General features: G+C 32.7%; 4 protein-coding genes and 1 pseudogene across 4 annotated transcripts; all 5 read left to right on the top strand.

Moving 5' to 3' along the window:
• The first annotated feature begins 3,839 nt into the window (after positions 1-3,839).
• On the top strand, positions 3,840-4,909 carry LOC18587304 (acidic endochitinase-like). The gene has a single exon (XM_018128715.2). It carries the CDS (start codon positions 3,865-3,867, stop codon positions 4,780-4,782), a length of 918 nt encoding a protein of 305 aa, XP_017984204.1. The 5' UTR covers positions 3,840-3,864; the 3' UTR covers positions 4,783-4,909.
• A 25,582-nt stretch (positions 4,910-30,491) lies between these two features.
• Positions 30,492-32,105, top strand: LOC18587302 (ribonuclease 1-like). The gene is made up of 3 exons (XM_007011015.3): positions 30,492-30,833; positions 30,926-31,124; positions 31,605-32,105. The coding sequence occupies exons 1-3, from the start codon at positions 30,561-30,563 to the stop codon at positions 31,859-31,861; spliced, it is 729 nt and encodes a 242-aa protein (XP_007011077.3). The 5' UTR covers positions 30,492-30,560; the 3' UTR covers positions 31,862-32,105.
• Positions 32,106-43,747: 11,642 nt separating this feature from the next.
• LOC18587299 (ribonuclease MC-like) lies at positions 43,748-45,349 on the top strand. Its single transcript, XM_007011012.3, has 3 exons — positions 43,748-44,028; positions 44,162-44,348; positions 44,758-45,349. The coding sequence occupies exons 1-3, from the start codon at positions 43,765-43,767 to the stop codon at positions 45,018-45,020; spliced, it is 714 nt and encodes a 237-aa protein (XP_007011074.3). The 5' UTR covers positions 43,748-43,764; the 3' UTR covers positions 45,021-45,349.
• A 5,177-nt stretch (positions 45,350-50,526) lies between these two features.
• LOC18587300 (ribonuclease 3-like) lies at positions 50,527-51,910 on the top strand (annotated as a pseudogene).
• A 10,951-nt stretch (positions 51,911-62,861) lies between these two features.
• LOC148760544 (ribonuclease S-7-like) lies at positions 62,862-64,419 on the top strand. The gene is made up of 3 exons (XM_088802626.1): positions 62,862-63,149; positions 63,282-63,468; positions 63,890-64,419. The coding sequence occupies exons 1-3, from the start codon at positions 62,883-62,885 to the stop codon at positions 64,159-64,161; spliced, it is 726 nt and encodes a 241-aa protein (XP_088658752.1). The 5' UTR covers positions 62,862-62,882; the 3' UTR covers positions 64,162-64,419.
• The last annotated feature ends 7,670 nt before the right edge of the window (positions 64,420-72,089 follow it).

The following is a 72,089-nucleotide window of genomic DNA, read 5'->3' as shown; positions in this document are numbered from 1 at the left end:
TTCCGTTCACTATTTGTCGATAAGTTTACTGTGTTATTAATCGTATGTCTGTTTGGTAATTTTGTCAGTGAAAATCATTATCCATGAAATCTTTTGATTATTATAAAAAAATTGGAATTTTATCCATGAGTGGCGTCCATTCCACATAAAAAAATTAAATTTGATGGACGAATTCCATTTTGTCAATAATGATATGTTGAAAATCACTGATGGACTACCGATCAATTTCGATCAAACTGTGATATGCACACTACTGACAAGAAAGTTCCATTGTTAATAGGCCAGTAATTTTTATTTTTCAAAAAAACTTAAGTTCGTAATTTTTTGAAACAGAATGAATAGGGAAGATGCAAAGAATGCTGCCTAAAAGACTCCAAATTAGTTCCATAATGTAATGATATAAAGAAGACAATAGGTGTACTGTAACTGCATTTGTTCTTAATTAATAACATTTGAAATTTATGGATGCTCAACTTTTTCAAACACTTATCCTGAATTCATTGAACTTTCCATACATAAACACACATACGCGTGTAAAACCTTTTATTTTTCACTACATTTTTTTTATTCAATCATAAACAGTTTTATTAATTAAGTATCTTCAACTGATACAAAGTCTGATCAAACAAAGTTAGATCAGATTGAAGTTTACAACAAAACTCCCTGGAGATAAAACGTAGATAATACTCAATCGTTCAGCATAGAACAACAAGTTACAGCAGTTCAAATTTAGTTAAGGAATCCACAAAAGCATTAGCTTCATGGATGTGTATATTAATATTATATCTCCAATTAAATTTCTCAAACTTTCAATTTCATTAATGATATGTTCCTTTGTTTGGTTGTCAAATGTTTCAAGCAATAGCCATTCCTCTGGAATCTTTATTCCCTAAAATCACCTAAAATTAAAGAATAACTGATACCAACTCCTGTGGTACAAGCTATTCTATGGGTGGGGGATTAGCTTCAAAAATTAATAAGACAAAAATGACACTTATAAGTGAAAATGACAAAAAGAAAACAGAATTTCAAATAAAAAGTTTAAGTTTTTAATTTTATTTTATAAAAAATTAATATTTTAAATCTAAAAATCAATTAAAATTATTAATATTTTAACCATAATAATATTGAAATGATAAATAAAATATTAATATTTTAAAATATTAATAATTAAATTATAAATAAAATATTAATACTTAAAAATGTTAATATTTAAATGATCAATTATTAATATTTTAAATCAATTATAAATTATTAATATTTAAAAATTAAAATAAAATAAAAATAGATAATCACATATTATAATAAAAAATTTAAGTTTTTAATTATATATTATAAAAAATTAATATTTTAAATTTAAAAATTAATTAGCAATTATTAATATTTTAATCATAATAATTTTTAAATTATAAATAAAATATTAACAATTTAAAATGTTAATGATTAAATTATAAATAAAATATTAATATTTAATTATCAATTATTAATATTTTAAATAATTTATAAACAGTTAATATTTAAAAAATAAAATAAAAAATAAATAATCATATGTTATAATAAATAGTATTTTTATCTTTTTATCATCTATTCTTTTGTTATTCCAAAATTATTTTTACCAATTAAACATTGCAATAAGTTATAATAGTAATTCCTACCTTATTCCATTCAATCAACCAAACTAGATAATAACATTTCCATTTTATTCCTACCTTATTCTATTCGCACAAAATACCTAATTTATTCCATTATATTTTGGAACCAAACATGTTATTGTTTTGGCATAATATCTGAAAAAATATCTAAACTATTCGAAAAAATTAAAATAAGCCTTTATACTTTTATTACGTTTAATCAAGTACATATGTTTTTATTTTGAATCGAATAATCCTTTGTACTTTTATTTGAATTAAATAAACCTCTATAACTAATTATTAACTTAATAAAAAAGTCATTTGTCATTCTATGTTGCGTGTGCTGACTTGACATGTTAACATATCATAATTGATGATGATATGGCATGTTGATATATCATAAATGATGATGACGTAATATGCTAATTTGGCATAATAACATAATCATGTAGTATTTTTTATCTTACACATTAACGTCATGTCATTGCCATACAGATATAAAATGATAAGTCATATTTTGACTAATAATAATTATTCAACCATTAATCATAAGAATTTATTTAATTCAAAATAAAAGTATAAGACTTGATTGAACGCAATTATAACCATTTCTTCTACGGTCCAAAATAAAATACTATGCATTTTAATATTAATTGTTCTTTTACGCGAATACTATGCATTTCAATATTGATTGTTCTTTTACCCAGAATGTGAGATTTCAACACAACTTTTTGGGTAAGGATTAATGACCACATATATTTACTATTAGAGAAAAATGATGAAAACCCCATCATTTTGCACCCCACCAATTATATTTTGCCACATCACAACTTTACTGAATTTCTTTTGTTATCATGGACCATTGAAACAAACAAATTAAAATGTTAACTAATTTACTAAAAAACCAAATATCAAACATCAAAACCTCCATTGTTTTTCTTTTACACTTGGACAAAAAATAATTAACTAGTATCTCGACTACAATGTGAAAACCGAGCTAATGAAAATCCAATAGCAATAAGGTCGAGGAATAATTATGATGGCGATAACTGCAAAACTTGTATGCCACAACAAGTCTTCAACCGGTTAGAAGAGACTTGTCGTGGCATAAGAATACTAGCTTCGGTAAGAAAGATCCTGTACAATTACACAAGGAGTAGTACTGCTTAAAAAGAAATAAGCAGTAACCTGACAACATAAAAAACCTTAACAGGCCATAAGAAACAGCAAAACAACGCCTTTGCAGAAACACAAAATCTTCAACAACACAACCGGAGCAAAGACAAGCCAGCAAGCAAATGATCCGAACGTGAAAAGATCAAAAAACCGAAGCCAAAGGAACACTCCTCGGACCCAGCCGAGGTCTTGAAACCTTGGACATCCTGACACAAACCATCGAATCCGATCCAAGAACCCCAGAAGCACCAGCCAAGACATCCAAAAAGCCAAACGGAGGGGCGGCCTCACCCAAAGATTACATCCGAAATCCTCAAGCAGCCACAGAAATCTTGTTTCCCACAGTTAAGAAAGTTCAAAGCAAACTAACAAAGAAAGAAAAAAACAAGAAGAAATTCCTTTGGCTATTTGTTTGATAAGTTTACTGTGTTATTGATCGTATGTCTCGTTAGTAATTTTGTTAGTATAATTTGTTAATGGAAATCATTATCGATAGAATCTTTTGATCATTATAACAAAATATGACTTTTATCCATCAGTGGCGTCGATTCTACACAAAAAACTTAAATTTGATGGACGAATTCCATTTTGTCAATAATGATGTGTTGAAAATCACCGATGGACTGCCAATCAATTTTCGATCAAACAGTGATATGCACACTACTGACAAGAAAGTTCCATTGTGAATAGGCCGGTAATTTTTATTTTTCAAAAAAAATTAAGTTTGTAACTTTAGTATTGATTGTTCTTTTACGGTCCAAAATAGAATACTATTTTAGTATTGATTGTTCTTTTACGGAGAATGTGAAATTTCAACACAACTTTTTGGATAAGGATTAATGACCACATATAGTTACTATTAGTTCATAAATTAAACACGTGCCTACAATATCATTTTTTTATCAAAAAAAAAAAAGAAGAAAATTCAAAGCTTAAATCAAATCATTTCATTTGTCATCATCAGCCCCGGAAACTCTATAAAATGTAGCAAGAGTTAGCATGGTCTGATCACACCACTACCTGCAATTTCAGACCATTCCTTCCTACATTTGCAAAAATGGCTCGGAAATCACAAACCATAGCCTTGCTCATCTTCTTCGTAGCTGCAGCACTAAGCAAAACCTCTTATGCCACTGTCATTTCCACCTACTGGGGTCAAAATCTTTATGAGGGAACCCTGAAGGAAGCATGTGACACCGGAATATATGATATCATAAACTTAGCTTTCCTTAACGTTTTTGGTGGCGGCCAAACTCCGTCTCTGAACCTTGCCGGTCACTGCGACCCACCAAGCGGCACATGCGTCATATTCGGAGAACAAATAACATATTGCCAGGGACTAGGAATCAAGATATTGCTTTCACTTGGTGGTGCAGCGGGTAATTACTATCTAAGTTCTCAAGATGATGCCCAAAGTGTAGCAGATTATTTATGGAACACATTTTTGGGAGGAAGAACATCTGCTGGTCCATTAGGAGATGCCACGTTGGATGGTATTGATTTTGACATAGAAGGGATTTCGAATTTGTACTACGATGATCTTGCCCGCTTCCTTAAAGAGAAAAGCGAAAGCGTCTACTTATCTGCAGCTCCTCAATGTCCATTCCCTGATTATTATATGGGGGCTGCCATTGCTACTGGCCTTTTTGACACTGTTTGGACTCAATTTTATAATAATCCCCCATGCCAGTACAGTGATGGTGTCACCGACGACCTTATAAACTCATGGAATCAGTGGACTACCTCGATAAACGTGACGAATTTATTTATGGGGTTACCGGCGGCTGAGAATGCGGCTCCTTCTGGAGGGTATATTCCAGTAGACAATCTAATTTCTGATGTTCTTCCGGTGATAGAAAGCACAGCCAAATATGGAGGCGTAATGCTTTGGAGTCGATATTATGATGTGCAAACTGGGTATGGTGCTTCTATCAAATCTTCTACCCTTGGGGATGGCTTAGTGTCCTCTTCTTAATTAATAAGAGTTTAGATGATGGAGCTGGAAGTAATCCAGTTTAAATAAATGTACTCTTTAGGACGCCTGCTGGATTCCAATCCTGTTTGGTCTTTCAGCAATAAGTAAATAAATATTATGTGGTAACCTTTCTTTCTTGTTTTTTCCTTTCCTTTTTTGTTTTGTCCTTGAACAATAAATATTGAGATCCTTCGATTGTATAATTATCCATGATTTGGATTTTATGTATTTAAGTCTCTCAGTAAATTTGATAATAAATGTAATGTTAAATAAAATATAAATTACTTTTAATCTCAAAAGTAAATAGAGATATGTAAAAGCAATCAGCCCCACTATTCCCTAATTATAATTTCTGGAAAGAATTGAGTCAAATGTTTCAATATTCCTGCTGCATTCTCTATTCAAATAACAATAGTAGCCCAAATCAGTGTCGATATATCATAGATTAAAGTTTTTCGATTAAAATTTGAAATTTTAGTTTACAAGTTTTTTTACCTCAAATGGATGCAGGTGATTTCAATGACATATTTGTATCTACATGAAAAGGAAGGAAGGAAACATAAGGAGCTGAAAAAGATAAAAAGCTCACAGACAAATGGTCACGGACTGTTGGACTTATTGATATTAGCTATAAAGGGCTGTAGTTTACAGGTTAAAGAAGACGGATTGATTAAGGAAACATTGGAGTACGTGAACTAGGAGGATCCAGCGAAGCCTATTCAAGACAAATTGAAGCAACTTTGGCCAAACCTTGTGAACTATGAAACCATGAATGAAAATTTATGGAAAGAAGAATGGAAAGCACATAGAATATGTTCTGATTATTCTATTAATTCATATAATTATTTCACTGTAGCCTTATGCCTCTCTGGCGATTACAATAACCCATTACTAAGTAATTATATAATATTTACTGTTACCCACGTCTCGCTTGCTAATTCATATATGATAGACATTACTTTGCCTGGAAAATATCAAACCATGCATGAAAATAGTTTTTCAGATTCACCCTTTGTTTTAACAGTGCATGGCAATGGGTGAGGAACCTCAAAATCCTAGAAACAAAACGAAAGCTTTGATTTTGTTTGTTTTCCTTGTACCAGGTACAGAAATTTAGGATGTCTTTCTTCTAATTAACACCACATGCTTAAAACAAATAAAAAATATTCTCAGTTAATGATATATTTCAATTACAAATTTAAATCTTTTTGTTTAAATACTTTTAAGAAATGAAATATATATGCTTCAATTATATTTGAACTAAAATTTAAATCTTCTATGGGTTTTTTTATTAAATCAACCATACTCGGGTCATAGTAATGCTCTAGCCTTACCACAATGCAAAGGACATTTTCAACCTGTGGACGTTAAATTTAGCTAGAGAGTCTGTTAAAGCATTAGCTTCATTGAGCTCATGAATGAAAACAACATCCTCAATAAGTATTTTCAAATTATTAATCTCATTAAAGATGTGTCACTTGTCTCAAGGATGAAATTTTTCTCATCAATCCAAGATAGTACTATTTTAGAATTTATTGGGAAATTGCGGAATTGTCTCTAAAGAATTACCCAAGATCTAACCCAATCAATAGAATAAAGAAAGAAAAAAATCAAGCACACCCATAAGAACACAAGAATTTACGTGGTTCGGTCTTTTGATGACCTACGTCTACCGGCACAGCAACAGAGAAAAATTCACTAAGAGAAAAATCAAGAGATTACAAGAACAATCTCAAACTCACAACCCTTATCCCACATACACCTAAATCACTCTCTCTAAATCTAGGTGATTATTATTCTTTAATCCCATAGGGTCTTTTTATAGTGCCAAATACAATAACCTTATCCTAATATAATTAGAAATTATTATTCCAGTCTAACCAGATTTAAAGACTATTTAATAAGGTATACTAATTTAATTAGAATTAAACAATTCTAATTAAGTCACAATTCAAGACTATCCTAACAAATCTCCACCTTAGGCTTGAATTCACCAAGCTCCACCTTACGAACCAATCTCTGTCGACACCGCCATTGCCCCAAAGGACCTCAAGCACTATGAACACCGATCAAGTCCAAGCAATGCTTGAACTTTATCCCAGAAACTGACTTAGTTAGCATATTTGCTGGATTTTCATATGTAGTTATTTTCTTTGCTACAATCTCACATCTAGATTCTTATCCAAAACAAAGATCACTAACCAAGTATTGAAGCCATAAGGCCTCCTTCACTGCCTCGGTCACAGCCATATATTCAACTTCAGTTGTAAACAAAGCAACTATTACTTTCCAACTGATTACAGACCTTGATAGAGTGAACACATACCCCGTTTGAGATTTTTTACTATCTAGATCACCAGCAAAATCTGAATCAAAGAAGCCAACCACATTACAACTATTATTTGCACCACCTTCATACACTAAGCCAACTTCAATAGTACCTTTAGGTGTTTTCACAAGCTTCCATGTTTGATCTCAGTGTAGAGACTCAATCTTCTTAGAAGACTCGACATATGTAATTTCCTCATGATAAAAGTAAGGCTCATCAATCTTTACTTCCACAGATAAAACATAAGAATCAGAATCACCATCAATACAAGTAATGCTTCTTTGAGATACCAATTCTTGTACCTCTTGCAATTCATTCTGGATTTCACTATCATCCTGCACTGTCACAAGAGCATTGATTTCAAGCTCCACCTGCTTGCCAACTTCTTAGTCTGATGTGTTTGCAATTCTAGACTTTATCCCACAAAGTAATGCAGACTTGTCAAAGGTAACATCTCGACTCACCATAAACTTAGGGAACTTACAATTAGTACACCACAACCGATAACCCTTCACCTCATATGCATAGCCTAGGAATATGCACTCTGTCGTGCTCAACTCAAGTTTACCATCACTCACATGAGCATGAACAGGACAACCAAATAATCTCAATATAGAGTAATCAGTGGGCTTACCAGACCAAACTTCTTTAGGAGTCTTAAATTCAATTACAGTTGATGGAGATCGATTTACCAAGTAGCAAGCATTGTTGATAGCTTTTGTCCAGAATACTTTGGTTAGGCCAACATTAGAGAACACGTATTTTGCTCTCTCCAAAAGTGTTTTCTTCATCCATTTTACAATACCGTTTTGATGTGGTGTTTTGACAACAGTGCAATGTCCAACGATTTTTTTCATTCTTGTAGAATAGACCAAACTCACTTTTGCAAAATTCCAAACTTTTGTTTGTTCGAAAGTTTTCGATCCTTCAGAAGATGGTTAACACTTCACTCTTTTAGTTAATGTTGGTACACAGTAGCACTCTTTTAGCTTCAACACTAAGCCCAATGGGAAAATGAGACCACAAGTCCCAACGGCAATTGCTGTAATTTTTGCACCATTGCCCAATCATAGGAGTACCTCTTTCTTAGTAAGCCTTTTACTATCCCTTAACGCCTTTATGTTAGTACATAAATGCTATCCACATCTTGAATCTATTATCCAAGATTTAGGATTGGTAGTAGGAAGGTTAAGCTTAATCATATTTAAAGTTATCTCTTTGCTTGTCAAGATTGCACCTTTCCATTTATTGAGAACTTTTATCAAAGTGATATAACAGTCCAAACATTTTGGGCTGATGGCATCAAGCATGCCAAGTAAAGTAGTAATTATCATTATGCCTATTCCAACAACCTATAAATATAGAAAAAGTATTTGTATTAGTCTTTAAGTTATTAACTGATTTAAGACAAGTTATTAAATCTTGCGTTGGCTCTCCCACTAAGTTTTTGTAATAATAGCCTTCATTATTACTTGAAAATCTCTTTTAGGCATTTCTAGTGGGCTAGGACCCTTTTCAACTTATTGCAACCTTAAGTGACTCAACAAATCACAATAAGCCTAATGGGGTAGATAACATAGTTTATCGATTGCATCTCCATGCAAATCCCATATTAGTTAGGTGATAACTCCTTGTCTAAATACATCATATGCATTTCGCCTAACTATGCCTTTAATACCATATGGTCAAGTGTGACACACTCAAATGACAGTATTTTTTTAGTAAGACCTACCTATAGCTTAAACGTACTCGTGTAAAAGTTTGGCCTAGAGTGACTCAACAAGCCTCCAATTAAAAGAGCAGCGTAGTTATCTCGCTATATGGTGGAAGACAACTTGATCATGCAATGCATGTGACTCAATATTTTAATGAGGGTTTTGTTGTTGTTTTTATCTTGTTATTTAAGTCTCATTGATTTTAGCATGCATAATATTTATAATATCACATAAAATAAATCTATTACATGCATACTACTAGGATGATTATGGACTTTTATCTAATCTAATCTCCTTGAGCCATTGAAGGAAATTAGTTGGTCAAATCCTAGGTGATTACATACATAGTCTTCTTCAAGTTTGCTTGTCATCTCCTTGCATTTTCATGGCACCTTTGGATTTGCATTTTCGAGTTACAAAATAATTTTTTAACTAAACCTAATTTTACACTTCGATGTATCTAATTACATTTATAATAAAAAAACCTTAAGTTACATTTGAGGGGAATTAGGTGAGGAAAAAATTTACCAATCTAGAAAATTAAGAGATAAGGTAAGATACGCAGACCTTATTTAATTAAATAAATATCATAAAAAAAATTTAACCATCCACAATCACATTGGACGTAAGTCCTTAATCATCCTTATACATCCATAATTATGTCATGAACATATTAAAATTACACATGCTTTAGTATCTAATTGCCAATCACGACATATATAGTTCAATCCTTTACTTAATTAACATTTTCCTTAATCTAATTAAGATAAATCCCAATCAAATTAGGTTTAATGAAGTTTTCATTTAAATATTAATCATTCTGATTTAAATTAATTGTTCAAACAATTTTGACTAATTTTCCTAAGTTTTAGGAACTTGATAATAATTCGGTAACCTTAAATTTTAAGTAATTATCTTATATCAGTTTCCTAACTGTTTTAGGTAGCTAATATGTTTAATTTCCAAAACCATTTTAGAAATTTAATTGCCTAAATTTACTGGTGATTAATATCCACATTTAATCCAATTAAAGATGAGAAAATTCAATCCCTTAAATCATGGAAGAAATCAACATTAAAGGAATCACATTCCTTGTACAACCGAAATTCCTTAATTTAAGGATTTTTCTTTCCTTTTTCTAATTAGTCAAGGTTTCTCAAACCAAGACCAACTGAGATGGCACAAGGACTCTTTTCAAACCCCAAAAGTGGTGGCTAACTATCTCTCATGGCTGCCAAAATATTGGTTAAAAAATCCAGTAGTTGACTAATGCCTGGATAATGCATGTACTAAGAAATTAGGGTTATTCATGAAACCTTTTCATGAACAGCCATAATTTGATATTTCCAAAACATATACTAAATAATGTAGCATAATTTTCAAGTTTGGAAGTTGCTCAAAACAAACTCCATGAACCCTAGAAAAATCAGATTTTTTTTTGCATGATATATCACCATATCAAGTTCAAACTCGCATGGAACAATTCCAATTTTTGAGCCCTATTCTCTCAAGCTTTAAAACTTTGATCAAATCAGTATCTAAATACTTAAAATCAAGTTTCAAATCATGGTTAACTTTCTGGAATTGAATTTTAAAATTAATGAAAACAATTTTGACAATTATACCATACATGTCGACTTGAATTAGGGTTTTGGGGCAAAATCGATATCTTCATATTGGTAGCAACTACAGCGTCATCCAATCAAAAGCAAATACAAGGTGACTCTAATACCAATGCTAGATTTGGGCCACACTTAAAGGGAAGAATGCAATTCCAAAATTAAGAATTAATATTGAATAACGCAATGAAAATAAACATAGAAAATCAAAACTTCCATAAGATCACTTGTTTTTTAATTTGATCAGATTAATATTCATCCATACAAGCAAATGATCAAAATCATACCTTTAGTAGTGATTTTAATAAATGACAAGTCATGACCCCTTTTTTTGATTGCATACCAAAGCCCGGTTGTCACAAACCAAAGCTGTCCATGTGTCCAACGTCTAACGATGATCCACACAGGTGATAGATGAAAGCCTTCTTCAAAGTAGGGATTATGTGTATGCCGTGAAGCGATGCTAGTGGCCAAGATTTCATAAATCTCACCTTTCAAAGAATTGGTTTTGGTAGAAAAGATGACAAAGATAAATGATTCTTGGAACCCTCGTAAAAAAACATTTTTTTGGCTTAGGGAGCTTTTTTGATTTTTTTTGTCAATTGTTTCTCACCTCTAATTCTTCTCATATGGTGCAGCATCCACATTTAAGTATTATAGTTAGGTTAAATTGCTAATCCAACTTTCAGTTAATTACAATTTAACCCTTATACTTAATTAAAACATTTAATTAAGTCCATTTTGAAAATTCTAAATTTCTTATCTAGTACAAATCTCCTTTTAATTTCACATTGTCACCTTATTATGTGTGCCCATTAAGCTCCCAACGTGTTGACAATAAATATAAATTAATCCAAATACTTATATTTATAGGTCAAGAATGGGATCTAGTAATACATCATAACCATCTAAATGTCGAGAGAGTCAATATGGTTTGACTAGCCTTTCAATGTACAAGATTTCGGTGTAACTTGATCAGTTTATCAAATATCCTAAATATGTCATGAAGCATGGCACAGTGTCTATTTATGACATCCCATATTAGTCCTAAAGCATCATATTGACCTATCAAGATCACCTCGGGCAAATACTTTGTTAATATAAGTTAGGAGCGAACAAGATATGTCTCCTTCAAAGCACTTGGGGTGATGAATCCTCTCTATACTACTCATTCATCTTCACATATATCATGCCATACCCAAAGCATCATATTTAGGCATCTGGTTACCTTTAAAGTCGTAGGGGTGAAATCAACACATGACAATTCACATACAAGATGATCCAATATCCTAAGTCTAAGGATTACTTACACTACTAACACATGAGAGTATTTCTATAGACTCTTGAGTGAAATACCAAATGAAACTCTTATAACAGATCATGTTCAGTGAACTTGTTCCTTAACAAACACCCACATACTATCCCCAAGTATCTCACATACTTTAACTTATGAGATTAGTTTATTACTTCCAAAGTAAGGAGGCTTTGCATGTACCAGTCTTTGAGCATTGTTGATGTCCTTATTCTTGACAATACAACGACCAAGAACATATTTAGGAACAAAGCTTTGATGCATAAGAATCTCATAATTATAACCTTTATAATTTTTTTACAAGGCTATCATGTTCGAAGGACTCTATCTACATAAGTATCTCATAACTCTTTATAAATAAGCTCATGGATAAAGAAATACCTTATATATTATATAAAATATTCATAATGTATTTAACATGAAATATGACTAATTAATGTAGTGTTTTATAAGTACAAAACTGATTGGCTTGCAAGGCTTACCCTAATAATACATGTATTAAATTCAATGCTTTGGAGCTTGCTAGTTTTCATGTGTGATCATTGGAAATTTTAGATGAGCGGATACCGAGCTTTGGGAGGGTTCTCTGATGAGATAAAGGAAGAGCTTTTTGTTGTGTGCCTTTCAAGATTTGGAAAGGAAGTTGAGCCTGGAAATCTATCCATCAGCTTCTTGATTTTGTTGCCTTCTTGCGGATGAGGTATGACTTTTGTGCTAGCTGATCTAAGGGTTTTATGACATATTTTTTATGCTTGAAAGTGTTGTTGCGGGGCTGCACTTGTCTAAAGCCTTTTGCTATTTTTTATGGTACTTTTTTGGGTTATTTTTGATGTTGGGTTTTATTGGGTTCTATTTTTCATATTTAGTTCTAAGTAGGGGATCTTGGGGTTGTTATGATGGTCTTGGAATGATTAGTGGATTGTATTGGGGTTGTTTTTTTTACTTTCTTGAATTTGTTGTAGGATCATCATGGGTGGTTTTAGGTTGAATTCTTCAATTATAGGCCCAGGTTTTGTTCTAAGGGCGCTGCATTGTTGGTGCATAGGTTGTTGATGATTAGTGTTGCGAAAATATTTTTGAGTGGCAATCAACTTTTGTAATTGTACTTATTCTCAAAGCCCTTACCATCTCTTTATGCCATGAAAAGTCTTTTGCTGATCATGCTACAGACTTGATGATTGCATAACGGTAAAGAAAGCTAACAAAATCAATGCCCTTAAAAAAAGTTTAATGTTTTGGAAAAATATGAAAAATATTTTAATAAATTAATTTTTTTATTTATTAATGCATAAATTACCCTCGAGATCAGAATTTTTTGTTAGAGAATAATAAGAGGTAAGATAGCAGTGAAAAGAGTTGCTCAAGAAAGGACTTCTTAGGCAAGAACTCCTTATGTGTATGCTTTGGCGAGAAAGGGTGGAGACGTTTGACCACCTATTTTTTGAGTGTACGAAAAGTTGGAAGGTGTGGGCAGGATGGTGCAAAGTTTGAGGAGTTAGCTGGGTGGCCCAAGGTTCAGCGATTTCTTTTTTTCGATTTCTTTTTTCTTTGAGTGGAATGAGCTAGTGCACGATAGTGATAGACCGCTATGGAGGTTGGCTTTTTTTGCCATCACATGGACAATTTGATTGATGAGAAATGAGATGGTTTTTCAAGGAAAAATATGGGATAGCAAGCAATGCTTAGACTTAGCTAAAATTAGGTTAGCATGGTGGGCTAAGGCAAAGTGGCATGAGGAATATAGCCCTTTGGAGGATGTGATCAGGTGCCCAGCAGCAAGTCTTACTAGAAGACTCAAAAAGAAGGAAAAGGGAAACAAGGTATGAGAATGCCCAAGATTAGGAATTATGAAATTTAATGATGGGAAATTGCGGAATTGTTGCTAAAGAATTGCCCAAGATCTAACCCAATCAATAGAATAAAGAAAGAAAGAAATCAAGCACACCCATAAGAACACAAGAATTTACGTGGTTCAGTCTTTTGATGACCTACGTCCACGGGCACAGCAACAGAGAAAAATCCACTAAGAGAAAAATCAAGAGATTACAAGAACAGTCTCAAACTCATAACCCTTATCCCATGTACACCTAAATCACTCTCTCTAAATCTAGGTGATCATTATTCTTTAACCCATGGAGTCCTTTTATAGTGCCAAATATAATAACCTTACTCTAATATAATTAAGAATCTTATCCTAATAGAATTAGGAATTGTTATTCTAGTCAACTAGATTTAAAGACTATTTTATAAGGTATACTAATTTAATTAGAATTAAACAATCCTAATTAAATCACAATTCAAGACTATCCTAACAAATCTCCACCTTAAGCTTGAATTCACCAAGCTCCACCTTACAAACCAATCTCTGTCGACACTGCCACTGCCCCAAAGGGCCTCAAGTACTACGAACATCCATCAAGTCCAAGCAATGCTTGAACTTTATCCCGAAAACTGACTTAGTTAGCATATTTGTTGGATTTTCATACGTAGTTATTTTCTTTACTACAATCTCACATCTAGATTCTTGTCCAAAACAAAGATCACTAACCAAGTCTCGAAGCCATAAGGCCTCCTTCACTGCCTCGGTCACAGCCATATATTCAACCTCAGTTGTAAACAAAGCAGCTACTACTTTCCAACTGATTGCAGACCTTGAGAAAGTGAACACATACCCCATTCGAGATTTTTTACTAACTAGATCACTAACAAAATTTGATTTGGAGAAGCCAACCACATTACGACTAATGTTTGCACCTCCTTCACACACTATGCCAACTTCAATAGTACCTTTAGGTGTTTTCACAAGCTCCCATGTTTGATCCTAGTGTAGAGACTTAATCTTCTTAGAAGACTCGCCATATTTAATTTCCTCATGATAAAAGTAAGGCTCATCAATCTCTACTTCCACAGATAAAACATAAGAATCAGAATCACCATCAATACAAGTAATGCTTCGTTGAGATACCAATTCTTGCACCTCTTGCAATTCTTTCTGGATTTCACTATCATCCCGCACTATCACAAGAGCATCGATTTCAAGCTCCACTTGCTTGCCAACTTCTTGGTCTGATGTGTTTGCAATTCTAGACTTTATCCCACAAAGTAATGCAGACTTGTCAAAGGTAACATCCCGACTCACCATAAACTTGGAAAACTTATAATCAGTACACCACAACCGATAACCCTTCACCCCATATGCATAGCCTAGGAATATACACTCTGTCGCCCTCAACTCAAGTTTACCATCACTCACGTGAGCATGAACAGGAAAACCAAACACTCTCAATATAGAGTAATCAGTGGGCTTACCAGACCAACCTTCCTTGGGAATCTTAAGTTCAATTGCAGTTGATGGAGACCGATTTACCAAGTAGCAAGCCTTGTTGATAGCTTTTGTCCAGAATACTTTGGTTAGGCCAACATTAGAGAACACGTATTTTGCTCTCCCCAGAAGTGTTTTCTTCATCCATTCTACAATACCGTTTTGATGTGGTGTTTTGACGACAGTGCAATGTTTAATGATTTTTTCATTATTGTAGAATAGACCAAACTCACCTTTGCAAAATTCCAAACCTTTGTTTGTTCGAAAGCTCTCGATCCTTTTCTTAGTCTGCTTCTCGATCAATACCTTCCAATGCAAAAAAGTGGTTAACACTTCACTCATAGCCTTTAAAAAATACGTCCACACCTTTCTTGAAAAATCATCGATAAAGATCCATATATATAATATCCACCTTTTGATGCCACCGGAGAAGGATCCCACAAATCTAAATAGATGTAGTTTACTGTACTCCTAGTTCGATGAGTTTTAGTGCTAAATTTCACTCTATATTGCTCACAGAAATCTAGCTTTCCACTTTTTTGACCACATAGCAAACTACGCTTACTTAGTTTTCTAATCCCTCTCTCGCTCATATGACCAAATCTCATATGCCATAAACGTGTTACATCATCTTCAGGATCATTAGATGAGACCACAGAAACAGTTTCAATGACCGTGTTTCCCACTAGACAATAAAGGTCATCGGATAACTTGCCCTTCATGATAGTTAAGGCTCCTTTAGATACATTCAAGACACTATCTTGGCCACTATATTTGTAGCCCTTCTTATCTAACAAACTCAAGGATATTAAATTCTTTTTTATGTCAGGGACATGTTTTACCTCAAGTGTTCTTACCATACCATCAAATATCCTGATTCGAATTGTGCCAATCCCAACAACTCTGAGAGAGAAATCATCTCCTAATTGTACAGCGCCCATATTAACAGATTGATAAGTTGTAAACCAATCACGCCTAGGACATATATGAAAGCAACAAGTCAAATCCAAGATCCATGTATCCATCAGGTTACAATTAGTAATTACAAGAACATTATCAGTTTCCTCAAAAGTATCAAAGTCATCTCCAACCACGTTTGCAGTATTCTCAGACTTATTGAACTTTTCATCATCCTTGAATTTGGTACAGTCTTGACAAAAATACCCTTTCTGATCACAATTCAAGCAAGTTTTCCCTTTTGCTCTAGATTTACCTTTTCTGTCTATACCCTTCTCTCTATCTTTTCCTCTATTCACAACCAAACTTTTTGCTTGATTTTCATTCTAGATACCATCAACTTTCTTCTTCAATTCCTTGGAATTTAAAGATGCTCTTACATCCTCGAAAGTGAGAGTGTCTCGGCCATATAATATAGTATCCACAAAGTTTTCATACGATGGAGGCAAATAACATAAAAGAATTAGGGATAAGTCTTCATCCTCAATTTTAACATCGATATTCTTTAAATCAAGAATAACTCTATTAAATTCGTCAATGTGGGTATTAACGGACGTACCTTCACTCATCTTGAAAGTATACAATCGTTGCTTCATATAAAGCCGATTCGTTAGGGATTTGGTCATATAAATACTTTCGAGTTTAAGCCACACTGCAGCAGTAGATTCTTCATCCGTGACTTCTCTTAGCACCTCATCAGACAAAGCTAAGAGAATAGCACTATGTGCTTTCTCCATAAGGTCATCTTTCTCACCATCAGATAAATTCGAAGGAAGATACTCTTTTCCCTTCAGTGCCTTCAATAGTCCTTGTTGCACTAGCAATGCGAGCATCTTAACACGCCACAGGCTGAAATTGTTTTTTCCATTAAACTTTTCAATCTCATACTTGGTCGACGAAGTTGACATAGCGAGATTCAGATTGACCCAAGACCTTGAAGCTTTGATACCAGTTTGTTGAGAAATTACGAAATTGTCTCTAAAGAATTGCCCAAGATCTAACCCAATCAATAGAATAAAGAAAGAAAGAAATCAAGCACACCCACAAGAACACAAGAATTTACATGGTTCGGTCTTTTGATGACCTATGTCCACGGGCACAGCAACAGAGAAAAATCCACTAAAAGAAAAATCAAGAGATTACAAGAACAGTCTCAAACTCATAACCCGTATCCCACGTACACCTAGATCACTCTCTCTAAATCTAGGTGATCATTATTCTTTAACCCATAGGGTCCTTTTATAGTGCCAAATACAATAACCTTATTCTAATATAATTAAGAATCTTATCCTAATAGAATTAGGAATTGTTATTCTAGTCAACTAGATTTAAAGACTATTTTATAAGGTATACAAATTTAATTAGAATTAAACAATCCTAATTAAATCACAATTCAAGACTATCCTAACATTTAACATGGATGGGTCTGCACGTGGGTCATCGGGCCTAGCGCGCATTGGAGGTGTGCTTAGAATTGAGGAGGGATCCGTCATGGTTATCTTCTTCAAGGCAGTTGGGTGTATCAATGCAAGCATGGTAGAAATTCTAGCAATCAAGGAAGCCTTCAAAATTTATGGGGCATCAAAGTGGGCTGGACGTTTCAAGTTATCAAAAGTGATGCTAGTAATACCGTCGAATCTGTTTGCCACCTTGAAAGGGCTCCATGGAGAATGTGAGGGGTTATTCGGGGAATTGAGGAGCTTAAGAGAAGAGTCGAAGAGTGGGCCGTTCGAAAAGTCCCAAGACTTGCTAATGAGCTTGTTGATAACCTCGCTAAGAGGGAGTTGAGAGAGAGGAGTGTTTGCTTTTAGTTGTTGAGTAGGGGAGTATGTTGAAAAGTGTTCAGTGGTAGGATATTGGTGCTGCCAATGGTTTTATTTGCATGCTGCTAGTTTGTTTTTTACCTCTTATTTTAGTGCTTTTGATTGATAGGCAGGGCTTCTATGGATAGAAAGTCAAGTGAAGTGTGAGTGGGAAGCAACTTCCGATTTCCCTGGTGAGTAGCTTTTAACTTAAGGAAAAAAGAAAAAGGACCACGGAAAAGGAAAATAATTAAAGAAAAAAGTGAAGAGAAAGGAAAATTAAAAAAAAAAAGAAAAAAATACAAATAAGGAAAAAAAGAGAGAAAAAGTATCAAAAAATGGAAAAAAAATGAAAAAAACAGAACAAAAGAGGCACGATGATTTTGCGATGCAGCGAATGAATCTGTGCAGTGTCCCTGTGGAGAATTGTTGGTGAGTATTTTGGATGAGACTGTTTTTTTTTTTTTGGGAAGCGGTGATTTCTTTGCTGTGATGATTTGTGGGTTTGGTGTGCCTGTCATGTCTGTGGGTTGGGATTTGGGTTGGATGTTTCACTCTTTTGATTGGCGTGCTGCAAGTCTCTGCTTATTTTGCTTTGGGAAATGATGTCATTTGAGGCTGATGGAGGACATCTTTCTCTCCATGTGGTTTAGTATGGGTTGAGTGATCAATGACCCTTCTTCAGAGTACTGTTTTTTGAGTTTGTGGGGAGTGGGGAATGTTGGGGGTTTTGAGGCTTGAAAAGTTGTGGATTTGCTTTTTGTTTCCTTGGGATTGGTGGGGGACTTTTTGTGACTCGTGTTGCTTCTTCTTGATTGTCATTGGTGTTTGTGATAGGTATTAGATGGTTTTCTTTTGGGGCCGTGTGCTCTCACGGATCACCTTTGAGGCTTCTTTATATTTTTATCTTCTTCTTAGAAAAAAATAAAAAAATAAAAAATAAAGAAGAAGAAAAATTGAAAAAAGCGAGAAAAAGAGAGAAAAAAAAAAGAAAAAAGAGGAAAAAAGAGAAAAGAAAGGATAAAATAAAAGATGAGAAGAATAAATTAAAAAAAAAAGGAAAAAGAGAGAAAAAAGAAAAAAAATAGAGAGAAAAAGGAGAAGAAAATGATTAACAATTCTTATCACCACACCTTTGTGTGTTTTGAAGCTACTGAGGCTTATATGGACTTTGTGTGTTAGAGCTGTTAGAGGCTTATATAGCAGCTCTCTCTTCATGATCGAAGACTCCTTGTGTAGGATCGTGTGAATGCTCCTTACGCTGATGGCTGAGTTGTATTAAGGGGAACTTAGGGAGCCATGACAAATCAATGACCATCAGAGGCTTCCAGGATGGTTGAATCGTGCTGAAGGTGCTTGTTCTCTTGTTAGTTGGTTAGCACAAAGGTTTTTGAATTGATCATCAGATGAAGGATGTTACATGTTCTGGTCCTCTCACGTTTAGGTTTGCTTGTTTTTCTTGTTGACCTTTCATCGGATGGGAGATTCTTGCTCCAGCTCTGTGCTACTAAGACTCTTTTACTTATTTTTTGTTTATTAGGAGGTTCTTTTACGTTTAGTCCAAAACAGGAATCTAGCTGAGAGATCTGCTTGTTATAGGTTTTATTTTATTTTATTTTTTATATCCTTTATAGGACCCTTTGCTTTTGGTTGGCCTTGCTTAGGATCCTTCGCTGCTTTTGTCTGCCGCCTTTGTTGGATGTGCAGTGTAACTTTTGCAATTTTACAGTTATTTTACCCTCAGCAGGTGCTCCATGCCACAAAAATTTTTGTCAATTAGGCTAAAGACTTGTCATGACATTGCCGATGATGGAGGAATAAAATTCATCTTTCATAAAAAATGTATAAATTAATAAATTATTAATTTATCGATTAAATAATATCTATATTAATTAATAAATTTTCATGTTTCCAAAGGTATTGATTTGTTTTTCAAAAAAAATATATAAATATCAGTTAAACTTCTACTACGTAAGTATATGTATCGAATAAATAGTATATAAGCAAATAGTATATAAACAAGTAGAGTATCGATCTCACAGGAAATTGATTTAAAATTTTACAAATAATAAAATTAGAATAAATTAATCTTATCCAAACACTCAAAATTAATTGATTAACTAAAACTAATTAACTAAAATTTAAACCAACAAGAAAAATCAAAATAATAATAACTTGAGAAAATATCAAATCAAACAAACCTAAGATTACAATATCCCTCACACTTCATCTAAATCTGAACTCTCTTCCTTAACTTATTTCAATGGGTTGAATTACTAACCTAGAGTCCTAAATTATTTATAAGGATCTCCCGACTCGTCTTATAAAAATATATATTTTAATCAAAACACTATATCCCTATGTGAATTGAAATTAAAACAGATTCATTAAGTTCAGGCTGTAATCTACATATGGCTTATAGGTATATCCCTATCCTATGCGTAAATCAAGTAATATGATCATATGCTATCTCAATTTTAATTTATACTAAACTCTCTTTCCTAAGTTTGTTTAGATTCCTAAATCAATTTAATTGGTGGCCAAACAATTAAAAGCATTAAGAAAAAATTGGAATAAATAATTCAAATCCCATTAAAAATAAGTAAGAAAGAGATTAAAAATTTAGACTGCATGTGAGTTCAATTGCAATCCTAGACAAAGAAAATTAGCTACTCATAATTGCAAAAACAAATAACATTGTATCTAAATCAACTATTGAAAGTAACAAGAAAAATAAAAGCCAAGGAAGAAAGCAAAACAATATTTGCTGCCTTGATCTCTAAGTTTCAGCCTCAACTTCTATCTTCTTGAATCTCTCAAAGGTTGTCTGTCCTAATGTTCTTCAAACTATCCTATTTATAATAACTTAACCTATATTTTCTTAAATTGACCTAGGGTTTAATTGGGCTTAAAAGTGTAATGGGAGGCCCAAAAATCAATTGTCAGTCTTTACAAATTTCTATTCCCGATATAATACATCTAGCTATTTTCTGATGAAATTTTCTCTATCTTTGAAGCAGAACTGGGTAAAATGATCTCATAAAATTTGAAGCTCTGTCTCTTAGCTTTCCAATGGTTCAAGAATTGCATCATTTGGAGTTCTGTAGCTCAAGTTATAGTCAAAACACTGAAGCATATGCAAACAGATTCTGGATCTTTCAACACCTTACTTTTCAAAATTAAACCAATTCTTTTAGTTCTTACAAAAAATATAAAAACTAATAAATAATAAACAAATTAAAAGAAATAACATAAAATTAAAATAATTCACTTAAAAATAAACTAATTATAAAAATAATTAAAAATAAGTAAATTATAATTGAAAATTGAGGACTTAGCTAATATTTCATAACAAAATTGGAGTAAAATAATTCTATAAAATAGAATTATCAATAAATTAATAAATTATTAATTTATCGATTAAATAATATCTCCATTAATCAATAAATTTTCATGTTCCCAAAGGTACTGATTTATAGAAGTTTTATTATACATATATAATATAAAGAAATAAAATAAAAATGTACCAAAAAATAATAAAAATAACTAACGTGGTAAAAATAAAATAGAAATTGGTGTCTACGTTGGGGAGATTAGGGTAGGTTTTTGGATGGCTTTATTCACTTGTAGAAGCAGGATGGTACTTCTGGAGGTGTGGTGAAAGGAAAGCACTAAGGTGAGGGAAGAGAACTAATTGCGAGAGTAAGATATGATTATTGCAAGAATGATGGGAGATATATAGAGAAAAGAGACAGAAATAATTGGATGGTACTTCTTAAATAACTGATATTAGCAAATGATACAAGACAGGGTAACTCTCCTCTAGATAAGAAAAGCATTTATTCATGACACTATTTCTTAATAAAGCAAGTACATATCTAGCTTGACACGTTTATTTTTTTACTAATTCCACCCCGCCATTAGCTACATATTTTATAATTCTCACACTCTACTAGTAAGTGGAGGAAATCTTACTTGGTCATTGCCATTCGAAAATCTATTCGAATATCTCTTGGGACAGCCTCGAAGGACGGAAGGTGGCTTTGCCCTTTCAAAGCATATGCGGATCTCCTTCAATTGTAGTGTGTTACTAACTTTGCCACATAAGACTTCAGGATATTTTCCCAGTTTTTTGTTGATAGCATCCCTTATCTCGCTTGCTTTATAAAGATCTCGGGGCTCAAGTCCTTCAATTATTTAGAAGACGAAACCAAACATATATATGATTAATGTTTTTTCTAAATGGAAACAGTCCAAAAAGATTAAATAGCTTTCAAATTAACTTCAAGAGAGTTTGGCATATGATGAGCTTAAATAAAATTGTACAGTACGATATCATTGAAGTTATGGCATTTATTATTAAATTTGTGTATATGATTTACTTTTGAGTGGATTGCATATAGTAGCAAGATCTAAAGCTATGGTTAAATAACTGCGAGTGTCATCAGGATAACCGGAACACATTCCAAGTCTCTCCCATTCATGTCGCCAAAATTCCTCATTTGTTTCTGCTTCAAAAGGCTTGGCCAAAGTTTATTTAGGCCGTCTTGATGGCTTCCAATTGATTCTATGATTTTATGTAAACAAATCAATAAACAATAAAAATTGAAGTTACTTAATTAGAAAAGTAAATGTCGACTAATTGTTGACATATCAAATATATCAATAGTACATATGTTTAAAAATGAATTGCTTATCAAAATCTGATCTGGAGCCGTAGGTGTGACATCGGTGCATCTATTAGTTGTTGGATTATATGGAGGAGCTGGGCTGTCATCTTCAACAAATTGTGGCCATAAACCATGGATCATAAAAGTTCCGGGGATGGGTGTCCGGTACTGGGAAGTGACACAAACCGCAGGTGGCCATTGGAGACTGAGTTTGTAGAAGAAGTCAGGGTAGTTATTCTGACCTGAAACTAGCAAGCTCAATGTGGCTAAGACAGCAGCGACAAGCAAGTGCCTCTGCACTTTCACAGTGAAGATCAAGATGCTAATAAGTAGTTTATATACATCAATTCAATGTCTGCAAGGGTTTTTATAAGTACTTTGAGTCAAGGTATGGTCAGCCAAAACAAAATGGAAAAAAAAGGAAAAGGAAATGACTGCTCTGCCCGTTATGAATAGAGAAAAATGATGAAAGCCCCGTCAATTATATTTTGCCACATCAAAACTATATTGAATTTCTTTTGTTATCAAACAAATCCCCTAGAAAACAAAATATCAAATTTTAGTTAATGAAAATCCAATAGAGATAAGGTTAAGGAATAATAATGGAGATATCTCTTCTTCCTGGCACCAGGACCAAATTTTAGTTGTGATGTGGCAAAATATAATTGAAGGGTGCAAATTAAAATGATTGGTTTTTCCGTTATTTTGTTAGCTGTATGAACTTCGCCTGCCACAACAAGCTTATAAGATTAGAATTCAAATCTCCATTTGAAATTAATCCAATTAATTAAACACGAAACGTTTAGACATATAGTTAACTTTAGAAACATAGTTAGAGGTTTTCTCGAGAGATCTTCTTCTAGGGTAGTGAACATTTCCTGTAATTGATTGATTGTTTATATTAACTAAAGTACGTAAAAGATGTTTCAATGTAAACGTTGTGTACTCAAGCTATACTAGAGATTAGGCGTAATAGTTTTTTCCATTAATTAATTATAGCATGTTGAAATTATGGATGCTCGTCAATTAATTTCATAATATGTAATGATATAAAGAAGACAATATAATTAAGAAATATGCTAATAATTAAGCTTGCCACCCAATTTTTTTTTTTTTTACATTAATTCAATGCATACGGGGCTTTCTAACATAGGAATTCTGAATTTGTAGGGCTACGGCCAAAACACCAAAAGGACCACTTTGTAAACCCATAAGTAGAATCAACATCATCCATAATTTTTGTCAGAAATATGAAAATTGAGAATCACAGGGAAGGCAAATATTGCTGTGTTGAGGCAATCATGTCAGTTGTATTAGACCTCAACTACTCTACTCGAACACTCAACGTCCACATTTCCTCTTTCACACGTCTCTTATTATTACTAGTGTTGTAAAAATTGTGAAATTATCTCTAAAGAGTTGTCTAAGATCTTACCCAATTAATAGAATAAAAAAAAATCAAGCACACCCACAAGAATACAAGAATTTATGTAATTCGATCTTTTGATGACCTATGTCCACAAGTATAGCAACAGAGAAAGATTCACTAAGAGAAAAATTAAGAGATTACAAAAATAGTCTCAAACTCACAATCCTTATCCCACATACACCCAAATCACTCTCTCTAAATTTAGGTGATGATTATTCTTTCAGCCCATAGGATTCTTTTACAGGACCAAATACAATAATATTATCCTAATACAATTAGAATATGTTATTCTAGTCTAACTAGATTTAAAGACTATCTCAAAAAAGTATAATATCTTAATTAGAATTAAACAATCCTAATCAAACTACAATTCAAGGCTATCCTAATAAATCTCCACCTTAGGCTTGAACTCATCAAGCTCCACCTTACGAACCAATCTCTGTCGACACCACCATTGCCCTAAAAGGCCTCAAGAACTACAAACACCGATCAAGTCCAAGCAATGCTTGAACTTTATCCTAGAAACTGACTTAGTCAACAAATTTGCTGGATTTTCAGCTGTAGCTATTGTTTTCACAACAATCTCACATCTAGAAACAGTCTATTAAATGAAGTTACACTTGACTTGGATGTGTTTGATTTTCTCATGAACCATGTGATTTTTTGTCAAGTGTATGGCACTTCGACTATCACAAAATACAAGTACATATGCTCGTCCAAAACCAAGATTACTAACCAAGCCTCAAAGCCATAAAACCTCATTCACTACCTTGATCACAGTCATATATTCAGCTTCAGTTGTAGATGAAGCAACTACTACTTTCCAACTGATTGCAAACCTTTAGAAAATAAACACACCCCCATTCAAGATCTTCTACTATCTAGATCACCAACAAAATCTGAATTGGGGAAGCTAATCACATTACAACTACTGTTTGCACCTCCTTTACACACTAAGCCAACATTTATAGTACCTTCAGGTGGTTTCACAAGCTCCATGTTTGATCCTAGTGTAGAGACTCAATTTTCTTAGAAGACTCAGTATATGTAATTGCCTCACGATAAAAGTAAGGTTCATCAATCTCTACTTCTACAAATAAAACATAAAAATCAAAATCACCATTGGTACAAGTAATACTTCGTTGAGATATCAATTCTTGTACCTCTTGCAGTTTATTCTAGATTTCACTATCATCCCACATTGTCTCGGGAGCGTTGATTTCAAGCTCCACTTGTTTGCCAACTTCCTGGTCTGATGTGTTTGCAATTTTATACTTTATCCCATAAAGTAATATAGACTTATCAAAGGTAACATCTAGACTCACTATAAACTTGGGGGACTTACAATCAATACACCATAACCAATAACCCTTCACCTTATATGCATAGCTTAGGAATATGCACTCCGTTGCTCTCAACTTAAGTTTATCATCACTTACATAAGCATGAACAAGACAATCAAATACTCTCAATATAGAGTAATCAACGGGCTTACCAAACGAAACTTCCTTGGGAGTCTTAAATTCAATTACAGTTGATGAAGATCGATTTACCAAGTAGCAAGCCATGTTGATAGCTTTTGTCTAGAATACTTTGGTTAAGCCAACATTATAGAACATGTATTTTACTTTCTCCAAAAGTGTTCTATTCATCCATTTTGCAACACCGTTTTGATGTGATGTGTTAACAATAGTGCGATGTCTAATGATTTTCTCATTCTTACAAAATAGACCAAACTCAATTTTGCAAAATTCCAAGCCTTTGTTTGTTATAAAGATCTCAATCCATTTCTTAGTTTGCTTCTTGATCAATGCTTTCCAATGCAAAAAGGTGGTCAACACTTCACTCATAGCCTTTGAAAAATACGTCCATACCTTTCTTGAAAAATCATAAATAAAGGTCCACATGTATAATGATCCACCTTTTAATGCCACTGGAAAATGATCCCATAAATCTGAATGGATGTAATTTACTGCACACTTGGTTCAATGAGTTGTAGTGCTAAATTTCATTGTATGTTGCTCACGTAAATTTAGCTTTCTAGTCTTTTAACTACACAGCAAACTATGCTTCCTCAGTTTTTTAATCCCTCTTTCGCTTATATGACCCAAACTCATATGCCATAAACGTGTTACATCATCATCAAGATCATTGGATGAGACTATGATAATAGTTTCAATGACCGTGTTTCCCACTAACGATAAAGGTCCCTAGATAACTTGCTCTTTATGATAGTTAAAGCTCCTTTAGATACATTCAAGACACCATATTGGCCACTATATTTGTAGCCTTTTTTTTATCTAACAAACTCAAAGATATCAAAATCTTTTTCATGCTTGGAACATGTATCACCTCAAGTGTCCTTATCATACCATCAAATATTTTGATTTGAATTGTACCAATCCCAACAACTGAAAGAGAGAAATCATCTCTTAATTATATAGTGCCCATATCAATAGATTAATAAGTTGTAAACCAATCACGCCTAGGACATATATGGAAGCAACAAGTTAAATCCAAGATCCATGTATCCATCAGGTTACTAATAGTAACTACAAGAACACTATCAGTTTTTCTAAAAGTATCAAAGTCATCTCCAACCACATTTGTAATATTCTCAAAATTATTGATCTTTTCATCATCCTTGAATTTGGTACAATCTTGACGAAAGTGCCTTTTTTTACCACAATTCTAGCAAGTGCTCCTTGTTGTTCTAGATTTACCTTTTCTATTTAAGCTCTTCTCTCTATCTTTTCCTCTTTTCACAATTAGGCCTTCTGCTTGATTTTCATTCTGGATATCGCCAATTTCTTCTTCAATTCTTTAGAATTTAAAGATGCCCTTACATCCTCGAAAGTGAGAGTGTCTCGGTCATATAACTTAGTATCCATAGAGTTTTCATATGATGAAAGTAAAGAACATAGAGGAATTAAAGCTTGGTCTTCATCCTCAATTTTAACATCGATATTCTTTATATTAAGAATAACTCTATTAAATTCATTGATGTGGGTATTAATGGACGTACTTTCACATATCTTAAGAGTATACAATCATTACTTCATATAAAGTAACCGATTCGTCAAAGATTTGGTCATATAAATACTCTCGAGTTTAAGCCACATTGCAGCAACAGATTCTTCATCCGTGACTTCTCTTAGCACCTCATCAGACAAAGTTAGGAGAATAGCACTATGTGCTTTCTCAATAAGGTCATCTTTCTCCCCATCATATAAATTCAAGGGAATATGGTTTTTTCCCTTCAATGCCTTCAACAGTCCTTGTTGCACTAGCAGTGCGTGCATCTTAACATGCCACAGGCCGAAATCATTTTTTCCGTTAAACTTTTCAATCTCATACTTGGTCGACGAAGTTACCATCGCAAGATTCAAATTGACTCAAGACCTTAAAGCTCTGATTCTAGTTTGTTGTGAAAATTACGAAATTATCTTTAAAGAGTTATCCAAGATCTTATCCAATCAATAGAATAAAGAAAGAAATAGATCAAGCACACCCATAATAACACAAGAATTTACGTGCTTCGGTCTTTTGATGGTCCACAAGCATAGTAACAAAGAAAGATTCACTAAGAGAAAAATAAAGAGATTTCCAAAACAATCCCACACTCACAACCCTTATCCCACATACACCAAAGTCACTCTCTCTAAATCTAGGTGATGACTATTCTTTAACCACATAGGATCCTTTTATAGGGCCAAATACAATAACCTTATCCTAATACAATTAGGATATGTTATTCTAGTCTAACTATATTTAAAGGTCATCTCAAAAAGGTATAGTAGTTTAATTAGAATTAAACAATCCTAATCAAACTACAATTCAAGACTATCTTAACAACCCAAGAATGCCCCTTAGAGAGTCCAAAAGTGGATAAACCAAATTGAGGTGATGAAAACCCAATTGAAGAGTTGGAAAGTGATTCACACACTTAGAGAGGCCAATTTAGTTATTGACAACCCTTCCAAATAAGGGTACAACATGCCACCAGCCTATTGAATGTGTTTGGTGAGTCAAGTGATGAAGTGATTTGATTGTCCTTTATTTTTTATGTTTGGTTGTTGTTCTTCCTATTGCTCTGCATCAGTTGCTGATTTGATGCACTTCATCTATTGAGTCGCAGGATGTTTGTTTTATCTTTGCTCCTCCCTATTTTTTTTTTGGGAAAACTTTCTTGTTTTCATTCCCTTTATTTTAATGAACTTACCAAGATTGGCTGAGAAAAAACAAAAACGATTTGATTGTCCTTTTCTGGTCTTGTGTGAAGAAAGTCGGGCGACTAAGTCATTTGTTTTGATGTATGAACATTGTTTCCTATTTTTTCTTTGAATGATGGTCTGTATAGTCATGGTTCTTGTGGGGCTGTTGCTGTGGTCACGTTGCGGACTCAAAAATTTTTCTGAGTGGTATCATTAAGATGATATTCTATAAATTTTTTTTCTTAATTCAAGATTTGTTGAGAGTACTTAGATCAAATTCAATACAATTTTGTTTAGAAGAATATTATTGAGTACCATTGTTAGTAAAATTTTGCTGTTATTGCTTGGAATTTGAGTCTAATGAGACAATTTCTTTTCTTTTAAATATCTTCTCATGGTTTATTTATCTAAAATTATAAAACTTGTTAAAAATTACTATTCATTAGTATGAATTAAAATATTAAAATTAAATAAAATATGACCTTACATAGCAAATTATCAAGTTCAGTAACTAATAATATGACAATTTTCTCTTCATTGATCAAAACTAAATACAATCATCCACAAACCACATAAAGTTAAATACAAAAATCAAATAATCAAATAATATATCTACAAAGTAAATTAAAAAAAAAAGACTCTTAATTTCAATATATTATTTGACATGCAATACTATTTTTTATTAACTAGATTATAATTATGAACCCAAATTATCAAACTAATCAAAAAATAATTTAGACATGAAGTATTTAAAAACGTAATTTGAGTTGAAAATTACTTACAATTGAAGCTTGGATGACTTGTTTTGAGAGTGAAAAACACAGCCAAGGACCGAGTAGGGAAAAGACTTGAATTCTTAGATAGACAGAGTAGTTTAGGTTTTGACTTTTTTAATAAAATCTTAAATTATAGAAGAAATTTTTTATTCTTATAGTATTTAAATATTAATGCATAAATTACTTTTTGATAAATCATTTTTAGTTGAAGTCTTTGACCCAACTCTCCATAAAATTGTAAAAGAAATAATGGATTCATTAGGATATTGACTACCTTACATTCTAGATAAATAGAATAAAAATTACAACATTTTAAGATTCTCCAACATGGGTCGGCCCATACCTGTGCCTAATTATATTGTTGGTTCAAATAAAGAATGCGTTGGCTGCGCCTAATTATGGGATTTGAACTGCAATAGAAGATCTTTACACAGCAAAAGAGATATCAAAATGAATGGTATGGAGATGGTATACAATTGGCTTGATGATGGAGGACCGACGAGGCAACTACCTGGAAACCACCAGCCCATGTGGAAGGAACAGTAAAAGTTAATGTGGATACATATATATGCAGCAATCACTACTAGTCCTAGTGCGGTAATTCCATTGGCTAGGTTTCAATTGGTGCAGTTAAACGGGGACTTTGCTGGAAAATGATTGGAAGTTGTAAACTTCTGCTTTGAAATAATTTGAATATTGGCACTTTTAACATATATACTCTTGCAAATTGCAATTGTTTTTATGTACACGAAGATTCAACTCTGGATGTGGTGGGATGATTCAGTTTTTTCCTTTAACTCTTGAGTTGGGGAACTTTGTGGGATTGTCTTAGTTGTAGTATGATCTCATTGCAATCAAATTGGTTTGTTCTTTATTATATATGTCAGTTAAGTGAAGAAAGAGGAATTATGTCTCCTCTTATACAATCTTGTACCATTATTATTTTATCGAGTAATTTTTTTAAATCTATTAATTAATGAAATCTCATATACTTTTTTTTAAAAAATAATTTTATTAATACCAAAACACTGACACACTTGTTCTTATCTCAATAAAATTGAGATACACAGACAGTTAAATAAAAAAGTTTACATTGTCATAAACTTATCCAAAATATACAAAAATCGAAACAAAATATATAATTTTCATTCTGAAATTACCATCGAGTATAAAATATATTTTATCCATCAGCACCAAATTTGACTAGAGAATCTGCGAAAGAATTTATTTTTCTAATAGTATGTAAATTGTAATTGTTTTCGACCACTAATAATTATATGTATCCTTTGGTGAAAACTAAACAGAGATAAATAAAATTAAATTTCATGAAAATTAAATAAAGAGAAAAAAATGAGATGAAAGGGAGTATAAAATTGACGTGATAGTGGAGCACAATGAGGCTACCACCTGGAAAGTGGAAACCACAACCCAAAAATATCAGCAATGTGGATTTAGCGATCACTCCTAATGCGGCAATACTTTCCTGTTGGTGATCTATTGGCACTTTTTACCAAAATTAGGATTGAGAACGCTTCAAAGTTGTTATAAAAACCCTTGATTATGTTCATTGAATCAATGCAAAAATTGGAGAGTACTTGGCAAGCTTAATAGCATATTCTCTTTGGCTGTAACAATGCATAGGTATTTCCTGGTTGCTGCTGTCTTAGCCACAGTGAGCTGGCTAGTGGCAGGTGAGACTAACTTTGCCACGTACAAACTTAGTCTGCGTTGGCCACCTGCTCACTGTGATGCACCAAGCTTCGAATGTAAACCTCACGTTCTCAACACTTTTACCATCCATGGTTTATGGCCACAATTCGCCGATGGCAAAGTGGTGCCTCCCTATGATCCGGACACAAATAGATGCACCGATGTCATTCCTGTGACCGATCTAGACCCATTATTCGTAAGTTAAATTGTTTTTGGATTTTGATGTATTCATTAATATTTTTTCCATTGGTTTTTATTGCTTATCCATTGGTTTATTCAAACTTGTAGCGGCGAATAACACCCCTCATAGAGGAATTAAGGAAATATTGGCCAAACTATAAAGACTATCAGAATGAGACATTGAATGTGAATTTCTGGAAACATGTATGGAAACTTCATGGAATGTGTTCTGATTATCCTGACAATCCTTTTAGTTACTTCAGGACCGCTGTATCTCTCGGCATCAAGTACATTGATCCATTCAAAGGTAAAGTATATACACAATTTAATACTAAATATGCCGATAATTATAAATTATTAATTATAACTTTAATTATTTATATATAACCTTATTTAATTGAGGGTTCATGACAATAGATAAGGGGACTTGAAGCTCACCATATACCTAACTCTCAAAGTTAAATTGCAAGCTATTTAAAATTTTTGGAATTTTTAAATTAAAAAATTGAAATTTCACCATTAAAACATGTTTTCCATAGTGAAAGTCTCAAACTCAAATTCTAAGATGATGAAGTGATATTCAGAGAATGGAAGAGGGTTATCTCCTATATATTATGTAGCCCAATATCATAAGACAATGTATTTCAACGAAATCTATTGATAACGAGATATTTTAATAGTTAGAATTTAAAATTTCATTATATGAAATGGGAGGACATTACCTTTTTCTACATAACTGAAATCTAATAACTTTCACATGTTATATTTCCTCCTTTCCAACCTGCAGGCACCAGAATCACACCCCGACTAGTTCCTTATATAGCAAAAGATATATCAGATGCCATCAAAGAAAGGCTTGGTGTGTATCCTCAAATTGCCTGTAACGAAGTGGGCGGAACAGTCCAACTAACGGAGGTCCGGTTATGCTTTAAAAGGGACAGGGAAAACTCACCATCCATCCTTCAAGACTGCCCCATAAGATATGCTTATAAATGTTCAGATGGCACTGACGAAATCTCGTTCGTTCCTCACCTAATTGGCTAAATGAGAAGTAGAACTAGCTAGTTCCCAAGCTAGTGGGGATGTTGTGAAGTAGTAAGTAAGAATAAATAAACCTGGAAAGCTATGTACGTAAGTTGCTTTCTAGCAATGATTTCGTAAACTCTGTCACACCCTTAAAAGCTATCTAATTGGCTTTACTACCACTGGTGCTTGGCAGTACGAATCACTTTACCTGTATTTCGAATGCACTTTTAATGAAATTTCGTGTGTTTATTGTTGGATCTTATTCAACTCTATAAGTATTTGACAACGTAAACTTGTTGGATGACAAATACATCTTAAACAAAAAAAGTTATATGAAACGTTATTGCACATCAGGAAAACACGTAATCATAATTTAAAAACGTCAAAATTTGTATCATCAGAAATGAAGAATGAATAAGTCCAGTGAAGATCATAAATAGCAGAAGGAGCTAAAGCTTGACGAAGCAAAGATTAAGGTTGAAAAAGAACAGAGGCCATAAGCAGGATAGATAGTGCCTTAAACGCACCATCTCACTAAACACAAGAAGAAAACAACATGTGGGTGTGAAACACACCGTTTTGGTTAATAAGCCTGATTGAAAGTTAGTTAATTTAGTTAGGCCTTATTAGTTAAGAATTAAACTTGTTTTCCTTCTTAGTTTTTCACTTATAATCACTATATATATTCTAACACTAGAACTACACCCTATATTCTAATTTTCAATGAGAATTCTGTAATCATTCTCTCATCAGTACTACACCGCCTTTCTTCTTTATACCATATTTTTTGATGGTATTAGAACCATTCAATTCAAGGGCACAGTGAAATATCAACATCATTTTCTTACGAAATGAGGAAATCGAGTTTGTTACCTCTCTACTACTTAGTAAGTTCATCTTAAATCTATCAGTACTTGTTTCTTTTCATCTTCATCACTGTATTTCCTTGTTACTTGAGCTATGGTTGAATCAGCTGAGTCAAGACCATCACAAGCCACTACACGGACCACCACACAAACCACTATTCAAGTCAATCAAATCCCACCTATAGTTGATCCCCAATCACCTTATTATCTACTCCACATAGATCATCTTGGTTTAGTATCCATTAACCCTAAATTCACCACCAATAATTATGTGGCTTGGAGCATATTATTTTTTCTTGCTTTTTCTATTAGGAACAAGCTTGGTTTTATCAATAGAACAATAAATAAACCTGAGATTGGAGAGCCATTTTTTCTGTCATAGACACGCTGCAATAATCTTATTGTAGCGTGGTTGCTTGATTTTGTTTTACAACCAATAGCATCAACGATTTTTTATACGGAGTTTGCTCATGATATGTGGAACACTCTTAAACAGAACTTTGCTCAACTTGATGATACTAGAGTATGTAATCTTCAATACACTCAAGGAACCAGAATAGTTTATGCTTATTTCATAGAATTAAAAGGTATCTGAGAAGAGATAAGGAATTATAGACCGGTACCTCACTGTGAGCGTAGAGAAGCATACTCAACATTTTTGTCTTGGAGCCAATTTTTTTTTTTTTGTAAGGTAAAATTTTCATTACAATAACCAAGGAACAAGAATTTCCTTGTACTTACAACTAGAGTAAGTAATTAGGAAGAGAAAATTATGTAAACAAATACTAATCCTAGGAGCATCAAAGGTATCTTTTTATTTGTGCCTTAAATTCATTGCATAATACTTAAAACAAAGTTTTTTAACTATTTTAAAAAAATCAAATAAACTTTTATTCTTTTATTACGTTCTATTAAACTTTTGTATTTTTGTGTTGAGTTAAAAAAGTTTTTATGACTATTAATTAACTAATTGTTATTAATCAAAATATCAATTGTCATTTTATGTCCTTATGATGCTTATATTGTATATTAACATGTCATCGTAGATGATAATGGGGCATAACGATAATATCTGATTTTGAATACCGAAATGGAGCTGAGCATCAATTTATGTTTACGAGTAAACTATACCGACATATGATCACTCAAATTTATAAAAAAATATTATTTTCATTGCCATCATTTTGGAAAAAGTTTTGATAAATATTAACGTTTTTAAAATTTAACGTTTCTCGATCAATGTCGTTTAATCACTAATGGAATTCTATCAAGAATTTACATAGCAAGGTCACTGTTGCAGCAGCAGCAAGTAAATGCCTCATTTGTATTGTTATAGCAGCCAAAATGATTAAGAAATATGCTAGTTATTAAGCTTGCCACCCAATTTCTTTTACATTAATTCGATGAATACGAGGCTTTCCAACATAGGAGCTCTGAATTTGTCTGGCTGCGGCCTAAAAACGAAAAGGACCACTTTGTAACCTCATAAGTTAACACCATCCATAATTTTTGTTAGAAATATGAAAACTGAGAAGCACAGGGAAGGCAGATATTTGTTGTGTTGAGACAATCATGTTAGTCGTCTTAGAACTCAACTACTCTATTCGAACACTCAAAGTCCACATTTCCTCTTTCACACGTCTCTTATCATTAGCCGAAAGTGCCCCTTGGAGAGTCCGAAAGTGGATAAACCAGATTCAGGTGATGAAAACCCAATTGAAGAGCTGGAAGGTGATTCACACACTTAGAGAGGCCAATTCAGTTGCTGGAAGATGAAAACAAGGGTACAACGTGCCACCAGCCTGCTGACTGTGTTTGGTGAGTCAAGTGATGAAGTGATTTGATTGTCCTTTGTTTTTTTGTGTTTGGTTTTTATTCTTCCCGTTACTCTGCATCAGTTTGCTGATCTGATGCACTTCATCTGTTGAGCCGCAGGATGCTTATTTTATCTTTGCTCCTCCCTAATATTTTTTGGGAAAACTTTCTTGTTTTCACTCCCTTTATTTTAATGAACTTACCAGGATTGGCTGAGAAAAAACAAAAACGACTCGATTGTCCTTTGCTGGTCTTGTGTGAAGAAAATCGGCCTAACGACTAAGTCATTTGTTTTGATGTATGAACATTGTTTCCTGTTTTTTCTTCGAATGATGGTCTGTAGAGTCATGGTTCTTGCGGGGCTGCTGCTGTGGTCACGCAACATAATTGGGGCTGGTTCATTTGGTCTGATATGTATAGAGATGGGGTCGTCTAGTTGTGCTGAGGACGGAAGAGTCAGGCCCTTATTTTGTGTCTGGACATTTTCATGTCCAGGTCAGATGCTTGTGGAGGTTTGAGGTCATTATGCCTAATTACAACTTGAGGCATAAAGACACCAAACCCCTTTTTGGGCATAAAACCAAAAGTACCACTTTATTTTTCGCGTCCTAAGAATTCCAACTGCTATACTCGAATACTCAACGTCCACGTTTCCTCTTTTACGCGTCTCTCAGCTACAACGTGAAAAACGAATTGGCAATACAGCCAAAAGAATTCTAGTGATAAGGTGCATGAAGAATTATGATGGCGATTGAGAAAATTAAGTTCAATAATAGCCTTTTAGATAGAAAATAAATAAAATAAAGGAAAAAACAAAAAAAATATTAAGACAAAATGAGGTGTCTACAGCACCAAAAATGAATATCAGTGAGGTGTCTACCAACTTCCTCTTGGTGCGACAAGACATTCCGAAATATAGTAAAATGTTGGGCAGAATTGGTGGAAGTGAAGGAGAATACGCTTGAAGAAACAAAATTATAAACAATGCATGTTGATGATATCACCAATGGTGGAAGGGAGAATAGAAGAAACTATTGAAACGAAGGTGGAGGATAAAACCTTTCGACTATGGGTGAATGAAGTTCATATGAATTGGTGGATAGAAAACTAAAGACAGACGAAAGCAAAGATGAGGAATAGAAGGAAGTAGGAAAATGGGAAGATTTTCCATCATAGAGCTCGGCGAGTTGCAAGGATGAGGAAGAAGAAAGGGGTAATGTGGAGATGGGATATGACATGGCAGGAAGGCAGGCAGAAGTGGCAAGTGGGGTAGAAACGTGGGTGGATGTGGTAACACGTGAAAAGCAGGAAGAGAGAGAGAAAAGCAAAGAAGAACATGAGGGAAAGGGGCATCATTTAAATTCAAAATCACCTCCAAACAAAGATAAGAGAAGTGAGCAGGTAGTAATTGAAAAAGATGTAAAGCACAGAAATGAAGAAGAAGAAAAAGGGGGGGAACGTGACATTGTGTCGGCGGAGAAAACATGAGAGTAAGAAAAAATAGAAAAAATGATGGGGTAAGGGGTGAATAAACGGTAAGCATGGATTGGACAGAGAATAAGTGGACTTGGTGGATGTTGGACAAAAAAGAGATAAAATGATCTAATAAAATATGGGCCAGAAGGAGCAAATGGATGGAGAAGGAAATGGGGATAGTCCAACAATTAGAACCAATGGATTAGAAGAGGGACGGTCAAACATTAATCAGGTCAATAAAGGAAGTGGATTGGGAAAGGAAGATACAGGCCCAGTTGAAGAAATTATAGAAGGCCAGAATAAAGAAAATGAAGGTAGACAGAAAAAAGCCAAGGAAAGAAAGGAGGTTAGAAGGAGAAACCAAAAAAAAGGAGTAAGAGAGATGTGTCGCTATTGCAACAACAAATGAGAAGATAGAAGAAGGGCACATCCTATCAAAAATCTCATGGTAGCCAAAGCAAAGAAACAAAAAGCATGGCCTAATAAACGATATTGAATTAACGTTAGGAGGACAGAAAAAGGGGAGAAGCAAAAGAAGGAATAGGGGGAGGAATAAGCAAAAGGAAGTGATTGAAAAAGAAAAATGGGAAAAGAAGGTGGTTAATGACTCATTAACAAACAGCGATGTGATGAATTGAAATAATATCATCTTGTCAGCAACGGATGAGTGTTGGGATGTTGCTAAATAATATCATCTTTTCAAAATCTGGGATTTTGAATTTGGATAGGATCACCACACCGGAAACTAAACATAATTATACAACGTCAGTTGTGGTATAGAAATCCAAGCCTTCAACAGCTCTAAAATGCTCCTCTAGGTGGTCATATTTCTGTTATGCCACTCAGGCTACTTTCAATATTTCTTGCTCTATGGGATCATCCAAGTCAGGCACCGAAATTAGGTCATAAGGATTTGTGCTTGGAGTTGGCATTGTATTCCTTTGGGTTGGCAATTGTCCCACGAATGGTTGCATTCTAAGGAATGGATATGTTCCACTAGGTGGCTTCGGCATCTGGTATGTCTATTGAAGGAAATGCACTTGGGGTGGAGTGAGTCTTGGTAGATATAAAGGCTCCCTTCTAACCTCATCTTGAGATTGAAAGGTATTTTGAGTAGAAGATCCTTCAACAACTTATTTTCCTTCAATGGAAGTCATCATTTTCGTTAATCTTGTAAACTTTTCCATCTTCTTCTCTTGAGTTTTCTCGACTGTATCTATTCTACTTGATTTTTTGTTTTCTATGACTCTGATCTTATCCAGCAATTGAGTATTATATGAATGATGAGCAAGTTGGCTCGGGATTTTCAGTGGTCAAGCTATTTTTTAACCTTCTTATTACCATAAACATGGCTCAGAATGTGCTTTTGCCATAAAATGATTATTTCATTTTTAACAATTATCGAACTGTTTACAAACCCAAAATGAATAAGCATGCATGCTTATGAATAAAGCATTAATGAATGCATTTCATGGTACTTAATTATCATGTGTACCTAACTTTGGGTGCTCTTTTATGCAATGGGTTGGGCATGCTCTGCTTAGATTTGGCCTTTTACGGTTTTAACATATGCTGGGTATAGTCTCACATGAAGTCAAAGGTTTCGAAATTGTTCTTCACTGCTGTTCATTCTAGACTACTAAGGCTCCTCAGTGCTCACCCACCATAGGTTACTGACGAAAAGGCTCAATTTGAGTAGAAATATTTTGCAAGCCCACACGAAAGTTTTTACCTTAGAAGAGTTGGGTACTTTACATCTTTCTTAAAAGACAAAGCTTAGGTAGAGGGTTCGTGCATGTACGCAAAGGTGTAGTGTGTGCAAGGGGACATACCAATCTTAAATAATGAACATATATACAAACAAAGTTATCGAAATCAATATTAAGGAAAATTAAACAAAATATTGAATTAGAATCAATTAGTTAAAGCTTAGGATAACATATAATTAATTATTGGCTCAACTCTCAAAAGCCTCTAGTGAAGTCACCAAGTTGTCACAAAGTGTGAGTCTTAAAACTCATCCATTTGACATAAGAGGATTAGTAATCAATGTTTTTTGTTTAGGTGCGATTGACCACCTAGATGAATCGATCTTTGTCTAATGAGGTTTTAGGCTTGACTTAGGTTCACTAGAAAAAAATAAGGTCCAGTTTTCAAAACAAACTAGGTTTAGAAGTAAAGTTACGTGTGAGGAAGGTATTAGCACTCTTACAACGCCCATTCAAAATGTTACCTAATTAATTATGTGTTATCTTTTTAGCCTTATTAAGTGGACTCTATCTCTCTACTTTCAATTTAATTTTTCTTAATTATTTTATTTTATCATTTTAAAATAAATAAAAATCCTTTTATATCTCTCTCTTCGTTTGCTCTTTCTTTCTTTCTCTCTCTCTCTTTAGTTGCTTCCCATTTTTGCTCTTTTGTCTCTCTTTCTTTCTCTCTCTAGAATCTCAAAAAGTGTTGCCATAACCCCATTTGAACCCAAAAAAAAAAAAAATCCTTTGATATCGAAATGTTTCTTAGATGCTCCAACAATCATGGCAAAATTCAAAAAAATCTCTCAACTAGAAACTTTCTCGAAGTTATTAGATATAACCTTTTCAAAATTTTAACATAGGAAAACTTTTGCTTATTTATGTTTCTTTTATACCTTCTTTTAAATTGTTTATTATTATACATATCATAGGGCAATTTTAACTTTTACTTATTCTACCATATCGATATCATTTCTGAATTTGTCGATCTCATTAAATCAAACTAGATTGAGACACTCAATCAAAAGCACTTTAGAATGAGATTCATCAATAAGAGCTTACTTTCCTTTTTTTATTGTCTCATCTGACGTCCAAAAGCAAAAAACATGGAGAAGAAAAAGGCGTCTACTATTTTTTAGACTGTAGACCTTATTCATTCCATCTCAAAATTCAAATCCGGAATACTTTCCATTGTAAATTTATTTGATACTATTTTGAATAAATGCACCCTATCTTCAATGCCTTACAAATTGAAAAGTAAATAAAGATGTTAAAGAAGATATCTCCATCATAATTAATTCTTCCTGAACCTTCTCGCTATTGGATTCATTCATTCGTTTTTCGCATTGAAGTTGAGGTACAGCTAATTATAGTTCCCTTTTTAACTGTAAAAGAGGAAATGGGGATGTCGAACATCGAGTAGAGTTTCATTTTTGATATTTTTGTATTTTAGCAAATTTGTTTAAAGATATTTTTATATGATATTGTTTTTGATCATTTTTAAAAAGACAAACGCATTTTAAGTAGATAGGACAATGCTAATGTCTTCTTTATATCCCTATACAATTTGTCGAGCATCCATAAATCTCACATGTTATCATTACTTGAATTAATATAATCTGATACGAGATGGCTCAGGAAATGTTGACTACCCTCAAAGAAGATCTCTCTCGAAAACCTCTGACTATCTTTCTAAACTTAACTAAATGTCTAAAAGTTTCGTGTTTAATTAATTGGATTAACTTCAACTGGAGATTTTGAATTATAATCATATGAGTTTGTTGTGGCAGGCGAAGTTGGTAACAGTTAACAAAATGATGGAAAAAACCTATCATTTTAATTTGCACCATTCAATTATATTTTGCCGCATCACAGCTAGAATGAATTTCTTTTGTCGTCCTCGACATACAAGCAATTATATTAAAATGTTACCAAACAAATTTATTAAAAGATATATTACCAAGGGATAAAAGGTCATTATTGATGGAAATTTTGTCAACTATTCGGTCGATAAGTTCATTATATTACTAGTCGTATGTTCTGCCGATAACTTTGTCGGTGTATGTAGTCAGTGTGCACCATTACCAATGGAGTCTTTTAGTCAGCATTCTTCACATCTTCCCTATTCATTGCACAGCAAAAAATTTCACGTTTTCGTTTATTGAAAAAATTGTAATGATAAGAGTACTCATATAATATTGTTTTCGAAGAAAGAGTGTGCATGTGTGTGTAAATTCTATAATGATAAATTAAGTAAAATGCATGATTTGCATCTTGGTAATTCATATATTCACATGGATGAATTACATACGACACTCTTGTTGTCTTCTTTATATCATTTCATATATTGAATTAATTTGATGAGCATCCCTAATTTTCACATGTTATACTTCAATTTTTTTTTTTGAAAGTTATAATTCAATTTTTATGAGCTTGTTGTGGAAGGCGAAGTTGATATATGGAAAACCTCATCATTTACACACCCATCAATTATATTTTGCCACATCACAATTATAATTAATTTTCTTTCTTGTCTTCGATGTCAAAACAATTATATTAAAATGTTACCAAACAAATTTACTAAAAATTAAAATATCAAAACCAACTATTCTTAATGGAATGTAGCGACGAAGCCGTCACTCCTCAATTTTTAATTTTTTATTATTATATATATATATAATTTGATATATATAGTATGATTATTTTTATAATTATCCTTTAGCCACCTAAAATCATATGTTGTAATACTATTCAAAATTTTAGTTTAAATTTTAGTTTGCCCTATTGCATTGGGGAAAAAATATCTTTTTATATTTTAAAAAGCAATTAGATAATATCATGAATTAATGCAAAATTAACTACTCTTCTTAAAGGATTTAAATTAGTAGGTGATATATTTGCATTAGAAGGTTTTAAATTAATCACTCATTGACCTATGTAAATGTGAATAAAACAAAATAAAAAATTGTTAATTTAGTAAATAAAAGTAATTTGGATTCACATTTTGGATCATTTGATATTATTTCACAAGATCATTTTATCCTGTGAAGGGGAACTTTGTGAGATTACCTTCAGCATTTGTTTGATCTCATTGCAACCGGATTGGTTTAATTTTATTTTTTTTATGCGCAAGTTAAACTAAGAAAGGGTTTTATATTTCTTCTTATATAGACTTTGCACTACTATCGGTTTTACAAGGTAGTTTTTTATAAATCTTTCTCTTAGTGAAATTCCCATATGCTTTTCAAAAAAAAAAAACTTAAATTGTTAAGTACGAATGCAAAATATTCAAAAACTAATCCTAATTCCACCGAGCATCAGTGAAAGGAAAACACGGAGCCACCACCATTAGGAGTAGACCTGTCAATATGGGCCAACCCGGCCCCAGCCCTTGTGGGTTGAAAAATATGGGTCGAGTTGGGTCAGTCCATTTTTTATATGGGTTGTGAAATCCTCAACCCAGCCCACCCTTTGCTAGCCCATGGGCTGGGTTGGGCTAGCTCATTTCTTTTTTAAAAAAGAAATTCATTTTTTATAATTTTACTTAATAATTTTTTTATTAATAAAATTATTTTATGATTTAATTCATAAATTAAAATTATTAATTTAATAAATAAAGATTAAACACATTAAAATATATAAAATAAGTAATATTATTGATAATTAAATTATTAATTTTATATAATTAAATATATAAAATTATTTAATTAATTAAAATTATTAATTTTTTTGACCCATAGGACTGACCCGCCCCAGCCCACCTCAACCCACTGATTTGGTGGGCTGGCCCATTTAGGCTCGATTTAAATATAAACTTAAATTTTCAGATCCAATCCACCTCATATTAAATGAAAAATGAGCTGACCCAATGGGTCAAGCCCATTTTAACAGGTATAATTAGGAGCATATCTAGCAAAATTTCAACAAGAAATTATAAGGAGCCATCCTACTTTGCCACCAAGACTACAAATTGATAGACATGTTCAGGTCTGTCTAAGTGCCTGTCTATATGTGTTATTAATATTTTTAAAAATACAATTTTTAATGAAAAAGTTTGGGATGAAAAGGAAATTGTATTCCTTATTATGTTGAAATCCATGTTGGATCGAAACTAGTGAAGGAAATGACGCCATTGATGAAATAGGTTGGTAGATGGAACTATGGAAACCCAATGTTATTTGCACCCTTATTCACTATAGATTTGGATGGCATTATTATGGGTATGTGACGAAGCAGCAAGGTCATGAGACAAATCACATATGCTTAATGAAATTGATAGTTTGAAGAATTTAATTGGAGATATAATATTCATATACGCAAGAACAGTTTCCTTGTTTGAAGATTTAATGAAATTGATAGTTTGAAATATAATATTCATAGTTTGAAACAGTTTCCTTGTTTTTGCCCATTTTATTCAAAGACAAACGTATTTTAATTAGATATGACAATCTTATTGTCTTCTTTAAATCTCTATACAATTTGTGGAGCATCCATAAATTTCACATGTTATTAACTAATGATGAAACCAGTTACAGTACACCTATTGTCTTCTTTATATCATTACATATTATGGAATTAATTTGGAGTCTTTTGGTCAGCATTCTTTGCATCTTCCCTATTCATTGTGTACCAAAAATTTATATATATATATATATTTGAAAAGTAAGAATTATCGACCTATTAACAATGGAACTTTTTTCTGTTGGTAGTGTGCATGTCACAGTTTGATCAAAAATCGATTGGTAGTCCATCGACGATTTTTGACAGATCATTATCGACGAAATGAAATCTGTCAATAAAACTCAAATTTTTATTAGTGACATGGATGTCACTAATGCATTAAGTCCAATTTTTTTAGTAACCAAAAGACTCTGTCAATAAGAATTCCTACTGACAAAATATACTAACGAAATTACCAACGAAACATACAATTGATAACACAATAAACTTATGGACCAAATAGCTGACGGAATTTCAGTCAGTAATGGCTGAAATAATTTTCTTATAGTTCTTTCTTTCTTTGTTAGTTTGCTTTGAATTTTCTTAACTTTTGGAAACAAGAACATCGCCAAAACCTTAGGCTTCCACACCAGAGACCAAATAAAAAAACACACTCTTAATATTCAACAAGGTCAATGGCAAACTAAAAACATCTCCTTTCTTCTCAAAATTAATTTTTCCTGGGTATCTGCATTATGTTTTAGCAATTAAATCTTAAAACTTAATCTTGAAAGTTTGGTCGAAATCTAGAATGAAATTCAAGACAAGGTTTATAAGATATAAGTGAGAATTTTGTGTATTTCAAGTCTTAAAGCTTTAAAACTAATTGTAAACTTATTTTTAATTTTTAATTGTAAACTTTTTTTTAGCTCTTGTCATTAATATATAAAATAGCACTTGAAATTATGAACAATAAAGCACTTGATCTTCAATGCCCTCAAAAATTTCAAAGAGAATAATGATGTCCTACATATGATCTGTTTTTGTACTATCAAGAAAAGAGATAAATTCAGAAAGAAAACACATAAAAATTTCTGTCTTGGTACCAAGAAGAAGAAGAGTAGGTTTTGTAGTTATCTCCATCATAACTATTCCTTAACCTTATTGCTATTGGATTTTCATTAACTCGTTTTTCACATTGTAGTCGACATACTAACCAATTATTTTTTGTCTACGTGTAAAAGAGAAATAATGGAGGTTTTGATGTTGATATTTTGTTTTTTAGTAAATTATTTTGATAACATTTTAATTTGATTGTTTCCATGGTCTGAGATAACAAAAGAAATTCAATATAGTTTTGATGGGTGCAAAAATAATTGATGGGGTTTTCATCATTTTTCTGTATTGAACCTTAATTCATAATTATGGGCAGAGTAGTCATTTCCTTTTTTCTTTTTTGGGTTTTTTAAGTTTTGGCTGACCATACCTTGACTCAAAGTAGTTATAAAAACCCTTGCAGACATTGAATTGATGTAAACTACTTATTAGCATCTTCATCTTGAGTGTGAAGATGCAGAGGCACTTGCTTGTTGCTGCTGTCTTAGCCACATTGAGCTTGCTAGTTTCAGGTCAGACTGATTTCTTCTACAAACTCAGTCTCCAATGGCCACCTTCGGTTTGTGGCCCTTCCCAGTGCGGGTCACCCATCCCCAGAACTTTTACAATCCATGGTTTATGGCCACAATTTGTTACAAATGACAGACCGGTTCCTCCCTATAATCCAACAACTAATAAATGCACCAATGTCACACCTACGGCTCCAGGTCAAATTTTGGTAAGCAATTCATTTTCAAATTTATGTACTACTGATATATTCGATATGTCAACTAAATTAGTCTGACATCTACTTTCCTAATTAAGCTATTTCAATTTTTATTGTTTATTGATTTGTTTATGTAAAATCACAGGTTCCATTGAAACCCATCCAAGACCAACTAAATGAACTTTGGCCAAGCCTTTTGAAGCAGACAACGAATGTGGCATTTTGGCGACATGAATGGGAAAAACATGGAATGTGTTCTGATTATCCTGATAAACCTCATGATTATTTCACCGCAGCTTTAGATCTTACTACTACATACAATCCACTCGAAGGTAAATCATAAACACAAATTTAATACTAAATACTATAACTTCAACAATATCATAGTTTATAAATGTATTTAAGCTCATCATATGCCAAACTCTCTTGAAGTTAATTTGCAAGCTACTTAATCTTTTTGGATTTTTTCCATTAAAAAAAAACACTAATTATATGTGACTGTATATAAAGGTGAACATGCAAAACTCTGTCCAAGTAAATTTGCAAACAATTTAAATTATTTGAAATAATTTCAACATGTCCCAACCCAATTGTAAGAAACATATATCACCATACGCTCTTATAAAGTTGTCATTTGAAAATGATTTATTAAACCCTTTTTTCATCAAAAAAAACAAAAATTCTGAATAAATAGAAGGAGAGCTCTGGTTTTATATATGTTTGTTTTCGTCTTGTAAACAGGTACAGAAGTTAAGCCTCGACAAGATCCTTATAAAGCAATAGAGATACGTGAAGCTATCAAGGCAAAACTGGGAAAATATCCTGAAATCTCATGTGGCAAAGTTAGTAACACAATCCAATTGAAGGAGATCCGCTTATGCTTCGAAAGGGCAAAGCCGCCTGTCGTCCTTCGAGACTGTCCCACGAAATACTCGAATCAATGTTCTGATGACGATAACCAAGTAAAATTTCCTCCAGCTACTAGTGAAGTGTTAGAATTTTAAAGTATGTAGCTAATGGCGGGGTGGAATTAGTAAAGAATAAATGTGGCAAGCTAAATATGTACTTGCTTTCTTAAATAATATTGTAAAGAATAAATGCTCTACTTACGGTAGATCATGGGTTAGAGGAGAACGTACTGGTATATGTAGTGGTGGATGAGAGAATGCTGTCTTTTGGCTGTATATCTTAGTTTACAAATGGTGGTTTATGGAGGCTCTACGCAGAAACGACAAGAGATGCTCTTCTTATCTACAGGAGAGTTTGGACGTCCTTCCTGTATCATTTGCTAATATCGATAAATAAACATATGCTCTACTTGTCTAAATAAAAACTTATTGTATTTAATGTTTGCAGTTCGTATTGTCTTTAATATTTATTTAATTTGATGTTCAGATTAAAAGCATTCTCATCACACTTTTGGATGTCCTGCTCAAACAAGAGTGTCATTTCATTAAATAAAGAGCTTAGTACAGCTCACACAGTTCTATCAATGTCTGGATGGTTTTGTCATCTTCGGTTAGCACTTGCAGAATAACTCTATCAAAGGATTTCAGTTTCCTGGTTTCCTCACCCACTCTGACCAAAGAACCAATGCAACCTGCCACATTACGGAAAGTCTATTTGTTCCATTAAGCCTATCTGACATTCTAGAAAGCTGAATTCCTATAAGCCCTTTTGTTTTGAGTGTTGTTTCTGGTGAGTTATGCTTTCTCTTCCAGTTCAAATATTGGATTGTGAAGTTTACTTTTTATTAATAAAATGTACTTATTCAAGCAAAAAAAAGTTTTTTTTTTTTATTTTCATAAGCATAACATTCAAAGTTATTATTAAAATCCTTGACAATCAACATCCACATTCCTCTACTACACTTAGAAAGAAAAAACAATAACAAAAACTATAAATGGCCTCAACTCAGGGGCGGACAATTGCTAAAAATCTACAATTGCTAAAAATCTATATTAAATATACTACTTATCTAGGGCTTTATATGGTTAATGACACTAATAAATTCACTAAATGTTTTACAATTTCGTAGAGAGTGGGGTCAAAAACACCAAGTCAAAGTAAATTTATCAAAAAAGTAATTTATATATAAATATTTAAATACTAAAAGATAAAAACAACTCATCTAGGTTTTAACTGTAAGTACTTAAAAATGTAGTGCAAATGGGGGAGCAAAGAGTGGAAGGGGTAGAAGTAACAGCAGATCTGTCACTAGAAACAATAAGAAAGCCCATGAGGATGCCAGAGTGGTGGACGACCCTATAAATGAAGAAGACATAGCCAGCGTAATGCGGTTATTATCTATGAGGTGGAGGACACAGTGGTTGTGGGTAGAGAGGTAGGCATGGACTTTGATCACTGTGACAATGATCTGATAAGTGTTTTTGTGGCGGTGGAAGCATCTAGAAATGGGTTGTCGTGAAATTTTCTATGTAGCCCCATTTTGGGAGGTAAGTTTCATGCGTGTTTCTTTGTGATGTTTTAATTATTCTGATGAGCATTATTTCTTGGAATAAAAGGGGATGGTAGGCCAAAGAAGGAAAGGGCGATGAGAAATCTATCAGTGGTGCACAGGACAACCCTTTCGATGATTCAGGATACCAAACAAAAGGATTGGAATTTGCAAAAAAACTGAGAAATTGTGGGGCAGAGGGGGTTGTGAATGGCTAGTAGCAGACGCTGTTGGTGCCTTAGGGGGAATGTTAACTTGCAGGTGAGATAATACTTTTCAAGTTACCCACTCATTAGTTAATAGGCGGTACATTATATTAATGGGTAGTTTCTGAGGTAGCAACACAACCTATGGCATTGGCAACATCTACACTCCTAATGATAAAGGGGAAAGGGTGTCTTTCTTGAAAGAACTGTTGGTTCTGATCAATCAATGGGACGTCCTATGGTGCTTGGGGGAAAATTTTAATGCAATAAGGCCAATCTAGGAACGCACGGGTTGCACTAATATTAATAACTCAATGATGCATTTTGGAGGGTTTATTGAGGACGTTGGTTTAGTTGACATGCTTATGATGGGAGGCAGATTTACTTTGTGCGACCATAGGGAGAATACTCTGTTTAGCTGGCTGGATAGGTTCTTGATCTTAGTGGAAATTACAAAGAGATTAATTTTCGATTCTTGTGCAGAAAATGTCTCCCAACTTAAAATTTGACCACGACCCTATGTTACTTGGTTCTAAGGAGCAAAATTGGGGTCCTAAACGATTCTGCTTCTTTAACTACTAGTTAGAGGAGAAAAGCTTTGTATAAATGTTTGAGGAGACTTGGAAAGGCATAGAAAATCTTGGCAGTAGAACGGCGACAATTTGGCATAGACTGAGGCACACCGAAAACAATATTAAGGCTTGGCAAAAGTCAGTTTGTGGCAATGTTAGTGCAAAAATAAAAGAACTGGACCTAGAAGTGCATCATATGTCCAATAAATTCAGCAGCAGGGTCATGATGCTGAGAAAAGTAAAGCCCTAGCAAGATTAAAAGGAGAGATATGGAAGCTTTGAGCATTGAAAAGCGTCAGTGGCAACAGAAAGCCCGAATCAAATGGTACTTGGAGGGGGATCATAATACGCGGTCTTCCATATTGTCGCTTCTGCGAGAAGGCAAGGGAACTACATTTGTAAAATTATTAGCCATGGTCGGACAATTGAGGATCGTACAGAGATCAAAGAAGAGGTTGCATGACACTTCGAAACTCTTTATCAATTCAAGCTTGTTCTTAGTCTCAAAAATCTAAACTGTGGGATCGCTAAACTTTCGAACCAGTTTGCAAAATCACTTGAGCTTCCTTTCTCTGAGCTGGAGATTTTTTATACTATTAGCAGTTGTGATGGTAGCAAGGCATCGGGACCGGATGGCTTCAATTTTAGCTTCCTCAAAAGCCAATCGGATGTCATCAAAAGGGATGCCATGCGTTTTGTGACAGAGTTTCAAAATATCGAAGTTGTTGATAAAGGGATAAATGTCTCTTTCATACCTTAGTCCTGAAGTGTGCAAATCTAAGTGGATTAAATGAATATCGCCCATCAATTTGGTCAAATGCCATTACAAAATTGTGGCTAAGGCACTTGCTTTGAGAATGCGAAAAGTTATTGATGAGATTGTGGGTATCAACCAATTTGCCTTTATTAAACGTAAGTAGCCTGTTGACTGTGCATTTATAGCGAACAAGTTGGTGGATACTATGAAAAAGAATGGTAATGGAGGCATCATTTCTAAAATTGACTTCAAAAAAGCATTTGATAGTGTTTCGTGGAGCTTTCTTCGTTTTGACATGAAGTCAATGGGTTTCGGTGACAAATGGTGCATGTTGATTATGTCATGTATCACTGTTGCCTCTGTATATGTGTTGGTTAATGGTTCCCGTACAAGAGAGCTTGAGATGGGCAGAGACCTCTGGCAAAATTGTCCCTTATCCTCCTTTTTTGTTTACTATTGTGGTTGAAACCTTCAGTGCATGTGTGTACAGAGCAGTTGACAGACAACTATTTAAAGGAATAGTTATTGGCTTGGCTAGACTGTTTGCTTCCCACCTCCAATATGCGGACAACACGATAATTCTCTGTCAACCAATAACTAATGATGAAACCAGTTACAGTAGACGTATTGTCTTCTTTATATCATTACATATTATGGAATTAATTTGGAGTCTTTTTGTCAGCATTCTTTGCATCTTCCCTATTCATTGTGTACCAAAAATTTATTTATTTATATATATATATATATGTTAGGATAATCTTGAATTGTGATTTAATTATGATTGTTTAATTTTAATTAAATTAGTATACCTTATAAAATACTCTTTAAATCTAGTTAGACTAGAATAACAATTTCTAATTCTATTAGGATAAGGTTATTGTATTTGGCACTATAAAAGGATCCTATGGGTTAAAGAATAATCATCATCTAAATTTAGAGAGAGTGATTTAGGTGTACGTGGGATAAGGGTTATGAGTTTGAGACTGTTCTTGTAATCTCCTGATTTTTCTCTTAGTGGATTTTTCTCTGTTGCTGTACCCGTGGACGTAGGTCATCAAAAAACCGAATCACGTAAATTCTTATGTTCTTGTGGGTGTGCTTGATTTCTTTCTTTTTTTATTCTATTGATTGGGTTAGATCTTGGGCAATTCTTTAGAGACAATTCCATAGTTTCTCAACAATATATATATTTGAAAAGTAAGAATTATCGACCTATTAACAATGGAACTTTTTTCTGTTGGTAGTGTGCATGTCACAGTTTGATCAAAAATCAATCCGTAGTCCATCGACGATTTTTAACAGATCATTATCGACGAAATGAAATCTGTCAATAAAACTCAAATTTTTATTAGTGACATGGATGTCACTAATGCATTAAGTCCAATTTTTTTAGTAACCAAAAGACTGTCAATAAGAATTCCTATTGACAAAATATACTAACGAAATTACCAACGAAACATACAATTGATAACACAATAAACTTATGGACCAAATAGCTGACGGAATTTCAGTCAGTAATGGCTGAAATAATTTTCTTATAGTTCTTTCTTTCTTTGTTAGTTTGCTTTGAATTTTCTTAACTTTTGGAAACAAGAACATCGCCAAAACCTTAGGCTTCCACACCAGAGACCAAATAAAAAAACACACTCTTAATATTCAACAGGGTCAATGGCAAACTAAAAACATCTCCTTTCTTCTCAAAATTAATTTTTCCTGGGTATCTGCATTATGTTTTAGCAATTAAATCTTAAAACTTAATCTTGAAAGTTTGGTCGAAATCTAGAATGAAATTCAAGACAAGGTTTATAAGATATAAGTGAGAATTTTGTGTATTTCAAGTCTTAAAGCTTTAAAACTAATTGTAAACTTTTTTTTAGCTCTTGTCATTAATATATAAAATAGCACTTGAAATTATGAACAATAAAGCACTTGATCTTCAATGCCCTCAAAAATTTGAAAGAGAATAATGATGTCCTACATATGATCTGTTTTTGTACTATCAAGAAAAGAGATAAATTCAGAAAGAAAACACATAAAAATTTCTGTCTTGGTACCAAGAAGAAGAGTAGGTTTTGTAGTTATCTCCATCATAACTATTCCTTAACCTTATTGCTATTGGATTTTCATTAACTCGTTTTTCACATTGTAGTCGACATACTAACCAATTATTTTTTGTCTACGTGTAAAAGAGAAATAATGGAGGTTTTGATATTCGATATTTTGTTTTTTAGTAAATTAGTTTGATAACATTTTAATTTGATTGTTTCCATGGTCCAAGATAACAAAAGAAATTCAATATAGTTTTGATGTAGCAAAATATAATTGATGGGTGCAAAATGATGGGGTTTTCATCATTTTTCTGTATTGAACCTTAATTCATAATTATGGGCAGAGTAGTCATTTCCTTTTTTCTTTTTTGGGTTTTTTAAGTTTTGGCTGACCATACCTTGACTCAAAGTAGCTATAAAAACCCTTGCAGACATTGAATTGATGTAAACTACTTATTAGCATCTTCATCTTGAGTGTGAAGATGCAGAGGCACTTGCTTGTTGCTGCTGTCTTAGCCACATTGAGCTTGCTAGTTTCAGGTCAGACTGATTTCTTCTACAAACTCAGTCTCCAATGGCCACCTTCGGTTTGTGGCCCTTCCCAGTGCGGGTCACCCATCCCCCGAACTTTTACAATCCATGGTTTATGGCCACAATTTGTTACAAATGACAGACTGGTTCCTCCATATAATAAAAAAAAATGCACCGATGTCATACCTACGGCTCCACGTCAAATTTTGGTAAGCAATTCATTTTCAAATTTATGTACTACTGATATATTCGATATGTCAACTAAAGTAGTCAACATCTACTTTCCTAATTAAGCTACTTCAATTCTTATTGTTTATTGATTTGTTTATGTAAAATCACAGGTTCCATTGTAACCCATCCAAGACCAACTAAATGAACTTTGGCCAAGCCTTTTGAAGCAGACAACGAATGTGGCATTTTGGTGACATGAATGGAAAAACATGGAATGTGTTCTGATTATCCTAATAAACCTCGTGATTATTTCACCGCAGCTTTAGATCTTACTACTAGATACAATCCACTTGAAGGTAAATCATAAACACAAATTTAAACTAAATACTATAACTTCAATAATATAATAGTTTATAAATTTATTTAAGCTCATCATATGCCAAACTCTCTTGAAGTTAATTTGCAAGCTACTTAATCTTTTTGGATTTTTTACATTAAAAAAAACATTGATTATATGTGACTGTATTTAAAGGTGAACATGCAAAACTCTGTCCAAGTAAATTTGCAAACCATTTAAATTATTTGAAATAATTTCAACATGTCCCAACCCAATTGTAAGAAACATATATCACCATACGCTCTTATGAAGTTCATAAAGATTTTCATTTGAAAATGATTTACCAAACCCTTTTTTCTATAGGATTGATTTTGTTATTAAAATCTAAATTAGCTTAATCAAGAAAATTTACCAAGTGAATTATAGGTTATCACATTCAAGAAAAATTCAGCATACACAGGTATTATATATGCCTTAGTTTTTTCTCCAAATATTGATCATATCTTTTGCTTCCTTCGTCCAACCAGTTATGGGAATTCAACCTGGAGATAAACTACATGAACTGGGAACCATATTAGAAGCTGTCAAGCAACATGTGAGTGTGAGAGCATATCCTCAAATTGCATGTAGTCGGGCTAAAAATGGGCTTCAGCTGAAGGAATTTCGTTTCTGCTTTAAAATGTTAAGGGCCAAGCCACCCCCCGTTTTTATGGACTGCCCCAAGAGATGGGATGGTAAAATTTGTAAACAGCCGACTGACCGTGTAAGGTTGCCCCCTCTTCCCACTGAAGCTACATATAACGACGAATTATGAAGTTGTTTTTATCTAGTGGGGGTGTCGAGAATTAGTAATATTATAAATAACCAACTCAGGCTTGGACCCATCCGTGTAGGAAGATTAAGGTTGAAGGTTTGAATTCTCAATCTATTTCTCTTTCGAATTTACGATTAGCAAGCTTTGTACTTGCTTAATAGCATATAAATTGCTACACTCTTAAAGCTATGTACTTGGTTTTACTACTGGCCATTGGCATTGTGGATGGTTCTACCTGTATTTCGAGTCTAGTACTTCAATAAAATCTGGTGTGTGTTGTTTAAAATACAATTGAGTTGGGTGTCTCAAGTTTCTAGACTTTATCCATTCAAAGACAAATATAAGTTCCAGGATATTTAATTACATAGGACACTGAATATATTGTTGTCCTTATATCATTATATGTGTACGTTATTTTAATTTGACTGATATCCGTAATTTTCACAAGTTATTAATTAATGTCAAAAACATTTATACCTGATTAATTTCTATTATAAATTGAGGACGCCAAGTCTCGAATTTCTATTATAAACTGTGATGAGATCCTTAAACTACTTCCATGCAAAGCGTTTTTATAACAACTTTGAAGAATTATGATTGAGAGATCTGAACGTAAAATTTACTCTCCTAATTGGCTCTAAGACAAAAAAACTGATGAGTTCCAGAATTAGAGAGATACAGTTGTGTCAAAACAATGTCAATACATGGGCAAATCGGAACAAAGACCAAAAAACTGATGAGTCCGATTGAAGTGTAAAAGACTATTCCTTTATATTATCTTTCAGTTTTCCAAGCACTAAAGTGAGTGATCAATCAGTTAGAAAAATTGAGATCTTTCTTGTGGGATGGGGTGAAACCAATAGTAATATGACCAAAGTCAAGCAAAAGATGGTGTGTCAATAAAAAAAAATGGAGGACTAAGCGTAAAGAACTAATAGCATGTTTGGTTCGCAGAATAGACAAGAATAGAATAGAATAGCTATTACATAGGAATAGAATGAGATGAGAATATAATAGAATATGTATTATGTAGTTTGGTATAACGAATGGAATAGAGCAGGAATAATTATTATGACTTATTGCAGTGTTTGGTTGGTAACAATAACTTTGGAATAAAAAATGAATAGAAAATAAAAAGATAAAAATACCCTTTATTATATATATTAATAATTTAATAAATAAAACATTAAGATTTTAATATTTTAATCATATTAATATTAATAATGTTTAAATTATATATGAAAAATAATATTTTAAAATATTAATTTTTTATAACTTATAAATAATTTTTTCTTTTTTATTTTTTTCCTTTTTCCTTTCTTCTTCTTCATGGGCCGGCCACCAAAAAGGTGACCGGTGTAATGAAATGCCAATTTGGTGCACCACGTGGTCAGATTTGGCCACTAGGGCGCCAGATCGGCGCTTCCCGCAGTTGGATCTGACTGTGGAGTGCTAGATCCAACCGTGGGTTCAAGTCTGGAAGCACCAGATCCGGTGCTTTCGGTGGACAAATCTGGCTGTGGAGTGCCAAATCTAGCAATTTTTCGATTGAATTTTGTCGAAAAGTACTAAATCGACACTTTCCAATCATATTCGATCGTGAAATCGTTGTCGTCGCCACCATCGTTTGGTTCCAATGATGAGTGCAAGTTAGAGAGAGAATGAGAGAAGCAACTCAACCGTGGTAGAGCGGCTGAGAGCAAGAGGGAAAGGAGGAAGAGAGAGAAACAATGTTTTATATGAATAAGGTTGTAATTTTGTAAATCTAAGAGGGGTAATTTAGTCATTACAAGTTTCACAGCTATTCCATGAGACATGAAATGAATAATACCAAGAGGAGAATCGAGTATAGCTGAAGAGGACTTTTTACCCAGTTTAAAGAATAGATATTACTGAGGAATTCCTATTCTTTGTTGCACTATTAAACCAAACAAAGTTACAACAAATGGCTGGAAATAGAAGGGGAATAGCTATCCCAAACGTGCAATAAGGATTTTACATGAAGAATAATTAAAAAGTAATTATAAAAATAATCATTTTATATATATCAAGTTATATATATAATAATAAAAATTAAAATTTGATGGGTGGCGACCCTGCCTCCGCCGCATCGCCAATCTTGTGCATAAGAATGTTGCTTTACTAAGTAAATGGTGATGGAAGTAAAAACACCGTAAGCAATAGAATTTCAATTTTTTTTTTTTTGTCGAAGATTGACTTTAGTCATTTCAGTATTTCAATTTCACCTTTTTGGTCCTTCTGTGCCAATTTTAAAAATTTTAGTTCTTATATTTAAATTAAGTACTGATTTAAGGATAATCAATAATGACATTACGCTTTTAGTGTTAAATTCTTAAGCAATTCAAGTAGTAAACAGCTATAAGTTCTATTTAAATTTTTTATATTTCAATACATATTTTGAAGAGGTTAATTTATATTGTAAGTTGCTTCATAGATAATTTAACAGAATTTATTGTATTACGACAAAATTAATACAAAAGGACATCCAAAATGCTGGGGATGGGCTTGCTACATTCGATTCCAGTATTACAAGCAGAAGGTGGCCATATCAGACTGAGCTTGTAAAAGGCAAAGTCAGACGTAGCTGAAGCTAGCAAGGTGGCTAAGACAGCAGCAACTAACAAGTGCCAATGCACTGTTACCACAAGAAGAGGCTAAGTAATTAAGCTTGCCAAGAGTGCTTCTATGCAAGGCTTTTTATAGCAACTTTCTGCATTCGAATTAACTAGGAAAATTTAAAAAACAAAAAAAAAATAATTTTTTATCTTATGTGTATGGTCTAAATTAAAAATTAATCCAACTTGACACGTGGAAGGCAAATTTTGTGTTAAACATGGAAACAATTATTTATACTATTTATACAATTTTTCATTGATTTATGATTCCAATCCTACCCCTCTCTCTAAATAAAAAAAAATGAAAGGTATAATGTTTAAAAAAACCCTTAAACTATTCAGAAAAATTCAAATAAATTCATATTCTTTTATTAAGTTCAATCAAGTTGTTATATGTTTATTTTGAACTAAATAAGTTTTTATGACTAACGGTTAATTAATTATTATTAATCAAAATGCCACTTGTTTAAAGATTTAATTAAATATAATAAAAAAATAAAAATTTATTCAAACTTTCAAAAATAATTGAAAATTATTTTTCGAGCATTATGGCAAAATAAGATTGAAATTTTATCTTTTATTCTTCAATTCTTACACATGTATTTGTGTGTGCAAAAATTCAATGAATTTAAGCCGCACATGAAAAGATACCTCTCCTGCACCTAGGATTTGTAGTTATGTACATGAAAAAATGTTGACCTTGTTTTTTGATCGAAATATTCTGTTGGGTGCCTCAATTTCCCTGTTTTTGTCCCTTTTTCCAAAGACAAACATATTTTCATTAAATACGACACTCCCATTTTCTCCTTTATATCTTTATATATAAAGATATATATAAATTTGTATTATAACTTGAAGACAGCATGTCTCAAATTTCTTTGGTCTTAATTAGTAACTATGTTCGTCATTAAATCCGAATTTATTAATTGATCTTGCCTTTATCTTCCAGGTTTGTCTGAATTTTTTTTTCCCTTGTTTGTGTGTCACACATCCATCCGTTTTGAGGTGTTTATTATCTCTATTTATTATAATTTTTAACGATTGTGCCTTTTTCATAATAATATTATGAAATTTTGCCTTTTGGACAAAGTTTCGCCTTTCAAAGACAATTTTATCTTTCATAATTTAGTCCTTTTACTAATTTCATTGAATTTAATTCTTATTTTATTATTAAAAGCCGATAACTATCATTATTTCCTTCGTTGTCTTGTTATCAATAAATTCACTAAAAAAACAAAAATCAACTAGTGTTCACATGCATATTTTGTTTTTTATTCTAAAATTCTATTTGATTGGTATTTTTGTTATTTATTTTTTTATAAAATAAATAAAAGATAAATAACATAAATATCAATCAAAAAAATTTTAAGCAAAAAATAAAAATCATAATAATTAGCTAATACCTCGATTATAAGGTGAATAATGTGTTCTTAGAGAAATAAAAAGCAAAAACAAAAACAATAATTAGCTAGGTCTGTCTATAAGTGCCTGTGCATGGTTAATTTACACTGTCTTTTTTATGGAAAATTTGAGAAGTAAGAAGGCACATCTCTTTGTTGCCTTGGACATGGAAACAATCATATTAAATTGTTATCAAACAAATTGACTAAAAGAAAAAATATCACATTTCCTCTTTCACACCTGAAAAAAAAAACAAAAACAAAAACTATAAATGGCCTCAACTACAAATGTGAAACACCAGTGAATGAATCCAATAGCGATAAGGTTCATGAAGAATTATGATGGAGATATAGCTATCTAACTTATTCACAAGATAAAAAAATAATTATGTGTTATCTCTTTCATGTCTTTGAGTACAAAAAGAAAACTCACAAAGGACAATAAATATCTCCATTATTTGAGCTCACAGTCAAGTCAGTCTTACTATTCTCTTTCAATTTGTGGGAACATTGATGATCACGTGCATTTTTCATAATTTCACGTCTTATATATTAATAGCAAAAAGTAAAGAAATTTATAATTTTTTTACAGACTTAAACCTTGAGTCTTGAACTACACAATAAGAGAAATTTCCCTCAATATCTTATAAATTATCCTCATTTCGTTTATTTTAAAATTTCTAATCATATCCAATATTAAATACCTAAATGGAGTTGAGCATCAATTTATGTTTTCGAGTAAACTATATTGATGATCACTCAAATTTATAAAATATTTTATTTTCATTGCTGACATTTTAGAAATTAAGTTTTAATTAATACTAATGCTTTTAAAAATTTAACATTTCCAACTCAATATCGTTAACTAATCACTAACGAAATTCTATCAAGAATTTATATAGTAAGGTCACTGTTGCAGCAGCAGCCAGTAAGTGGCTCATTTGCATTGTTATAGCAGCCAATATAATTAAGAAATATGCTAACAATTAAGCTTGCCACCAAATTTTTTTACATTAAGCCAAAAGGACCACTTGTAACTTATCCTTATGGGTACGTAGAATCAAGATTCATCCATAATTTTTGTGACAAATGTGAAAACTGAGAAGCATAGGGAAGGCAGATATTTGCTGTGTTGTGACAATGGGACAGTTTTATTTCACTTCTCGCTGAACAGGTGATTGATAAAGTTTTATTTGTAGGAAAAACTTATCTGGAAATGGACCCTCAATGGTTTTTATTCCTCCAATTCTTTTTGTTGTCAAGTCCTCTTTATTAATACTCCTCATGGAGATCATTGGGAAATGATACATATATATATATATATATAGTCTTCATTTATGATATTACATATACAAATATACATGCTTACATATATGGTTTATTTTTCTTTATGAAAGTACATAATATTTTATATATGTATATATATATATATATAGTATTTTTTTATAAAAATTTATAGCTGTAAAGCTTATATAATTAATATAATGATATCATATGTTAATTATGAAAGTATTTATAGATAATACTAATAACATATTTATTCTTTTGTGAAAAGTGCAGATATAGAAATCTATGGTCTTCTTTTATGAAATTAATTTTATATATAATAATATTAAGTACTGATTTAAGGATAATCAATAATGACATTACGCTTTTAGTGCTAAATTCTTAAGCAATTCAAGTAGTAAACAGCTATAAGTTCTATTTAAATTTTTTATATTTAAATACATATTTTGAAGAGGTTAATTTATATTGTAAGTTGCTTCATAGATAATTTAACAGAATTTATTGTATTACGACAAAATTAATAAAAAAGGACATCCAAAATGCTGGGGATGGGCTTGCTACATTCGATTCCAGTATTACAAGCAGAAGGTGGCCATATCAGACTGAGCTTGTAAAAGGCAAAGTCAGACGTAGCTGAAGCTAGCAAGGTGGCTAAGACAGCAGCAACTAACAAGTGCCAATGCACTGTTACCACAGGAAGAGGCTAAGTAATTAAGCTTGCCAAGAGTGCTTCTATGCAAGGCTTTTTATAGCAACTTTGTGCATTCGAATTAACTAGGAAAATTTAAAAAACAAAAAAAATAATAATTTTTTATCTTATGTGTATGGCCTAAATTAAAAATTAATCCAACTTGACACGTGGAAGGCAAATTTTGTGTTAAACATGGAAACAATTATTTATACTATTTATACAATTTTTCATTGATTTATGATTCCAATCCTACCCCTCTCTCTAAATAAAAAAAAATGAAGGTATAATGTTTAAAAAAACCCTTAAACTATTCAGAAAAATTCAAATAAATTCATATTCTTTTATTAAGTTCAATCAAGTTGTTATATGTTTATTTTGAACTAAATAAGTTTTTATGACTAACGGTTGATTAATTATTATTAATCAAAATGCCACTTGTTTAAAGATTTAATTAAATATAATAAAAAAATAAAAATTTATTCAAACTTTCAAAAATAATTGAAAATATTTTTTCAAGCATTATGGCAAAATAAGATTGAAATTTTATCTTTTATTCTTCAATTCTTACACATGTATTTGTGTGTGCAAAAATTCAATGAATTTAAGCCGCACATGAAAAGATACCTCTCCTGCACCTAGGATTTGTAGTTATGTACATGAAAAAATGTTGACCTTGTTTTTTGATCGAAATATTCTGTTGGGTGCCTCAAATTCCCTGTTTTTGTCCCTTTTCCAAAGACAAACATATTTTCATCAAATACGACACTCCCATTTTCTCCTTTATATCTTTATATATAAAGATATACATAAATTTGTATTATAACTTGAAGACACCATGTCTCAAATTTCCTTGGTCTTAATTAGTAACTATGTTCGTCATTAAATCCCAATTTATTAATTGATATTGCCTTTATCTTTCAGGTTTGACTGAGTTTTTTTTTTTCTCTTGTTTGTGTGTCACACGTCTATCCATTTTGAGGTTTTTATTATCTCTATTTATTATAATTTTTAACGATTGTATCTTTTTCATAATAATATTATGAAATTTCACCTTTCGGACAAAGTTTCGCCTTTCAAAGATAAATTTATCTTTCATAATTTAGTCCTTTTACTAATTTCATTGAATTTAATTCTTATTTTATTATTAAAAGCCGATAACTATCATTATTTCCTTCGTTGTCTTGTTATCAATAAATTCACTAAAAAAACAAAAATCAACTAGTGTTCACATGCATATTTTGTTTTTTATTCTAAAATTCTATTTGATTGATATTTTTGTTATTTATTTTTTTATAAAATAAATAAAAGATAAATAACATAAATATCAATCAAAAAAATTTTTAAGCAAAAAATAAAAATCATAATAATTAGCTAATACCTCGATTATAAGGTGAATAATGTGTTCTTAGAGAAAAAAAAAAAACAAAAACAAAAACAATAATTAGCTAGGTCTGTCTATAAGTGCCTGTGCATGGTTAATTTACACTGTATGTTTTATGGAAAATTTGAGAAGTAAGAAGGCACATTCTCTTTGTTGCCTTGGACATGGAAACAATCATATTAAATTGTTATCAAACAAATTGACTAAAAGACAAAATATCACATTTCCTCTTTCACACCTGAAAAAAAAAAAACAAAAACAAAAACTATAAATGGCCTCAATTACAAATGTGAAACACGAGTGAATGAATCCAATAGCGATAAGGTTCAGGAAGAATTATGATGGATATATATCTATCTAACTTATTCACAAGATAAAAAAATAATTATGTGTTTTCTCTTTCATGTCTTTGAGTACAAAAAGAAAACTCACAAAGGACAATAAATATCTCCATTATTTGAGCTTACAGTCAAGTCAGTCTTACTATTCTCTTTCAATTTGTGGGAACATTGATGATCACGTGCATTTTTCATAATTTCACGTGTTATATATTAATAGCAAAAACTAAAGAAATTTATAATTTTTTTACAGACTTAAACCTTGAGTCTTGAACTACACAATAAGAGAAATTTCTCTCAATATCTTATAAATTGTCCTCATTTCGTTTATTTTAAAATTTCTAATCATATCCAATATTAAATACCTAAATGGAGTTGAGCATCAATTTATGTTTTCGAGTAAATTATATTGATGATCACTCAAATTTATAAAATATTTTATTTTCATTGCTGACATTTTAGAAATTAAGTTTTGATTAATACTAATACTTTTAAAAATTTAACATTTCCAGATCAATATCGTTAACTAATCACTAACGAAATTCTATCAAGAATTTATATAGTAAGGTCACTGTTGCAGCAGCAGCCAGTAAGTGGCTCATTCGCATTGTTATAGCAGCCAATATAATTAAGAAATATGCTAACAATTAAGCTTGCCACCAAATTTTTTTACATTAAGCCAAAAGGACCACTTGTAACTTATCCTTATGGGTACGTAGAATCAAGATTCATCCATAATTTTTGTGACAAATGTGAAAACTGAGAAGCATAGGGAAGGCAGATATTTGCTGTGTTGAGACAATGGGACAGTTTTATTTCACTTCTAGCTGAACAGGTGATTGATAAAGTTTTATTTGTAGGAAAAACTTATCTGGAAATGGACCCTCAATGGTTTTTATTCCTCCAATTCTTTTTGTTGTCAAGTCCTCTTTATTAATACTTCTCATGGAGATCATTGGGAAATGATATATATACATATATATATATTGTCTTCATTTATGATATTACATATACAAATATACATGCTTACATATATGGTTTATTTTTCTTTATGAAAGTACATAATATTTTATATATGTATATATATATATATAGTATTTTTTTATAAAAATTTATAGCTGTAAAGCTTATATAATTAATATAATGATATCATATGTTAATTATGAAAGTATTTATATATAATACTAATAACATATTTATTCTTTTGTGAAAAGTGCAGATATAGAAATCTATGGTCTTCTTTTATGAAATTAATTTTATATATAATAATATTAATATATTATTCTTCTATATATATAGTATTCATTTATTAATTTAAGATTATAACTATATATATATATGGTTAATATAATTCATATAATGATATCATGATATCATGATATAGTGTGTGTGTGTGTGTATATATATATTATATCATATTTATTATGTACAATAATTTAGTCACCTCTTAATTATTTATGAGAGTATATATATAATAACATATTTTTCTGTCATATATATACATATATGGTTTATTCTTTAATGAAAGTATATATATATATATATATATATATATATATATATATATATATATAATATTCATATAATGATATAATATTATAAGTATATGTACAATAATATAATCACCTCTTATTTATAGAAAATCGATACATGTATGCATATATACATGTTGTATAGTCTAGTCAAAGATTAATATACATATACAATCATAACTAATAAAGACAATGAAAAACTATAAATAAAAAAATTATTAATATATTTCCAATAAAAAATAAAAATGTTGTATCAGGGGTAGTGAAGGACGAAGCAAGAAAGGTGGTGGCAGTAGCAGAAAGGTGGGAGAAAGGGAGAGATGGACGAGGAAGAGAGGGGAGAAAAAAAAGGAAAAAAATTTATATAGGGGTAGGGTTGTAATTATTTCTATTAAACAGGGACATTTTCATCCAATGATATTTTTGCTCTATTCCATCAGCCATGGAATGGCTAATAATGAGGAAGAGAGGGGAATGAGTAAGTCCCTTTTTTGGGAATATCCATTTTTTGGAATGGCTATTCTCAACTGTAAAATGCAACCAAACAAAGGAATAAAAAAGTGAAAGAAATAAGAGAAGAATGGCTTAGCGATTCCCCATACTAAACGTGCCATCAGGCCTTTAGGGATACCCAAACTATGGTGATGGAGTGCTACTTATGTCTATCAACAACACAAGTATATAGTAAAATATTATTGATTATATTTGAATTTTCTTTTTCCTACTTCTAATACTACTGCTCACATTGTTTCCTAAAAGTTTTACGCTTTTCCCAGGTATTTTGAAATTCAAATTGGCCATGTCAGCCAGCCCCGTATCCAACTAAATGGTGAAGAGAAACAAATGGTGATTTGAAACATAATTATCTTGATATTCATTCTTAATAGTTAATACTATACAGATATGATAGAAGTAAAAGAAAACTATGAGTGTGTTCGGGGAATGTCATAAGGTTTGGTATTCTTCTATTTGGAAAATTACAGTTCTGCCTAAAGTCCAATGCTTTCTTTGTTGGTAATGCTGGAAAGCGTTCCTACAAAGAATTTGTTTAAGATTTGAGGAATCTCCTTTGAACAGACCGGTGATGCTTTAATCATGTCCTATATATGATCTGTTTTTGTACTATTAAGAAAAGAGATAAATTCAGAAAGAAAACAAATAAAATTTTTTGTCTTGGTGCCAAGAAGAAGAGTAGGTTTTATAGATATCTCCATCATAATTATTCCCTAACTTTATTGCTATTGGATTTTCATTAACTCGTTTTTCACATTATCGTCCAGATATTAGCCAATTATTTTTTGTCTTAAGTGTCAAAGAGAAACAATATTAGCCAATTATTTGATGTTTGATATTTTGTATTTTAGTAAATTAGTTTGATAACTTTTTAATTTGATTGTTTCCATGGTCCAAGATAACAAAAGAAATGATATTTTCATGCCTTTCAAAAAAAAAAAGATAACAAAAGAAATTCAATATAATTTTGATGTGGCAAAAGGTAATTGATGGGTGCAAAATGATGTGGTTTTCATCATTTTTCTCTATTGAACCTTCATTCATAATTATGGGCAGAGTAGTCATTTCCCTTTTTTTTTTCTGGGATTTCTCAGTTTTGGCTGACCATACCATGACTCAAAGTACTTATAAAAACCCTTGCAGACATTGAATTAATGTAGAGTACTTATTAGCATCTTGATCTTGAGTGTAAAAATGCAGAGGCACTTACTTGTTGCAGCTGTCTTAACCACATTGAGCTTGCTAGTTTCTAGTCAGACTGATTACCCTGATTTCTTCTACAAACTCAGTCTACAATGGCCACCTTCGGTTTGTGCCACTTCCCAGTGCCGGACACAAATCCCCGGTACTTTTACAGTCCATGGTTTATGGCCACAATCTGTTGAAGATGACAAGCCGATTCCTCCGTATAATAAAAAAAAATGCACCGATGACACACCTAAGGCTCCAGATCAAATTTTGGTAAGCAATTCATTTTCAAATTTATGTACTACTGATATATTCGATATGTCAACTAAAGTAGTCGACATCTATTTTCCTATTTAAGTTATTTTAACTTTTATTGTTTTTTCATTTGTTCATGTAAAATTATAGGTTGAATTGCAACCCATCCAAGGCAAACTAAAGGATCTTTGGCCAAGCATTTTGACGCAGAAAACGAATGAGGAATTTTGGCAACATGAATGGGAATACCATGGAATGTGTTCTGATTATCCTGATAAACCTTATAATTATTTCGACGCAGCTTTAGTTCTTGCTACTACATACAAGCCACTCGAAGGTAAATCATAAACACAAATTTAATACTAAATACTATAACTTCAATAATATCATAATTTATAACTGTATTTAAGCTCATCATATGTCAAACTCTCTTGAAGTTAATTTGCAAGCTACTTAATCTTTTTGGATTTTTTCCATTAAAAAAAAAAAACATTGATTATATGTGACTGTATTTAAAGGTGAACAGGCAAAACTCTCTCCAAGTAAATTTCCAAACTATTTAAATTATTTGAAATAATTTCAACATGTCCCAGCCCAATTGTAAGAAACATATATCACCATACACTCTAATAAAGTTCATAAAGATTTTCATTTGAAAATGATTTATTAAACCCTTTTTCCATTAAAGAAGCAAAAATTCTGAATAAATAGAAGGAGAGCTCTGGTTTTATATATGTTTGTTTTCGTCTTGTAAACAGGTACAGAAGTTAAGCCTCGACAAGATCCTTATAAAGCAATAGAGATACGTGAAGCTATAAAGGCAAAACTGGGAAAATATCCTGAAATCTCATGTGGCAAAGTAAGTAACACACTCCAATTGAAGGAGATCCGCTTATGCTTCGAAAGGGCAAAGCCGCCTGTCGTCCTTCGAGACTGCCCCACGAAATATTCGAATAAATGTTCTGATGGCAATAACCAAGTAAAATTTCCTCCAGCTACTAGTGGAGTGTTAGAATTTCAAAGTATGTAGCTAATGGCGGGGTGGAATTAGTCAAGAATAAATGTGGCAAGCTAAATATGTACTTGCTTTCTTAAATAATATTGTAAAGAATAAATGTTCTACCCAGGGTAGATCATGGGTTAGAGGAGAACCTACTGGTATACGTAGTGGTGGATGAGAGAATGCTGTCTTTTGGCTGTATATCTTAGTTTTCAAATGGTGGTTTATGGAGGCTCTACGCAGAAACGACAAGAGATGCTCTTCTTATCTACAGGAGAGTTTGGACGTCCTTCCTGTATCATTTGCTAATATCGATAAATAAATATATGCTCTAATTGTCTAAATAAAAACTTCTTGTATTTTATGTTTGCAGTTCGTATTGGCTTTAATATTTATTTAATTTGATGTTCAGATTAAAAGCATTCTCATCACACTTTTGGATGTCCTTGTTCAATATTTATTTGGATGTTCTGCTCAAACAAGAGTGTAATTTCATTAAATAAAGAGCTTCGTACAGCTCACACATTCTAGCACAGTAAAAGAGGGAAACTCCTCAACCCAGGTCTCACAATTCTCATCCCCCACTTCCAGTTCTATCAATGTCTGGATGGTTTTGTCATCTTCGGTTAGCACTTGCAGAAAAACTCTATCAAAGGATTTCAGTTTCCTGGTTTCCTCACCCACTCTGACCAAAGAATCAATGCAACCTACCACATTACGGAAAGTCTCTTTGTTCCATTAAGCCTATCTGACATTCTAGAAAGCTGAATTCGTATAAGCCCTTTTGTTTTGAGTGTTGTTTCAGGTGAGTTATGCTTTCTCTTCCAGTTCAAATATTGGATTGTGAAGTTTACTTTTTATTAATAAAATGTACTTATTCAAGCAAAAAAAAGTTTTTTTTTTTTTTTAATTTTCATAAGCATAACATTCAAAGTTATTATTAAAATCCTTGACAATCAACATCCACATTCCTCTACTACACTTAGAAAGAAAAAACAAAAACAAAAACTATAAATGGCCTCAACTCAGGGGCGGAAAATTGCTAAAATTCTATACTAAGTATACTGCTTATCTACAGTTTTACATGGTTAATGACACCAATAAATTCACTAAATTTTTTACTATTTTGTAGGGAGTGGGGTCAAAGACACCAAGTCAAAGTAGATTTATCAAAAAGTAATTTATATATTAATATTTAAATACTAAAAGATAAAAAAATTTTCCTTCTGTAATTTAAGATTTTGGTAAAAAAAGTCAAAACCTAAACTACTCTCACTCTCCCTCTCCAAAAACCCAACTCCTACTTTTGAGACCTGCAATGCTTCCTCTTCTCAATCCTTGGTTGTATTTTTCACTCTCTCAAAATAACTCATCTAGGTTTCAATTGTAAGTATTTAAAAACGTAACGCAAATGGGAAAGCAAAGAGTAGAAGCGGTAGAAGAGCAGATCTGTCACTAGAAACAGTAAGAAAGCCCATGAGGATGTCAAAGTGGTGGACGACCCTATAAATGATGAAGACATAGCCAGCGTAATGCGGTTATTATCTATGAGGCGGAGGACACAGTGGTTATGGGTAGAAAGGCAGGCATGAACTTTGATCACAATGACAATGATCTGATAAATGTTTTGTGGCGATGGAAGCATCTAGAAATGGGTTGTCGTGAAGTTTTCTATGTAGCCCAATTTTGGGAGGTAAGTGTCATGTGTGTTTCTTTGTGATGTTTTAATTATTCTGATGATCATTATTTCTTGGAATATAAGGGGATTGGACAGGCTAGAGAAGAAAAAGGCGATAAGAAATCTATCAGTAGAGCACAAGAGAACCTTTTTGATGATTCAAAAACCAAACAAAAGGATTGGAATTTGCAAAAAAATCGGAGAAATTGTGGGGCAGAGGGGGTTGTGGATGCTAGCTACAGATGCTGTTGGTGCCCTTGAGGGATTGTTAAATTGCTAGTGCAATAATACTTTACAAGTTGCCCACGCATTAGTTAACAGGTGGTACAATATATTAGTGGGTAGTTGTAGAGATAGCAACACAACCTATGGCATTGGCAACATCTACGTTCTTAATGATAAGGGGAAAAAGGTGTCTTTCTAGGAAGAACTGTTGGTTGTAATCTGTAACACCATCACTTTCTGGTGTAAATTAAGTTAATTGAGAATGAATTATGAAATATATGGTACTTTGAGGACTTTGATGATACGCTGTGAATGCCAAGTGTTTGAGATTGTATATGTTTACACTTAGGCAAAATTTTGAGAAAATATGTGATAAATCTCATAGTTTGATGTTTTGATCTAAGTTTGACGTTACATTTGTGAATATATGTATATGGGATTAAGTTAAATGAATGATTTGAGAGATGATATCAACAGGAAATTATATTGGAGTGTTAGACTTGAATTTTTGAAAGTTTTGGAACCTTAAAACTGCCTACAGAGGAAGATGTATTGATACATCCCTTCATGTATCGATACATTTTTGACAAGAAGAACAATATGAAGTGTTCTAGAGGAATTCTATTGATACATTGAAGGATGTATCGATAGATTTGGAAATGTGATGAACATGTATTGTCCCAATGTCTCAATACATTTGAAGCAAAGAACACCCAAAAACATTTTGCCTAAAATGTATCAATAAATTGCCCCCATGTATCAATACAATTAGTCAAAATATGGGCAAATATATCGATACATTGCCAAATGTATTGATACATCACTAAAAAAAGGCAAAATAAAAAGGGGATCTAAGCCATTCGACCCTTAAAAAAACCCTAAACTCTTTCTCTCACTACCATTTCAAAACCTTAAGCCCCAAACAGATTCTTGGAGCTATTTGGAGCTAATCTGAGCTTGGGAAACACCTTTAGAGGTAAGATTTAACATTTTTACTGATTATTTTTCAATTTAATTAGTTAGATTCTAAGAAATCTAATTTTTCCAGCTTTGGTGAATCTCCCTTGATTTGGTTGGAATTTGGAGCCATGATTCATGCAATCCAACTTACAAGGTATGGGTTTAGCTCATTATTGATGGATTTGATCTTAAATAGTTAGATTGCTAAGATTTGGTTAACTATGGAAAAGCTAGCATTTTTCGAAAGCTAGGAATGATTAATATATTGATGTTCTAATGTGTTTAAAGGGGGAAACAAAGTTAAAACAACTCATTGACTAGCTAAAAGATGATTGGAGGCTAAAAACCGAAGCTTGGCTAGGATTAATTCTAATTTGTCATTGTGAGTGGGCTTGAATTAAAATGCATGTGTTGCATGATGCCTTGATGAAGGCACTACTGTGGTACTAGAATGTGTGTATGTATATATATATATATATATGATTGCCTAGATGTAAGTGCCTAGGCTAGAGAATCAAACTATGGAATGGGTGTTTGTGTGATAAGATTTGAGCCACATGGTGGCCTATGTTATGAGTACCTAAACTAGAGCATCTAGAGGCTATAATGAACCTTATAAGTAAATCTCCACAAGCAAAGGACTTTTTAATAGAAATTGATCCAATGATGCCTTGGAGATTCAGAGGCACTTAGAACCTAACTGAGCTTAAAGATGATTGAAGCTCGATAAATGTGAATTGAGGTTCGATAATGAAAATGTGAATGGTAAAAGCATGATGGCCTTATTTGTGGATTTGTGTTTTGGTCTAAGGGATGAATTTCGAACGTTGATCTGGTTTATGGATGAGTGAAGTTTCATCCCCTTGTGACTATGTGTGTGCTTATAGGGATGGTAATAAGTAGGAATAGTGGTATTAGTCCCACCTGTGATTCCCGCCTATAGTGCTTTGATGCCACCCATTTGAGAATATTTCAGGTGATGCTAACCATCAAGAGATTACTTTGATCGATGATTTGATTCTCTACTAGTTGCTTGGATGTTGTGTGTGATTTGTTCTCTGCCCATTACTTCGGCAAGCATGTAATCTATTTCTTCGCCAGTAGCTTTGCCCTGAGCGTGATTTGATTCTCCGTCGATTGACCACCTAGCATGATTTGATTGTGTACAAGGGAGGACCATTTGTTGACTCATTCATATATGACGTGAGATAGCTGTAAAAGGCTTAGACAAATATGATATGATTCTGATGTGATACTCTAGCAACTAGAGTGTACTGCGGAGAATGGTTTGAATAACTTTGATGGCTTCAAGGGTATGTATGATGACTTTTGGAGACATTGAGGATGATGATATACCCTCACATTGGAGATTTCAAGGACAATGATATGCCCTATGTTTGGAGATGTTTGTTGGATTATCTGGTTGCATCGAGAGTGTAATATTTATAAATAGGCCATTGTAGACACCTAAAACAAAAAATTTAAATTATAAAATAAAATATATAAAATAAATAAAGAAAAAAAATATATATATATATATAAAAAAGAGGGACGCCCAGCCATCCCGTCCCCCACCCACTACCCGTGATGGGGTTCTGGCCACCAACTCCCTGGTGCCAGAACCCCCTCGCCGGGTTGTCCAAATTTTTGGACAACCCGGCTCTTTAAAGGGGCACCTGCAAAAAAATCGGGGGGGGGGGACAAAAAACAAAAAAAAGCAAGCAAAAGAAAAAAAAAGAAGAAAAAGAGAGAGAGAGGTGAGAGGTCGGCAAAGGAGAAAGAAAGAAAGAAGAAGCCAACGGGGAGAAGAAGGAGAAGGAGAAGGAGAAAGAAAGGAAGAAAGAAGAAGAAGAAAAAAGAGAAGGGGGACTCGTGGGGAGAAAGAAAAGAAAGAGAAGGAGAAAGAAAGAAAGAAGAAGCCAACGGGGAGAAGAATGAGAAGGAGAAAGAAAGGAAGGAAGAAGAAAAAGAAAAAAGAGAAGGGGGACCCGCGAGGAGGGAGAAGAAAAGAAAGAGAAAAAGAAAAAAGAGAAAGAAAGGAAAGAAAGGAAAAAAAGAAAGAAAAGGAAAATAAAAAAGAAGACAAAGCAAGTTGACCAAGAAACAAGACAAGAAAAAAGTTGTGGGCTCTTGAATTCACTTGGGTTTCGTCGGACTCAAAATTAAGTAAGTTTTGCATTTTTTTTTATTTGAGTTATTATATTATTAGTATTAATTTTATTAACATTCAATATAGTTTTTACAAAAATTATAAATATATTTATAAAATAATAAATAAGAAAAAAAATATTTAAGAAATCAAATAAATAATTAAATAATAATAATAACGATAACAAGAATAAGTAAATGCGAAGAATAAAATAAAAAAAGAGAAAGAAATAGTTATATTATAAATATATTTAGATAGTTGTAAATATAATATACATACAAAAATACATGATACGAATATAAATATATATATATATATATAAAAAATGAATGAAAAAATAAAATGATTATTGGAAAAATTTCACTTAAGAAAGGCAAAGAGTTGCTTTTTTTTAAGTGAATTTTTTTTGGGTGCAAAGTTCGAGACGGATTTTCACCGAAGCATCGGGATAAGTCCGAACTCTAAACTCCAATACCCGTTAAGTCAAATAGTCATTGTTAAAAAATAATATATGTAGGAAATTTTGTTACACTCGAATTAATTTAAATAAATATTACTAAATAAAGTTAATCCAATCGTTTAAAAATTAATTAATTATTTATTAGATAAGCTTTGTAATCAAGTAAAAAAATTGACCAACAACAAATATGGATTTGAATAGAAAACCAAAAAAATAAAGTATATATAAATAATAAATAATCAATAATCAATTTTTTTTTTAAAACAATCAATAAACGCGCGCATGTAGATACCATCACTTTATACTGTCATTGCATGCCACTCTTATTTTGCAAATGGCGCGGGAATCCCGATGATGGGATTTCCCTGAGGAGCTTGTAGAGACGAGTTCTTCCGGGGATATCTCTAGATGAGGAGAATTTCGAGACTTCACCAAAGCGTTGGGATGGTCTTCGAATAATTTTCCAATAAAAGATTACCGACTCCATCATTTAAAATAAACAAGTCACGACATCATTCTACGCTTGCATCATATGCATACGTAAAACCAAGTGTAAAACTCAGTCTGGCAATTCAATAAAAATTTAATTAATAAAATAGGGATTAAACTAAGAAAATGCTATATTAAGATAACTTAAGATTAAATGGTACCGTTCGTAGAACGGGCGTCACGGAGGTGCTAACCCTTCTCCGTGCGTAACCGCACTCCCGAACCCATATCTAAAAAACGTGGACCAGTTCTCGTTCTTTCGACGGACCTAAAATTAATTTAGGACTTCGTCGATTAAGAATCGGGTTAATAGGTGACCAATCACACCTAGATAAAAAAGATTGGTGGCGACTCCCTAACTGATTTTAATTTTCGCCCGACGTCTGACGGACGGGTTCCCGGACCCGCACGTCACGACAGATGGCGACTCCACTGGGGAATTCGAGAGTCAAGCCACTAATTAATCATAAGTTATCTTTAGCCTTGAATAATTTGTTGTTTTCCCTAGCATCAATTTTGCATATTTTTGTTTAATGCATTTATTTATTTTGCTATTATTACTTCACTATTTTAATAATTGCGGGAAATTTAGGATAAGGGGAATGTGAAATTATTGGTCCAAAGTCGGTATATTCCTTCTCACACACTACACATCTTGCATTCATGCATAAGCCTTCCACCCGGGCTTTATCCTTAATTAGGAGGGAGTTAAGTAGCTACGTTCTTGTGAGGTGATAACCTCCGCATGGGCTAGTGAAGACTCCCACTCAAATCGAACCCAGTCCGTTTGAAGCCTGTAATGGGTGAGGACCGGGGTGCCTTACTAGTCCATGTGGACGACAGTGAGGAGCGATTTGGGAACCTTTAGCTCCATTTTCAACCCAAACTCAGCATTTAGAATACCGAGAGTCGCCTTTGCTTAGGTAGAGCTTCACCTGTGAGAATATACCTTTTGACTAGGTACACATGAAGGAATTTTCATAATCCACTTGTTCTAAATTCTTCTCCGCGAATAATAAAGGTATCAGGTTACTAATTACTTTCATTCATCTTTTGGAATTTTTGTTGATAGTGCTAACTTGAATTTTTTTGCATATGCATGTTTGCATCATAATTTTGCATATAGGAAAAGTATGTCATTTGACAACCATTGACGAAGTAGATGCAAAAGATGACTCCTGAATTGCAACAAGAAACAATAGCTTATGCACTGAATTACTTTGTTGAGGGGTGTTATGTGACAGATACTTTTAGTACATGATCATTCATATGTGCATAAATCCTCATTTCATGACAATAAGTATTTTCACCTGTAAATAAAGATAAGGGGTTCATTTTTTCATTCATACATGCATCTAATTCACGTTTATGACTACAATAAGGTTCCAAAAATAGCTCGACCACCTAAGCCAAGTGACCAACGTGTTCATAATACGCGTCGACGAGCAAGGATCATGGAAGAAGAACAAAGTGAGCGGATGGATAGAATGGAGAGAGCTCAAGAAGAAATGAGAGAACAGTTAGCAAAGATGATGGAGTTGATAACAAGCTTAAGTAAAGGAAAAAGGGTTGCAGAAGAGTCAGCTCCGTCAGAAAACCCACCAGCTCAAGACAGTGGAAATCAAAGGGATGATCCACCCTATCCCCCAAGGTTCACTCCACCACATGCCCAAACCTCTCAAAGGGTCCACCCTCAAGTGATGCCATCTGTTTATTACAATGCACCACCTCCGATGGGCCATCAACCGACTCATGGGCAATTTGGGCCATATCTTGGGATAAACCCTGCTGAACCAATACACGTCTCAGATTTAGATGATCCAAAAGAGCAAGAGAAACTGAGAAAGGACTCGTCACAAACGGGAGAAAATGAAAAAGATCAGAAGAAGTACGATCTGTTGGAAGAACGTCTTCGTGCTATCGAAGGAGTTGATAGGTTTGGTACCATGGACGCAACCGAGCTATGCTTAGTGCCGGATGTATTGATCCCTGCCAAG

Source organism: Theobroma cacao, chromosome 10 (assembly GCF_053813885.1).
Source record: "Theobroma cacao isolate CCN51 chromosome 10, ASM5381388v1, whole genome shotgun sequence".
NCBI lineage: Eukaryota > Viridiplantae > Streptophyta > Magnoliopsida > Malvales > Malvaceae > Theobroma > Theobroma cacao.
The sequence above is the reverse complement of the archived record's forward strand: the minus strand, read 5'-3'. Positions and strand labels throughout refer to the sequence as shown.

Excerpts from the sequence above, each read along its gene's own strand:
- LOC18587299 (XM_007011012.3), top strand. The coding sequence starts at position 43,765 with ATGCAGAGGCACTTGCTTGTTGCTGCTGTCTTAGCCACATTGAGCTTG. Across the intron at positions 44,029-44,161 it reads CGGCTCCAGGTCAAATTTTG|GTTCCATTGAAACCCATCCA; the intron begins GTAAGCAATTCA and ends GTAAAATCACAG. Across the intron at positions 44,349-44,757 it reads TACATACAATCCACTCGAAG|GTACAGAAGTTAAGCCTCGA; the intron begins GTAAATCATAAA and ends TCTTGTAAACAG.
- LOC148760544 (XM_088802626.1), top strand. The coding sequence starts at position 62,883 with ATGCAGAGGCACTTACTTGTTGCAGCTGTCTTAACCACATTGAGCTTG. Across the intron at positions 63,150-63,281 it reads AGGCTCCAGATCAAATTTTG|GTTGAATTGCAACCCATCCA; the intron begins GTAAGCAATTCA and ends GTAAAATTATAG. Across the intron at positions 63,469-63,889 it reads TACATACAAGCCACTCGAAG|GTACAGAAGTTAAGCCTCGA; the intron begins GTAAATCATAAA and ends TCTTGTAAACAG.
- LOC18587302 (XM_007011015.3), top strand. The coding sequence starts at position 30,561 with ATGCATAGGTATTTCCTGGTTGCTGCTGTCTTAGCCACAGTGAGCTGG. Across the intron at positions 30,834-30,925 it reads CCGATCTAGACCCATTATTC|CGGCGAATAACACCCCTCAT; the intron begins GTAAGTTAAATT and ends TCAAACTTGTAG. Across the intron at positions 31,125-31,604 it reads GTACATTGATCCATTCAAAG|GCACCAGAATCACACCCCGA; the intron begins GTAAAGTATATA and ends TCCAACCTGCAG.
- LOC18587304 (XM_018128715.2), top strand. The coding sequence starts at position 3,865 with ATGGCTCGGAAATCACAAACCATAGCCTTGCTCATCTTCTTCGTAGCT.